This window comes from Taudactylus pleione, unplaced genomic scaffold, assembly GCF_031769625.1.
Source record: "Taudactylus pleione unplaced genomic scaffold, aTauple2 ptg000627l, whole genome shotgun sequence".
Classification (NCBI taxonomy): Eukaryota; Metazoa; Chordata; class Amphibia; order Anura; family Myobatrachidae; genus Taudactylus; species Taudactylus pleione.
In genome coordinates, this window is record NW_028285029.1 from 6879523 (window position 1) to 6941951 (window position 62429).

Sequence of the window (62429 nt, forward strand, 5' to 3'; positions counted from 1 at the left end):
AAATGTGAAAAGATGCAAAGAACTGGTGGTGAAAAAATTGTCAGCTCAAGCGGAACGTGACACGGCATCATCTCCTCCTTCAGATTCTACAGCTGCCAGGAAAAAAAAAAATTCCTAAGAAACCCACTGCTGGTGGTGATACAGATAAGTCAGCAAAATATAATGACATCTGGTTGGGTCTGAAAGAATTGCCTACAAATGAGTAACATGTCTACTGTGACTTTGTCTTATACGGTCACCATTCAGAGAATGGTGTATAACTATTTTAGGGATAGCATCCAAATAAGCATGTCAGACAGTCTGTTACACTACTGACAGGAAAAAGAGGCAATTTGGAGTCCCTTACACAAACTGGCTTTTCTTTACTTAAGTTGCCCACCCTCCAGTGTGTAAGTTTTCAGCACAGCCGGGAACCTTGTCAGTGATCATCGTAGGAGGTTACTTACCCAAAATGTGGAAAAGATGATGTTCATCAAAATGAATTACAAATTCCACATGGAATACCTATACAAGCACTTAAGTCCAAAAAAGACATTAGCGTCTGACTGTAACAGTGGATTCCATATTGTGTGAAGAAGAGGAGAATGCACACACTGATGTGGATGACTATGACGACAGGATGACTATGACGACATCTAATCTAATGTGTTGTAAAGCCAGTTTTTGTATGGGATCATTACCACCAGTGTCCACTCCGCATTGGCAGCTTATTTTGTGAGGGGTCCAAACAAATGAATAATTTCAGCCACAAGTGGCAGACCCTGTTGCTGAAGTGATTGGTTTGTTAAACTGTGAATGTACTGCTTCATATATACAATGTAAGGGTGTATATATGAAGGGTGGCCCAAGGACAATTCCATCTTGCAACTTTTTCCTTTCCATTATGTGCTGGTTGGGGCATTGCTGCCTGACATTTTTAATGTTATGGTTTATGAATGTCCACAAATTGTAATGGCCACAGACAGCATCTCCTGCATGTCCCTTTTATTTTTTTTATAGAAAATTCTGAACCAATTGCTGCTTGTTGTATCAACCCAACAGAACAATAGTGATATGCAACCAAGGGTTCTCAGCCCTTAAGGTTGCTACATAGCCCAAAGGCCGCATCCTGCTTCACGGCCCAAAGGCCACCTGTAATCACTCCTCACCAGCCCTCAAGGCTGTAATAACCGTAACTTGCTAAGAGTTCTATGCCTCAAGGCTGTAGCAGGACTAATCATAGCTCTGTATTCCACTACTACTCAGCCCATAGGTTGCATCAACAATTAACTATCAACTATCAATTCTTCAGCCAGGGGCTGCACCAATTATCAATTCTTCAGCCAGGGACTGCACCACCATTAATGAATTCTTCAGTCAGGGGTTGCACCACCAATTATCAATTCTTCAGCCAGGGGCTGCAAAACCAATTATCAATTCTTCAGCCAGCCAGGGGCTGCACCACCAATTAACAATTCTTCAGCCAGCTAGGGGCTGCACCACCAATTATCAATTCTTCAGCCAGGGACTGCACCACCAATTATCAATTCTTCAGCAAGCTAGGGGCTGCACCACCAATTATCAATTCTTCAGCCAGGGGCTGCACCACCAATTATCAATTCTTCAGCCAGCCAGGGGCTGCACCAATTATCAATTCGGCCCGGGGCTGCACCAATTATCAAATCTTCAGCCAGCCAGGGGCTGCACCAATTATCAATTATCAACTCTTCTTACTTCAGTCAGTGGTTGTGCCAACTATAAACTATCAATTCTTCAATCCTCAAGGGGTTCCCCAAACATCAACTTTGCACAGTTCACAACTATATTGATTAGTTTTGAGCTAGCTAGCTGTATGAAACCTTTTGGCCCTTTATCTATATAAAAAAAATCTATATTGTAAGCTGTGAGTTGGTCAAAATTGACTGTAAACAAGTGGAAATAAATGCTATTGCAGTAAATAATACTGTAGGGCCAATTTTATGTGATTTTAGCTGTTTTTATGATTTTTTTAAGAAACAATCCAGATCCAAAACCAAAACCGAAAGACAAAACACGGAGGTAAGGTTTTGGCAAAACCAATCCAGGTCCAAAACCAAGGGAGATCCAAAACCAGGGGAGATCTGGGTCCAAAACCAAAACTTGGGGGGTCAGTGCACATCTCTAGTTGAAGTTCATCCTTTTTTTTTACTTTTTGCTATTTTTAACAATTTCTTTATCCTGACTTTGTTGTCTTATCCTAGTATAGATGTATTTTAGAGTGAACCTTATTAGGAATTATGGTAATGATGTTCAGACTGGAAAAAATAAAAATAGAAAGAAAGTAGAGTGTGGTGGGAAAGGGTCAGTTCAGAGATGTAAATTTCAGGACTTATGTCTTGGGACTTAAGAATTGAAAAAAGATCCTACTTTTAACAGTGAATCTAAATTGTTTCAGACATGATGGTATAAGATCCTATAGCACGGGTCTCCAAGCTTTAAGACAGTGTGGGCCACATTAAAAACCTTCAACGAAGCCCGAGAACCACAAATTATACTGCAGTATTTATTTAGACTCTAAATTTTCCATATGCCTTTTAAACATACCCTGGTGGTATTTTAGATAATTTTGGAGACATTTCACTTTGGATCTTTTTCAGACCCACTCACAAGTGCTATAGGCTCGCAAGCGGATTGATGGTGAGGGCCTGCGCATGTGCAGCACTCACATTGCACATGCGCAAGCCCCGGAGCAAGTGCCAAATTCACTCACTCTGGTGCTTGCTACAAAAGGGGCGGCTGTTGATGTTGATCGACAGCTCACCCCATTTTGTAGGCGTGGTGGTGGGTGACCGGACAAACGAAGGCATTCCTGATGGAATGCCTGCCGTTTGTAGGCAGCCCTACTGACATCACCAGTGATGTCAGTAGGGAGCTTCCTGCTCTATTAGAGCAGGAAGCTGCCTGGGACTTGCAGTAGATGAGACCCTACCGCAAGGGTCTCATCGCAAGACCTGATGGTTGTGATGGTCTCAACCATCGCAACCTTCACCTGGATCTTTCACTAAAGCTGTGAGTGGCCACCCACAGCTTAGCGAGCGGCCAGGAGGCTGGCTCTTAAAAAAGAAGCGGCTGCCCTCATTCAGAGGTTAGCACTCGTTTTTTGCGAGCAGCTATGAATGAGGTCCTATGTCCACACAAACCTGCCCTTGAAGGTGATCGAACTTGGATACATGTTTTGTCTTAAAGTGTCATTTTATATTGTTCTTTGGATATCGACACTGACTCACTACAAATGAATCTCACTGGCTTATCGTCAATTGCCAAAAAAGGAACAAATTGGTTAATTTTTTATGAAAAACCATGGAAGAATTACTTGATTTATGCTTTTTACTCGTACACGCCATGGCAAAGCAAGATGAACCCAAACAATGATCTCATGGTTCATGACTGAGTGACTGTGACAGAGATCCGGTTCTATTCATAGCCGACTATAGAACAAATAATGAATAAAGACTCACTGTTGTTTACACTCCAGCATGTGTGTGCCCGCTGGAGTTTGCTGACCTTAAGGTTATATCTGGCTTCCGTGATCAGTGCAGCACAGCGGGAGAAGCGCGATGTGTGCCTCCACTGTGCTGTCTGACAATGGAACTTTGGATGCGCTCTGTACTGATGGAGACCCACATGCTGCTGACACAGAGGACACATCAGGGCCTCTCCCTGCCTCCTTCCTGGCAGCGCATCCTCTCACTTCCTGGTAGCAGTAACTTTGGTTAACCCCTTCAGCGCCAACTTCCCTGCCACCAATCTCTCTCCTTCCAGCCCCTTCACCGCCAGTATCCCCACCACTTATCTCTTCCCCCAACCTATGCCCCTGTTGGTGGGTCATTGGGAACAGCTCCACGGGTGCACCAGTTGGCAGGCCACAGGGAACAGATCCAGGGCCATGTGTTGAAGATCCTCTCCTAGAGGTTTGTTCCTTTATAAACAAGAAAGGGGGAGTGGTGCTCATCAAATAGCAGCTGTTAATGGAGGGTGTTAGGGCCTCATTCAGAGGCGGTCACACGGAGCGATTGGTCATAGCGAGTGATATTTTTTTGACCTGTGTATGCATGTACATGGCAGTGCATGTGCGCAAGCCTGTTTTCCCAAATGCATTCCTCTTGCTCGTTAGTGACTACGAGGTCATAGCTGTGATTGACATTTTGTGCCGTTTGTGGGTGGTTACAGGGGAAGTTGCTTGTGATCGGGGGTGGGGTGGTGCGGACGCAGGCATGGTTGACCTTAAAAAGGGCATTTTAAGGGCGTGCATATATTACTGAGTGAGTCATCACACACGTCATCTCATTGCAATAACGATGCTACTGCTCCTAGTGCTAAAGGTAGCCCAGGGTCTACCATAATCATTGCGCTTGCAGGGGATGGTTTCTGCCTCAACCGATGTCTGTAGGCAATTAACACTGTAACAAGTGTTAATCATGCTGACGTAGGTTGCCGCCTGCGACCAACTCTGAATTAGGCCTTAGAGATAAGAGGTGTGCTTTCATTGTTGCTGGTGTTTCCACGCTTATGATGTGCGATGCTATTGAGCACTCATTTTGCATATTCTTGATCACTTTGGGTGTGACTGATCGCTCCCGAGCGACCACCTCTGAATGAGGTCCTTAATCTCCTATATCAAAATATACCCTAAACAATGAATATGAAACAGCATTAGTGGATATTTCACTAATTACCAAAAATTGTATATAAATGTATACGGCTTGGTTAATGTAAAATTATACATTTATTAATATAATAATAAACATTGAATACAATATAAAACACCTACCATGAAATTATTCTAAAACCATGAATTAATGCTCACTGGTATGTATAGATCTCAAATTAGGTAGTTAGAAAAATGTGTAATACTCAGACTGATAGCCCCACAAAAAATATGGTCTGAATGAGCCACTGGTTTCAAGATGGAATGAACATCCTGAATATAGTAAATTTCCCAGTCTATTGTCCAGTTAATGGAGGAAGTTTATTTACCCGATATTAGGTTTCCGATTTAGCAGCCTTAGCAAGAACTCCTTTCATTGTCTTTAGGCATGCAACATTGGTGGGAATCCACAGGTATCTCTCCTTAAATGTACTGGTCCGGATAATAATATATTTATTTCAAATAGTGGCTATGCAAGAAGGCTTCAATAGGTATACAGTCCACTGAATAATGGGCCTGTGAATTCCCACCATTTCGGGTGTGGGGTTGCTTCTCAGCCAAGGGAGTAGGCTCACTCACAATTTTGCCAAAGAACACAGCCATGAATAAAGAATGGTACCAAAACATCCTCCAAGAGCAATTTCTTACAACCTTCCAAGAACAGTTTGGTGATGAACAATGCCTTTTTGACCATGATGGAGCACCGTGCTATAAAGAAAAAGAGATAACTAAGTGGCTCAGGGAACAAAACATCGAAATTTTGGGTCCATGGCCAGGAAACTCTCCAGGCCATAATCCCATTGAGAACTTGTGGTCAATCAACAAGAGGCGGGTGGAAAAACAAAAACCCACAAATTCTGACAAGCTCCAAACATTGATTAGGCCAGAATGGGTGGGCATCAATCAGTATGTGGCCCAGAAGTTGATTGACAGCATGCCAGGACATATTGCAGAGGTCTTGAAAAAGAAGGGTCAACACTACAAATATTGACTCTTAATTAAACTTAATGTAATTGTCAAAGCCTTTTACACTTATAAAATGCTTGTAATTTTACTTCAGTATACAATAGTAACATCTGACAAACAGGTCTAAACACACTGAAGCAGTAGACTATGTGAAAACCAATACTTGTGTCATTCTCAAAACTTTTGGCATGGCTGTACAGGCCCAGCTCGTATAAGAAAGACAAATGAAACCATTTGCAAATAAACAAATGTAATATATTTCTCTCATCCCTTAATGTGAGGATACATTAACAAAAACAATATCATTATTATTCTCCAAATTCTACTATGGCACATTTGCATGAGAATAAACCTTAACTAGTTCTGGTTTCTTATGTTAAAATGTTATCACATAGTGCACATGTTATGTATTACAGACAATAACTCATGTACTTATAAGGCCAGTTATGATGCTTTAAAGCATTAACAATTTGTTTTTTATCTAAGAAAGTAGAATATATAAGGTAGTAATAGGCATGTGGCAGTACAAGAAAAAGTTGCAAGTAATATTTTTTTCACTAATAACATAATAGATGCTATGGAAACATTTCTGTTCTGGGTGAGCTTAGATGTTATATAAACATGGCGCATATGAATCTAATGCAATGATGTATACATGTTATTAGCTCGGCTATTTGACATAAATATGCTATATTTGCCCTTGGCATAAATCTAACACGTCCGCTGCAGAAGCTGAAAAGTGTCTGACTCAAGATGTAAAATAGATCATATGTATTTATGCAAACTATGCTACTTGTTCATTGGATTTTTTAAAGTGTACAGAAAATGACAATAATTTTGCATCGGACTCATTGTCATTAGGTACTAAAATTATATAATGAAACGTAGACATATTACAGGATATCAAATCATATTATGAGAATGGTTTTATTTACCACAGACCAAAACTTATTTCCTGATTATTTCAGGCTTCATCAGTATATAGTAGCATTTAGGGAAAAATATACAGCCTAATACTCCAATGCATGAAGCTAATATAGCAAACACCTCTACAATTACAGTGTTTTTCCCCTTACTGCTCAGATAGGCTGGGATGGCACAGACCCAAACACTGCAGAATAGCAGCATGCTGAATGTGATGTATTTGGCCTCATTATAGATGTCAGGTAATGTCCTCACCATGAAAGCCAGAACAAAGCTCACAGCTGCCAGGAACCCCATGTAACCCAGCATAAAATAAAAGGCCAGCACAGAACCCTCATTACATTGGATGATGATAGTCCCAGGATATGTGTCCATGTTAAACTCTTGAAATGGAGGAGAAACTGACAACCAGATAACACCATTCAGAACCTGGACAGATGAGCAGATCATCACTACAGAATATGGTAGCTTGACTCCAATACATTTTCTCCAGTAGATTCCTGGACTTGTAGCCTTAAAAGCAATGTAAACAGTTATAGTCTTGGCCAGGACGGAGGACACAGTGATAGTAAATATGATTCCAAAGCAGATTTGGCGTAACATGCAGGTTATATGTAATGGAAGTCCCAAGAAAAGAAATACACAGAGTAAACTCAACTTTAGAGAGATAAGAAGAATAAAGCTGAGGTACTGGTTATTAGCTCTGACAATTTGGCTTTTCCGGAAAGAAAAAAATATTCCGATTATGAAGACAATTACAATAGAAAACAACACAGCCACAACAGAAAACACTGAAGTTATAGTGTCCATTTCATATGAAAGAAAGTCTTGAGCCTTGGCAATACATTGGTTTCTAACATTATTGGGCCATTCATTATCACTGCATTTTACACAATGTTCATTGTCTATGATACAAGAATGTGAGAAAAATAAAAACATATTAGCAGGAATGTTGCTCTGTTGCTCTAATTTTTTTTCTCTACCTCTCTTGAGCCTTCAATCCCTCTATCAATTTTGCTATCTTCTGTCTCTCAGTTTCTCTTTTCCTCTCACTCATTTTCTTTCTCACTTTTATTTCTTGTTCTCTAATTTTCTCTCTTGCACATTCTCTCCTTTCTCCAAAAGGAAGGACTGACAATCAGTCAGAGGATTGGCACTTTTAATTGTTCCTTGTAGTTGGAATTATAGGTTTTTTTTCTCTGCAATGGTTGACTTGGAGATCAGGGGAAGTTGGGACTACTGTTGATAATTTATTACGGTTTCCCTGAGCAAGAGCACATGGGCCTCTTTTATTTGTTTTTCAAATTGGACATGGAAGTGCCCATTTTGCTTGTAGTATTATATATTGGTGGCTTGTTGCAGTATTTTTATGTGCCTTCACTTTGCTTATGTCCTCTCTCTATGTTTACCTAGCCTTTGTTTATCTAGTAGCCTTTACTTCTATTTTTCTTCATATTTCATGTCTTTGCTGCACAGTTCTCTCTGCACTACAAATATGCCCAGGATCCTATGGTCTACTTATCTGTCTGCACAGCTTCTTAACAGTTTTGATCTGGGCCCTGCTGCATGGCCTAGTATATTCATTGACCATCTGGCTCTCCCTTCTGTTTTGGCTATACTCACCAACCAGTGGGGAAACTGAAATGGAATGTCACTAGCCAGCTAGTGCTGCTACGGCTTGGCCATGTCATCTGTGGCCAGGGATGAAATTTAGTCTTGCCTCCTGAGCTCCAATCTTAAATCTGGCCAGGGTTATGAAGCAGGAGGAAATGGAAGAGATGGGGGAGAAGGTTCTAATCTTTATTGAGAAAATTTATGAGAGCAAGCTAATTTACAGCTATTGATACCCACACATCATTAAGTGAGTCTGAAGAAGAATAACTTTGAGTTTTGCCAGTAGCAGCGAGAAGGTAAGCTTTTCTTGATCTCAATATGTATATTGAGAATGGTCGAATTGAGAATGATGAAATTGAGACATTAACATATAGTAAACAATCATATGCTAAGAGCAACCACCTCCCTCAATGGCTGCATAATGGCCAATTTATCCTCTTAAACAATACTGCTCCAATAAGAACAGTTATAAGAAATAAGCGGACCTTTTGAAGAACAAATTCATAGATAAAGGATATAATCATGGACGTACACAAAGAGCATTTGAAGAAGTGTATGAAATTGATAGGACAAGCCATGTAGAAATAGCACCGAAACATAACACTAACTCGGCTACATGCTATAGTTTGGCCTTTAACACCCAATACACTGGCCATCATAAACCTATTGAAAAAATCCTAGTGCTACGGTTTTACCTACAAAACAAAATTTATATATAAAAGAGCTGCCAACATTAAGGATGTTGAGTGCCTATTTAGAAAAACCTTTAGAAGGAAGTATTCGGAACAAAGGGTTTCATAGATGTGGCACAAATCTTGCCCATCAAACATTAAAAAAAGTTAACCCACTTTGGAGTTGGGGGCATTTGTATAAAATACAACATTTTATAATGGGTAACACCAAATATGCCATTTATGCTATTCAAATTCCTGTAATAAGCAATATGTAGGCAAAACCACAAGGTCCCTGAAAGTCCGCTGGTCAGAACATGTTAGAAATATGATGCTTTTTTTTCCCCTTAGTTAGCTTATTGATGTATAAACCCAGATCTTTGCTTAGTGGTATGTGCTGTTTGTTTGCATAAGTTAATTTATTGATAGCCATATTAGTGGAAGTGTTTTGGGGGTTGTTAGCAATCAGTGGATTCACATGCTAGGTCTCCTATATAAGGGTCATTTATAGGCTGGAGTACCAAATCTCAGAAGTGCCAAATTTAAAAGTGCATTTTAAATCAAATATTGGTGTTATACTGGCATTAAACTGAAGTGAAAAAGAAGGAATACAACCAATTTACACTCTTTCAAGAACAAAAACTGTACTGGAACAAAGACTAAACTACCACTGTGAGTTCACAATCTCCTTACTACAAGATCCATTAGCCTACATAACAGGACATTCATCACTGGACTTCCTGTTTGGAAACTACAAAAACCTTGTGGCTCAACTGCTACAATTTGTGCTGTATCTGTGCTTTGCATATAATCGTAATGCACACTGTATCTGGGTTAATGTCAATTTAGCTCTCTAATAATGTATTATTATCTTAGCTCCTGTGCCTAGCCTTACATCATCTAGCTACTACCACTGTCTACATTATTTTTTACTCTCTGCTAACATCAAATCTCTACTTTTAGTACACTCATTAATACATTTTTGTTGTACAGACACCTTTTCCCACATTGTACTTTTTCTTGCATTTCTGGAAATCTGCACGTTCTCTTACAGTCCTTCATTCCTACTTTCAACTCTTCCTTCCCCTATTTACCTATTCCTTACCATGACCATGACTACCTAATCATTTGTTCTGCCCCTTGCTTCCACATTTATCCTTTCCCCCTGGTCTCATCCACTTCCTTCTCCCATTCTCTGCTCTGCTCTGTTTGCCATCCTTCCCCTCTTCTCCCATTATTCCACTTTCATTCTCTTATACCCCACTGAGGCATAATTACCACACTGCTAATCTCTACTCACACCCTCCTCTTCCTGTCAGTTCACCCCACTTCCATCCACATCTCATTAATCTCCCTCCCTGCCCATCTCCTACAGGTTCCCCTCCTAGCACTGGAGCGCGCATGATCATGCCTCACCTCCACACTACAGCAACCCTGATAATCTCATTCACATCTCTTCCACAAACTCTGTCCCTCTATCCTGTGCCCTGTGGAATGCTAGATCTGTCTATAATAAACTGCTCCCCACCCATGACCTTTTCTTCTCCAACTCCTTGAATCACTTAGCCATTACTGAAACCTGGTTTTCACACTGTGACACCACTTCTTCTTCAGCTCTCTCCTCTGGGGGCCTCAGCTTCTCACACACCCCTCGGCCTGAAGGTCGATATAGTGTTGGCGTTGGGTGGTGTTGTCCCCCGGTTACTCATACCAATTCATGACTTCTGAATTATCCCTTACATTCTCTACATTTAAAGTTCATGCCATATGCCTCTTCCAAACAGTACATCTACATCTTTGAGTAGCTGTCATTTACTGTTCCCCTGGTCCTTGACAACTTTGCTTCCTGGCTCCCTCACTTTCTCTCCTCAGACTTTATCTTTTGCCTCCAAGCTCCTTAAGCATGTTGTTTACAACCACCTTACAACCTTTCTATCCTCCCACTCTCTCCTTGACTCTATTTTAGTCTGTCTTCCGTTCTCTCCACTCCACTGAAACTGCCCTCACAAAAGTTAGCAATGACCTTCTTGCTGTTAAATCCAAGGGCCACTACTCTCTGCTCATTCTCCTTGACCTCTCTGCTGCTTTTGACACTGTGGACTACCCACTCCTGCTGCAAATCCTTCACTCCCTTGGTCTACATGACACTGCCCTCTCCTGGCTGTCCTTCTACCTCTCTGACCAATTCTTCTCTATCTCATCTCATGACTCAAAACTGAGCTGATCATTTTCCCACCCCTCAAAATACTCGCACTTTCCACCATTTCTTTATAAATTGATGGCACAACTTTCTCCTTTAGCCCCAAAGTGTGCCATCTTGGAGTTATTCTGGACTCCTCCCTCACCTTCAAACCACATATCCAGAATCTCTCACTGTCCTGTCAATTTTATCTCAAAAATATTTCCAAAATTAGACCCTTTCTCACCCAGTACGCAACTAAAACCCTCATACACTCATTGGTCATCTACAGATTATACTACTGTAACCTCCTCCTATCTGGCCTCCCCAACTACCTTCTCTCCCCTCTCCAGTTTGTCCTCGATGCTGCTGCTAGGCTCATCTCCCTCTCCAAATGCTCTACATCTGCCTCCTCTCTCCTACAAGCCCTCCACTGGCTCCCCTTCCCTTTCAGAACCCAATTCAAGGTTGTCACACTCACTTACAATGTCCTCACCCATATACATCTAAGACCTCGTCTCCCTTCACTCTCCTGTTTGCCCTCTTTGTTCAACAAATGCACACCATCTCTCATGCCAATTGATTACTTCCCCTCACTCCCACTTCCAAGATCTTGCCCTTGCTGCTCCCCACTTTTGGAACTATCTCCCTCTTCCTATCAGACTCTCCATCTCTCTACAATCCTTCAAATGGGCTCTCAAGACCCTTTACTTTATCAAAGCCTTCCAGCTCTCCTCTTAACTTGCTGCTACATACTCCTTCCTCCCTGCCTACCCCATCTGTGTCACACCTGTTTGTCTGCCCTTCCCCTTTAGAATGTAAGCTCTTATGAGCAGGGACCTCTACCCACTTGTGCTTCTCCTTCTTTACTTTCATCTACTTCTTAGCCCCCACCAGGGCACCTAACACTTGGCTGCTTTGCTCTGTTGCTTATCTTGGTGTTATGATCACTAATGTAGCAATGTATATTATCCATGTCCTTGTCCTGTTTTGTATTGTACTGTAAGTCACTGGTCAACTTATTTGTTTATGTACTTTGTAAGGGGCTGCGGATCACTTGCGGTGCCATATAAATTAATAATAATAATAATAAAAATAATAATAATAAAATATACTGTAAAAAATTGTAATGAAAATCATCCTTTTTTATTACATTTTATAGTGAACATAATTGCTCAGTTAACCACCTAATTAACTTTTGGTGCTTAGATATAGTTAAGGACTATAGGCAGAATAACAATAGAGATACCAAGTTAGCAAAAAGGGAAAATTAAGTGTGTTTATGATCTGAACACTTTGTCATCCTATGGTCTTAACCATGCATTCAAGCTCAAGTGTTTTTTTTATTATATCCTTTTATAATCAGTTGTTCACCCACTCTTTTTTTGATCATTCAATTTCATATGGTTAAATGTATATTAGAAGATTAAGGTGTCTATTATGGTTCCTACATATATGTATTTTAATTAGAGCCATTTGTTTTATTCAATTTGTTTTGTGTATATTGTTTTTCCATTCATGTTTTGTTATGTTACCATGGTAACAAAAACTGATATTTGTTTTATACAATATCCACATTATTTGATTGCATTTACATATAAGGTTTGGTGCATGCTATATTACCACCCATAGCCCTGTTATATTACCCTCATTTACCATGGTAATAAAAACTGATGGTTTGTCTTTGTTTTGTTTTTATGCAATATCATTGAACTTTATTTGATTGTACTGTATACTGTGCACAGCATATCACCACCGACAAGCCCCGTTATGTCAACTCTGTTTTTATGGTACTATAATATTTTTTAACCACTTAACTGACGTAGTCGTATGGCATGTACATGCAGTCAGCTGTGCTTCAGCTGACAAGGTGCGACTGCACTGCCCCACTGTGTTTTTGAAGAGGAAATTTGTTCTACACATGTACAGAACCAATCTTTTCTGACTCCCCAAACTCTACTGCAGAACAGGCAATTTCTGACCAGTTTTACTGGAAAAATCATCAGTTAAGTGGTTAATATATTTCCTATCTTTTAATTAAATTAATTAATCCAGAAAAAACAAAAAGCACAAAAGAGTCAAAAGTATGAGGCCAAACCATTTATTGAGAAGACACAATGCTGATCCGAATAGCAGTATCATTTATATTCGTGGATGAATATTCGCACTGTTAAACAGTGTGTTAGGTATATAATGGCTGGGTGCTGATGACAAAAGGGGGTGTATGACTTGCTCATACTAATAGTGGGTAGGGTCATCCATGACTCTATATTATACTGCCACCCAAAGTAGCATTGTGTTAATCAATAAATGGTTTGACCCCCTACTTTTGTTTTATGCCTACTTTGTTCCTCAAAACACCACACCACATCCACCCACCCCCTTCCCCCATGTCTTCCTTCTGTGGAAACTTTCTTGGATAGAGAAACATGTTAAGGACTAGTTGGGTAATTGTCTTTTCACCCTTTATGCATTTATAATTGGAACCAGCACACCCCTCGTTATCAGCCAAGCACCTGACCACCATTCTATGGAAAACTATCCTTGCCATTCAACCCCAAGAAAAGAGCAGTGATCTCTGATCTGTGCAGAGCCCACAGTGCAGCATGGAACAGAGCTCCGGGGGAACAACACGGTGAGTGGTGCTGTACATTGTTCTGCTAAAGTGGAGGAATAGTGCGTACTTTCACTGGGTGAGAAACATTAACAGCCCCGAATGTGAAATAATTTGTATACATAGACTGGACATAGTGTTTCATAGCTGCATTATATACATCGCTATCTACTCCTACACTTGTATTCATCTCAAGGCAGTGTGGAGACAATTACATATTGTATAGATGATAACATCAGATATATATCCTTAATACTGATTGTGTGATCTACAGGGATTGTTTAACGCAAAACTATTGCAAAAGCTTTTTGATTAATTGAAAGGAGAAAAGTGACTATCAGATTTTATGTGCACAAGAGATACATTTGGTTAAATGTGCTATTCTGTATGAAATCATTACATGTGTACTTCCTGAATATTTATACATATATGCTATATTGTTGTTTTATGGTTTCCATGTTGGACTGACCATATTTTATTATATGGTAGATTATATCTATTGCTAATAATTTATTATTCAAACAGAGAGTTGCAAATTGTATATTGTCTCTAATTTAGTTTGGGCGCTGTATCAGATGTGTCCATGTTTGAGCATTCTTGCTTTTTAGGGGATTGGTAATTACCCCTTAGTGCAGCCACTCCAATATAGGTGAATGAGGTGGCTCGCTATATAAACACTGTCTAACGTAACCCCTAACCCTACCTCTTTCCCTAATGCTCCCTCCCCATTGCCTAAATCTAACTTTTCCCCTTCTGCCTAAACCTAACCTTCCCTCCCCACAGCCTAAACCTAGCTTCCCCCCACTGCCTATATCTAACCCTCCCTCCCTGCAGCAAAAACCTAACCCTCCTCCAGTGCCTGACCCTAACCCTCTCCCTAACCCCAGTACTTACCTTCAGAATTCCGGTGGTTGGGATGCCGGCACATATTCTGATAAGTATCGAGATTCCGGCATTGGCATTCTGAATGCCAGAATCTCAGTGGTTGGGATAATGACCGCATCCCTCTTTAGCCACCTGGCTGTACAATAGGAACTCTGCAGCACTATGTTATAGAGGAGTAGGTTGTGGGGTAAGCTGTGTGTATTGTCAGCACATACTGTACTGTGCTTAATTCCTTTTGCACATCTTGAGAGCCTGAACTCCATTTGATTGTCCATTGTGTACTCCTTCCCTGCTGTACTGCATGCTATTCTCTCAGTGTGTCTGACAACTAACTAATCTTTGAGACATTTGACTCTGTATTCTATCATATTATTAGTGTTATACAGTATATGTATGAAATAACATACACAGCTCTATGTAGTGTGTCAGTCTAACATCTGGCTGGCAGAGTCCATGAGATGTGCTGTACATTTCATTATCTATGTTTGTCTCCTGCTCCTTGTTATTTTTCTTATATATTAATATTAGTATTATTATATTTCTTGTAATGCATATTTTAGCCCACTGTAGAGAGGAGAGTCTGGAGTGTGAGGTATAGAGTAGGATCATTAAAGATTTAATGAGATTGGGATTTGAGAGAAGAAGGAGGAGGGCAATGAAGGAGAAGAGGATCTACAGTGTGAGGGTAGGAGCAGGGTGATGGAGGAGAGTAGGTGCCATAGTGTGAGGGAAGGAGCAGGGTGACAGAGGAGAGGAAGGGCTGGAGTGTGAGGGAAGAGCAGGGTGATGGAGGATTGGATGTAACTGAGGTATGAGGGAAGGAGCAGGGTGATGGAGGAGAGAATGTGGCTGGGGTGTGAGGGAAGAAGCAGGATGATGGAGGAGAGGATGTGGCTGGGGAGTGAGGGAAGGAGCATTGTGATGGAGGAGATGAGGGTGTGAGGGAAGAAGTAGGGTGATGGAGGAGAAGATGTGGCTGGTGTATGAGGGAAGGAGCAGGGTGATGGAGGAGAAGATGTGGCTGGTGTATGAGGGAAGAATAAGGGTGATGGAGGAGAGTATGTGGCTGGGGTGTGAGGGAAGGAGCATGGTGATGGAGGATATTATATTTCTGGGGTGTGAGGGAAGGAGAAAAATGATGGAGATGATCTTTATGGGTGTGAGGGAAGGAGCAGAGTGATGGAGAAGAGGATATGGCTGGGGTGTGAGGGAAGAAGCAGGGCGATGGAAGTTAGGATGTGACTAGTGTGTGAGGGAAGGAGCAGGGTGATGGAGGAGATGATATTTTTGGGATGAAAGGGAAGGAGTGGAATGATGGAGGAGAGGATGTAGTTGGGGTGTGAGGGAAGGAGCAGGGTGATGGAGGAGAGGATGTTGCTGGGGTGTATGGGAAGGAGCAGTGTGATGGAGGAGAGGATGTGCCTGGGCTGTTAGGGAAGGATCAGAGTGATGGAGGAAAGGATCTGGTTAAGGTGTGAGGGAAGGAGTAGGGTGACTGAGGAGATATTTTTGGGATGTGAGGGAAGGAGTGGAATTATGGAGGAGAGGATGTAGCTGGAATGTGAGGGAAGGAGCAGGGTGATGGAGGAGAGGATGCTGCTGGGGTGTATGGGAAGGAGCAGTGTGATGGAGAAGATGATGTGGCTTGGGATTGAGGGAAGGAGCAGGGTGATGGAGGAGAGGATTTGGCTGAGCTGTAATGGAAGGAGCAGAGTGATGGAGGAGAGGATCTGGCTCAGGTGTGAGGGATGGAGCAGTGTGATGGAGGAGAGGATGGAACTGGAGGGTAATGGATGGAGCAGGGTGATGGAGGTAACGGGGGGAGATCCATGGAGTATATGACTCTGTGCAGTAACAGAGGCTGTTACCACACAAAGAAGCAAACTGGGCATTAGGACACAGCGGCTCTCCACAGAGTTGTGACATCAGACATGCATCTTTTGTGTATGCTTTGCACCCCACTGCATCCTCCTCTCTGTCCACCATATATGGATGTACCCCTGGGTAGATCCATGGAAGCCTGATGAAACCTCAATATCCACTGTGCCACCACTGAATGAGATATGTGCTGACAAGAGTGGGAGAGCCAGAAGAGTGGGCCCCCTTATTTTTTATTTTAGGTTGGTGTAGGCCCCCAAATGCATAATCCAGGGCTGAGGCAAAACTACTTTATCTCAAATATTGAACAAACCCCTCTATTGCTTTAAATGTGCTTTGTGAAGGTTGTTGTGTAAACTGGAAAGGAACTGGTGTCATTCTGAAATGTTTCCCTTAAAAGCAATAAGCCAATTGCTTTTTGATAACATTTGGGTAATTTTAAAAAAAATCAGTTTAATGTGATACACTCATCACTCATCTAATAGTGACTACAACATCTAACTCTTTCAAAAATCATATGGAGATGAATTCTGATGAGTGAATAAAGATTGCTGTGAATTTATTTTCTCCACCTTTTCAGTTGTATTTCCAAAGCTAAAGATAAATATAGTGTACACATACAGTGCCAGACTTACTAGATATTTCTCCTTCTGAGCATGGCACACAGTTATAGCAACATGCATGGTACCCTTCCCTCTGTACTTTCCTGTTTCCATCAGGACACTTTTCAGAACATTGTCCTTGTGGCATCTATTAGAAGAACAGTTATGGTTATGGAGCCATCACAAACCCATGTTAAAAATGCTAACAACTGTAAAATAAAATAGTAAAACCAATCTTCATATAAGGACAAGCAGGAAAATGTGGGATAGGTGAATATTTATTGGATAGTTTTTGTCCCATGTTGAAACAGAACAGTTATATAAAATAGATATTTTAAAACTTTTCCTCTGAAAATGTACATATGTACTAAACGGATTCAGTATGATTGACCGCTGGCCGCATGGCTGGCGGTTCAAATCGCGACAGTGGCATCCCGGCAGCAGTGAAAATCCTGGTCCCAAGGTAAGTATTTCCGACCCTATTCTACCCCCTAACCCTCCCTTAGGGGTGCTTAAACCTAACCTCCCCCCATGTTCCTAACCCTAATCCCGCCTCTAAGTGCCTAAACCTAACCCCCCCTTCCCCGCTGCCTAGATCTAAGTCCCCCGGGGGGGGTGCCTAACCCTAACCTATGTGGTAAGTCCTTAACTCTGCCACATATCTCATCCCCCTAGTGTCAACCAATATGGTGGTGCAACTCCATGATAGCTCATTTGCATTTTTATGTAACAGACCTGATTTATGCTCGCTTCAGTCTTTAGTCAAAAATTGTATATCAGTTAATGGCATAACAAGTCTACTAAATTTAATCAGGTACCTCATGATGCAGTTTTCCAATATTAGTTGAGATAATATATGATCTAAGAAAAACTATAAATTGCATTGGGAACACATTTGGCCTGATTCAGTGGTGCATGCAATCACATTGCGTGGCAGCATATTTTGCCATGTCCACATCATTATGCTGATGCTGCGACCGATGATCATCCTACTGAGATGCCCACTGATTGTGGCACTAATCCGGTTTGGTGCATATTTATATGCATTATTGGTTGTATCATTGAAGCTGGCATCAGCCCTATAATGGCATTTTGTGTATGTGCTACTGTGTCTTCAGATGCTTTCACTGTCAGGCATCAAACCCACATCTGACTAACCACCCCACATGTTGCCTTCCAGGAACACCCACTGAAATCAGTGGGCATTGCTGGCCATGCCCTCTAATTGCATAGTGTTGTGATGTCACGCAAAGAGGGCGTTACCAGCAGCTCAAATTATGTGCAGCTCTGAGCGGGCATCCTCAGGACACTGGATCAGCTGCATATAGTGTGCAGGGTTCCCACCTGGAGTGTTCACAGGCCACTCACATCAGTCCATTTCCCAATGGAGCTTACAATCTACATTCCTTACCACACATACACACTAGGGTTAATGTTTGTAAGAAGCCAATTAATCTATCAGTATTTTTTTGGAGTGTGGGAGGAAACCAGAGTACTTGGAAGAATTGCAGGGATAATATACAGACTCCTCAGTTATGGTGGTGGTGGTAATCAAACCAAATACCTCTGTGATGAGATGTAATAAAGCTAACCATTAAATCATCTGTGCTGCCCAAATTAGTCATAAAAAAAATAATGTGTATAAGATACCTAGCTGTGCTGTACTGTGCTATGCTGTACTGTGCTGTGCTGTACTGGTTATTTTCAATATTAGTGTGTCATGGTTAATACCAATTTTTGGTACTATGCAAAAGGTATTAGTGTATAATGAAATGTTCTGTTAAACATTAATTATGCCAATGACAGCATCAAGGCTACTACAGTATACCATACTGCACATGAGGAATATTATTTGCTTGTTTGAGTTTATGGCTATACAGTGGGAGATACTAGATATAAATAGTCCTATTGTCAGGTATAACACATTCCGAGGATTACAATATTTATAGTAACTTTCTAGTATCAATTGGATGAAAATGCTCATTTTCATTTGAAACAATTTTTCTCAATGTTAATTGATTACTTACCCTTCCATTTCTCCAACGTATTTTCCATGGTTCAATGTACAGCTGCTCATTATCAGGGACAGATCCATCAAATGTTCCCACATATTTACTGTTCTGCTCAGTTTCTTCTCCCAAATAAGAATATATCCAATTAACAATGTCTAAAGTAGGAGGAAATTCTCCTTTTTCATTATAAAATATTTCTTTACCATATTCATCTTTATAATGAACCTTTCTTATATATCTATGAAGCTTTCCAAAGGTGCGTAAGAGACAGAGATATGTAAATGGATTGAAAAGGGTAGTGATAATGACAATGCGTGAGCACAATTATACAGTTAAAATGAATGATATAATGCAGAAGCTAGTTACAACAATGATAGAGGCTATACCTTTACAGAAAAACAATAAACAGGGGCGTAGGAACTGGGGGATGAGCAGAGGGGGAAGTTGCACCCAAATGATTTTTATTGGGTGGGCAAAGCCTGTATTTTGCCCCTGAGAGCAAATGATTGCGGTCTGAAGACGGTTTAAAACTTTAGCAGCAGTCTCATTGTTGCCAGATTGCAGGGTAGACAATAGTTGCCTTCCAAATGGTTGCCACATTTTATGACAGTTGTAACTTACAAATGTCATAAAACGAGTTGGCAAATGGGAGAAAAAGGGGCTCCAGGCCCTAAAGTAGTCCTTGTCATTTTGCCTCCACCCCCAGAAAATTTTCGTTCCTACACCCTTGACAATAAATACATACTTTACAGTACTAAAATTTAAATAAGACTATAATTTTGATTCATCAGATCCTTACTCTTCTGGATTATATTTGTGATTCACTAAAATCAGGTAAAATCCATCCAAATAGAATAACTCAGATTACAGTAAAACATCAAAGACATTTGCAGATCTCAAAACCCTTGTCTGTCACTCTGGACCATTGGCCAATTTAGTACATACTAATGACAGTGAGACATTGTGCTAGACCAGGGGTCCTCAACTATAGTCCTCAACTGCAATCAATAGGTCTAGTTTTGTGTATGTCTTTAATCATGTAAAGACAAGATAATCTATTTTAGTGGGTCAGTAATTATCCCACCTGCTTCTACCAACAGAAATCCTGAAAACACAACTTGTTGGGAAAACTACAAGAGTTGAGAGCCATTGTGTTAGAACAAACCTGCTAATACCACAAGCTGCCTTTATGTTCTTATCTGTATATTCATCTATTCAAGCACATTTTTTTCTCTTTTTGTTCTGACTAATATACAGTTTAATTTGTCACACATTCAGCCTATGTATTAATTCTAGGGAATGTGTTCAGCATTCCGTCAGTTGGAATGTAATTATCGCACAAAATGTTACATAGCTGCGCTAGAGAAATATGTCAACTTCAATGCGTATAACAATAGACTCACGCAGAGTGATGCGAATAAGTAGCATAAGCTTATTAAAATGATATGCAGCATGCCGACGTTTTGTGTGCGACTGTGAATGTATCTGCATGCGAAATGCTACGTTACACAGCTGACACTGTAATGTAGCAATTTGCATGCAGATACACCCACAGTCACTCACAGAATATAGGCATGCTGCATATCATTTTAATAAGCAAAAGCTGCTTGTGCTACCTATTTTCATTGCTGTGCAAATAAGATGCAATTGAATGTAACAATTCACTATTTATGTTGTTGTTTTTTGACTTGTTTGCAGTGGAATTTGTAAGTGTGAATATTTTGTACCAAGTTATTTGTGTTGTATAATGTTAAAAATAAAATGTTTCAAGAACTTTCCATACTTTAAATTTTTTCAAACAAACAATATAAAGAAGATGCTTCGTTATAATTCTGCATCTGCCCTGTGTCTATAAATATGTGCACATACTTTTTACTACAATAAAATATGTTTATGATTTATAAACTCCTGATTTTGTTCTTTGAGAAAACATTGTGTTTCTAAGTGATTTTGGAACAACAATTACGGATGCACAACAGCAACAAATAAAGTTTAAACATATTGTTGTTTATTAAAGTTATGCAACATTGTACATAAGATAATTCAAACACAACAGTGATTACAACAAGTTACACATTTCTGTATATATTTATCTGAATAATGACTCAAACAATGACTCCTTGGTATGCAGTTCACAAATACTGAAACTAAGCAATCATTACATTTTGTATCAACACTAAAATAGTCTAGGAACTTTCATGTTTGTGTTTATTACACAAAAAATATAAAGTAAATATTGGCCACATACATTGCTTGAAAAGTTTTGTAACTAATGATTTTGTCGCTAAATATATTTTTTATTAAAATGTAAAAAAAAGTATTATGTTCTTTGGGAAAATGGTGCTGTCCGGTAAGAGGCTGTAAGAAAAAAAAAATAACGATCACCTAACTTTTTTAAATAACGGCCAACTAGTGTTCACCCGGTTGTCCGTTATTATGCATATTGATTACAAATGTACAAGGGAACTGCATCAGTTTACTAGTAGGAACCGTTTCACATGGGTAGGTTTCTTTAAAAGCATGCTGAGTACTTGATTCTGCATATTGAATACAATTTATCTGTAATATGTAAATTTTTGCTACATAATAATAATCATTCAAATATACAGTACATTAATATTAAAATAGTTTAATTTATAGGTAATCATACAACACAGCACGCCTTTGAAGAAACCCAATGATAATATCAAATAGAGCTTATATTATCAAATTGGCTGGATGATACCACACTTTGGCAAAGTGGAATTCAGCACATAGATTGCCAGTTCTTATTAGCGAGGGGTGTTCTCCCCATTCCTATTTGGGTGACAGATCAAAAGCCAATAGAATGTAGCAGTTGAGATGAAGAGTCACAGTTAATCAGTATACTGACATCTGATTTCTGTTTATTTGTGATCTGTATGAGTGAGATGTACTCAAACATGGAATTACCATGTTCAAAGTCCACTTGAGATGGTTTAGCAGGGTTTGGTGTACCATCCAAGTACAGGGATGCAAAATTCCCTATGTTATGTTCAAAATGTATCAGGTTGTGATATCCGTATGCAGGTGGCCAAGTAGCCACTGCGACGGCATACGCAGCTTGAGTACTTACTGCGTGCGACAAGGTTTGCAAGGTCAGACCTGCTGTAATTGTGCATGAGGGGCCGATGTTACTGAATGTTTCCGATTTATATGCAGCACTGCATGATGTTATGTAAGTGAGATAGGGGAAGCTGACATCTCTATGCTAGCCGTGTGATGTCTTTACGATTGCAAACATTAGCATATTTTTGCTGCAGACCTGAATCAGGCTTCTGAAAATGCTTTGTTGTCTACAAATGCTGCTATGTCTGTTTTTGGCACTTGACCTAAAAACAGATTCTCCTGTAGGTACGCTGTAGATTTTGATCCCAACATGGTCAATCGCATATTTTACATTGTCATTTATCAAAGCCTGTACATGTCCAACCCAGGGATGTTGTGACGATCTGTATTTTAAAGGCATCTGCCTCCAGAGACATTAAACAAAATGTGTCTTTGAGTTTAATCTTCAAAACAATAGGACTTAAAATTATTTTATGTTGGTGAGAAAGCCTGCAGTGCAAATGAGCCAGTAATTCATCTGTACGACTGCCATGTTGCTCTTGATTGTTTTATAATTCCCATATTTGCATCCAGAGCTTGGTTGTTATGTTCACCAACTATATCTTTGTAAAATAATCCTGTAGTGTGCTTTGTTGGTAGTGTTCAAGCTATAATTCCATATAGTTTCAATGTATTGTGAATTGAGTATGTCCCTAAAGTAACATCCACCTGGCTGAATTACTTCACTATGGGAAAATTAATTAGAGCAGCCCACACCCACTTTGGGTATTGGATTTTTATCATGGTGCACTGTCTTAGATGTCACATACAGCAACGTGTTGTTCATATAATACTATTGCTCACCATTGGCAGCTATATAATTTCAAGCAGTATTAAGGGTTGAACTTCAATGTATAAACTTTTTCCTATGCTGGTTTGCATTCGGGGTATATTGTAAAGATCCAGCTCTGATTTTGTGAATTCAAATTTTGCCCATGGCAACCAATTAAATTTTACTTAACATTTATGTAGCACCTTCTAGAAGATAATAGCTAGAATCTGATTGGCTGCTATGGGCAACATCACTTCTGCAACTCACTTCTGAAAACTCTAACTTTAGTAAATTTACTCCTTGGTGTGTATAAAAGACATGGGGCCAAATGTAATAAAGTGAAAGATTAAAAAATGTTAGATATTAGCAGTAAACTCGAGTTTTATCTTCAAAATGGGAAAACATCTAGATGAGAGTTTAAATTGTGACATTTTGTGACTAAAAACATGTGAGTTTGCCTGTTCTCAGACTCTATTACATTGGCCGTGTTTAAAAAGTGTGAGAGGTAACTGCTAAAGTCTCACATTTTCTAAACTCTCACCCTATTACATTTGGCCCGTGTTGTTTAAAAAATATTACCAACTTCAATTGTCTTTTTTTATTTAAGTTGTGACATCTCTGGATTTTATTTAAAAATAGTATGTCCCAAGGCGTAAATCCTATTGTGTGCTTCCTTTCACTTTTAACCACAGCTCTCCTTGTATATATTAAACCCTAACCATCTTGGTTCAATTTATGCGTCTATGTGCAATTTATTCATAGCAGTGGTGGGGACGTGTTTCCGGTATTGTCTTTTGGAATATTATGCTCTGCGCTCTTCACATGTGGTTTAGCTAACTGTAGACCACTTCAGAAAAGAGGCACAGCTTATCTGGATAAGTTTTGAAATATACCACATAAACCACAACTGTACATGTACTATATGCATTGCCGTGAAAACCCAGTAAACCGCTGAATCATTGTAATTTGTAAAAGTGACCACTCTGACTATTTAATAAAATTGGCTTTGCGACTTCTGAATTTTACAGGTCTGCAAAATTTAATGTATTGAATGCTTTTTTAATAATACTTTATATTCTTAATTATACTCCTGTGTACATCAAGAAATAGTATATTAAAAAAAATTACCACATCACATTTACCTATAAAGGGGTTACAGACATTTGTAAGAAAAAACAAGGTTTAATTGTTTTTGATATATTGATTGTGAAATACGAAGAAGTGTAGATGATATCACTGTGTTTTTGTCTTAATTACATAATGAAATAACAGTAAAATTAAACAACAATAGAAATAAAACCATAATTATTGAAAAAATCATTAATATCTTGTTTTTTTGGTCTTCAAACTTCATTTTGTCACTTTTCGCATATAAGCTTTTTCTGTGTCATCTCTGTGTATTATCCAGCAGTAGTCAGCCATCATGCTGACATCCCAATGACCCTGGTATCATCTTTCTGCATCTTTAACGTCTTGGAGGAACCATTCACCCTGTTCTTCACTGTTGTCTCCGAGGGAAATGCTCAATATGGGAATTCAAAAAATGTACCTTTAAATTCATATTGCAGACAAGGTTTATGTAACTATTAAGCATTTCCCTGACAATTTCTTTGTAGTATGGAACCTTGACATTGCCTAAAAATTTTGAAATCACTTGTTTGAATGAAGTCCAAGCCGTAAGTTCCACAATATTCATTGCCTGAAATGTTCAACTTTTATTAACTTTTAATGTTGGAGCCTGTGAATTTGCCTTCCTTCAGTTTAGCATCAGATAGGCTAGGATATTTGGTGCAAAGATATTTGAAAGTTTCTCTATCTTTAGGCAGTTCTTTTACATATTGTTTCATCAGTCCTAATTTTATAAGTAGAGGTGGAATTAATACTTTATTTGGATCTACTAAACTGGATTTGATGACATTAGTTTTTCCAACTTCTAAACTTTTTCGAGCTGGCCAATTGTTGTTTTGCCAATGTAAATTTTTAGCTCTGCTATCCCATTCACAGAGAAAACAGCTCACCTTGTAGTTGTAATTGTTGTGTGTGTGCAGTGTTCCTTTAGACAGTATGGGGTTTAGGCCCTTTGTAAATTTCAGCTCCAGGCCCATGTGGACCTTAATCTGGCACTGGGTGGGGGGAAGTTTTATGATGAAAACTGAATTGCAATGTTCTATACTACCAACTGAATTCATTTAATATAATGTTTTATACTAAATGTAGGCAGAAAACATTTATTACTTTATAGAATAAGAAAAAAATAACTTATTCATAAACACACATTTTGCAGAAAAACGTGATGTGATATTCAAAATCAGGAGTCATTTTCGTGTTCAGAAGCCAAAAATCTATAAGTATCACATAAATTCATTAAAAAAGCTTTATCATCACAGACCTGTGTTATAGTTTCACAATCGCTTTCCCAAACTTGAATGCGATGTTCTCATTGTGGATGTTCTTTATCTGTATGGCCATTGTGTAAAAATGCTGATTGCACACTGGTACATAATCTGGTTTCTCATATAAAATTGTGATCATCTCATTGTGTTGACCCTTAATTTCAACTGTACGTAACAGCAGTACAGCTAAGAGGGTATTTTGTCTCCTTTATTATATTAATCTGTTTGCACTTAATTTACCTTTCTTTCTGGGTTTCAATCTCATATTCCTGAAGCAAATATTCTATTTTTTATCATTTACTCGAAAGGTTATAAACCATTAGGATAATTTAATTTAATAAAACATTGCACACCAGATGTACTAAAGTAAAAGTGTACTTATATAAACAATTGATGCTCAAAGTTCACATACAGTACCTTATATCATAAAACAGCATTAGTCAAATACATGTAAGTATGTAAGATACTGTATACAGAGATAATACAGAGAGAGAGAAATATAGAGATATACAGCTTTAGTGTGTGGAGTGTTGTGGTGTGGGGGGAAGGGATGCCACTTGTTTCTTTGTTTCCAAACCTAATGGTCTAAAAAGAAACTCCATTTTGAATGTGAGGAAACTCCCATGATGCTATAGACTCTGTAAATCATCCTACAGCACTGATATCAGCCAATGATAACATATATGATTCTATACTACATTATACCAACATAATGCATCCAGTAATTCACATTTCTATCCATCTAAGGTTGTTCCTCCTCCATTACACCAACTTCATCAGGTTCCTTGTAATACTATTAGAAATATACAAATTGGATATTTTAAGCCAATTGCTGACAAAACATGGTAATAGGGAAAATGATCTTTAATGCTCTATTGACAGATACAACATCTATTAGTTAGATATGGAGCTCATCTCACCTTAAAGATTTTTTTGGTAAAAGGGGCACCATTCTCAAACACCACAACTGTGTGATATTTTCAGGCAAACACTGCATTTTATAGTATTCCTGAATGCCTAAATTATAAGATTGTATAAGCCGATTTCAATATCCAACAATTCCATCTTAGTACAAACCACACAATCCTATCAGAATACAGCCAGTATTCACTCAAACCTATGCTTCCCAGGCCTTGCTATTGTTCAGCACATGATTAAATGAGGGGGGGATAGCATGGATTCTTTTGTTTAAGCCACATGGTGATGGCCATCTTAACAAACTACATACTCCATTCAAATGAATTCATCTCTCATCATAACAAACCTGCTTTAACAAGCACATGATTCAAGGCCTAAGGTATAACTTCCATGGTGCTATTTCACAGAATAATCATTACTCTTAAAACTAACCAAATCATTACAGCCTTATGGTATATGAACAGTTAAAGGCTCCACAACAAATTACTTTCCTTCAAGCTACCTGTCACAGTTGAAAGTATTTGAGGCTGTGTTCCCAGGCTGGGTCTTAAACCCGTCTTTTTAGACTCGGATGCTCTCTGGAGGAGACTAGGTTTAATGAAGTTTCTGCGCATGTAGGATATATTAGTAGTAGGAGCCTAGGAGTGGTTACTGAGGCTCAGCTAATTACCTGTATGACATTAAGGTAACTGGACTCTGGGTGAATGGAGGACAACTGGTTTGTCACTGGTTAGGACTGGTAGGTAACTGGACACTAGATAATTGAAGGATGGCTGGTTCACTGGTTAGGACCTGGAGGTGACTGGACTCCAGATAATTGTTGGATGGCTGGTTCACTTGTTAGGTCTGGGAGGTGTCTGGACTCCAGATAATTGGAGGATGGCTGGTTCACTGGTTAGGACCGGGAGGTTTCTGGACTCCAGATAATTGGAGGGTGGCTGGTTCACTGGTTAGGACCAGGAGGTGTCTGGACTCCAGATAATTGGAGGATGGCTGGATACACACAGACATATCAATACTGAAGAGTCAGCAGATACACTGGTGAAACACAGTGAGGAGGCTCACTAGATTAGCTAAGAGACTTTTTGCACTGGAAATTTGCTAGTGGGAAAGGAGGTCCCTTTACAGAGGCTGCTGGATGCTGACTGGCCGGATTTCAGAGGGAGAGCTGCTTCATTGGTGGAGGCAGCATCACATGGCTTGGACTAAGATGGCTGCACCCATCTACTCCATGGGACACTGGAGCAGCCGCCACAGGAGGACAGCTGATACCAGCAGAGATCAGTGGAAGAGAAGAGGATGCCGACAGAGCCAGATGGAGGGGATGGTGCCACTGCAGCACCAAGCAGGCACCAAGGGAGAGCACCTACAGAGGTAAGTAGCAGGGGCTGATTCTGGGGTCTCTGTGATGGTGTGTGACAGTATCCCATTTTCCATGACTGGCCTCTGGACACTTTTTTTGTTTTTGAGGAAACTGTGAATGAAATGTTCTGATTAGGTGAGGGGCATGAACATCAGAAGATTTGATCCTCTCCTCCAGACCGTATCCTTTCCAATTGATGAGGTATTGAAGATGATTGAAATTATACCGGCTTTAGCAGTGAAATGTGAAAGGAATTTGGAACAGGAAGAAATGGTGGAAATTTCAATTTGAAGGCAACTGGATTCAGAGATCTGATGATTGGAAATGGACCAATGAAGCAGGGAACAAGTTTCATGGAGGGAACTCAGACTCTGAGATTATGAGTGGAGAGCCAAACCATATCTCCAGCTTGAAAACTTGGAACAGCCCATCTCTTGCAATTGGCAAATCTCTTATACCAAACCAAGGTTTGGGTCATGGCGGAATGCACCTTCCTCCATATGTCAGAGAATTGTTGGAGAGATACCTTGGCAGCGGGCACATCCAGGCTTGGGAGTAGGGAGAATTCTGGAAATCGGGGATGATGACCGTACACCATGAGAATAGGAGTAGATTTAGTAGGTGTGATAATGATTCTTATGAGTGAACTCAGCCCACAGGAGTAGCTCAATCCAGTCATCTTGAGAGAAGGAAATGAAGGTGCAAAGAAATTGTTCCAGATCCTGGTTGACCCTCTCAGTTTGCCCATTGGTTTGAGGATGATATGCAGTGGAGTATTTTAATTTCACCTGTAGAGCCGAGCAGAGAGATCTCCAAAACTTTGCCATGAATTGCACCCCTCTGCTGGAAATAATTTCTCGGGAAAACCATGTAATCGGAAAATCTCCTTTATAAAAGACAGAGCAAGTAATGGTGCAGATGGAAGTCCAGTAAGGGGTACAAAATGGGCCATTCTAGAGAACCTGTCCACAATAACCCAAATTGTATTATGACCCCGGGAAGGAGGGAGGTCAGTGATGAAATCCACTGACAGGTGTGTCCATGGTTGCAAGGGAATGGTTAAGGGTTGGAGCTGCCCAGATAGAGCCTATTAGGACACTTTGTGTTGAGCACATTTTACACATGAGGAGACATAGGACCTTACATCCACTTTCATTGAGGGCCACCAAAACGAACACTGGATGAACTCAAGAGTTTTGTCCATTCCTAAATTTCCAGAGAAATATGAGGCATGAGCCCACTGTAGTAATTTCTTGCAGAGATTAGGAACAACAAAAGTTTTCCTCACAGGAAGCATCAAAGATAACTTGGTAGAAGTGAAGGTATTTGAATCCAGAATTGTATGAGACTGTTCCATGGGTAGATCAGAATCACTCACCATGGAAAGAGAGAGTGCATTAGCTTTGCAGTTTTGTGATCCGGGACGATAGGAGAGTTTAAAGTTGAACCTGGAGAAGAACATCACCACTTCTGGCTTGCCGAGGGTTTAAGCAATTTGCAGACTTAAGATATAGCAGATTCTTGTAGTCTGTATAAATGGTAATGGGGTATTGGGGCCCCTCTAGAAGATATCGCCATTCCTTGAGTGCCAGTTTAATGGTGAGCAGCTCTTGGTCGCCGATAGAGTAGTTTCTCTCTACTGGCAAGAAGTTCCGGGAAACAAACACGCAGGGATGAAGTTTCTCATCTTCAAATCATTGGGAGAGAACTGCACCAACACCTTCAGAGGAGGCATCCACTTCCAGGATAAATGGTTGAGTAGAATCCAGTTGCTTTAAGATGGGAGCAGAGATAAATGCTTGTTTAAGGAGTTGAAATGTGGAAGTAGCTTCAACGGAGAATTTATTTGGATTTGCACCCTTGCAGATGAGGGCTGTGATAGGTGCTACCAACAGTGAAAAACCCTTCACAAACTTGCGGTAATAGTTGGCGAAGCCTAAGAACTGCTGTATGGATTTCAAAGATGAAGGAATAGACCAATCAAGAATGGCTTGTAGTTTTGAGGGATCCATTTGAAGACCTGTTCAGGAGATGATGTACTCCAAGAATGGTACACTTGAGACTTCAAATAGACATTTCTCCAGTTTGCAGAAAAGTTGGTTAGAGTGTAATCTCAGAAGGACTTCCTTTACCTGATCCCCATGGCTCTTCATGTCTTGTGAGAAAATTAAGATATTTTCCAAGTAGACAACCACACACTTGTACAGGAGGTCCCAAAAAATGTAGTTGACAAAGAATTGGAAGACAACCTGGACATTGCAGATGCCGAAGGGCATAACAAGATACTCATAATGCCCATCCCTGGTGTTGAAATCTATTTTCCATTCATCTCCACTGCGAATATGGTTCAAATTATAGGCTCCTCTTACATCAAGCTTGGTAAAAACTGTGGCTCCCTTGACCCTGTTGAACAATTCGGTTATGAGCAGAAGAAGGTAGCGATTGCTAATGGTTATGTTGTTAAGACCTCGATAATCGATACATGGGTGAAGACCTCCATCCTTCTTTTTCATGAATAAACCCAGCCCCAGCTGGCAAAGTAGATGATCGAATGAAGCCTTTACTTAGGTTTTCCTTAATATACTCAGACATGGCTTGAGTCTTGGGTAGAGATAGTGAATATATTCATACTCGAGGAGGATTTTTCCCAGGAATCAAATTAATGGGACAATCCCAATCATGATGGGGTGGTAGTTAATCCCCGTTTTGTTTACTGAGGACGTCTTGGAAATCCGAAAAGGGCTTGGGCAGGCCCGCAAGACCCAGTAGAGTAGAATATTGAGCAAATACTACCCGATGGAGGCAGTTCTTGAAACAAGCAGAACTCCAGGAGGTTATCTGCATAGAGGACCAGTCAATTTGCTGAGAATGTTTCTGTAGCCAGGGGAGGCAAAGAACTAGGGAATGAGAGGCTTTGGGAATCACTAAGAAGGACAATTTTTCAGAATGGAGCACCCCATTGGTGAGTTTCAGTGGCATAGTATGATGAGTGATGGTACCACTTGTAATACAAAACAGAAAATAAGAAGCAGTTCCCCAGTATCACTGGAAACTGATATCCTGGTGCAAATAGGGTGGGAACTATGTTGAAATTAATTGCTATTAGATTTTGACATTGCTGTTAGTTCATATAGCCAGTTACCCCTCTGGCATAAAAATGTGCATATAAAATGACCCTCTAGTGAACTGCGCAAATGTCAAAGTACATATACAAATATATACTTTTAATAATATGTTGGATTGATAAAGAAAGGCTTCCTTAATAAAAATTATATAAATGTATTCACAATTTTCTGATAAATACATATAGCAGTTAAAATGCTTATTCAAAATGCTGTATTAATACAATTTGTGATTAGCTTGGCATCTAACCACTGTAATAGATGTAATAGTTACAAGATTGATACTTGTTTGCTCACCAGCTGATTGTAGCAATTTGATTAGTATACAATGTCTCGTTCCATGATAGTCTTTCAATACTACTTTGGTGGTTAGAATAGTATGCTCACCGGCTTGGTTTTCCAAATATCACAGAGTTCCCAAAGGCAATCTGTTTTCTCGGAGTAACAGCAAGTGTGCTTGATTTCCTTGTATGCCGCTATGTGAGAGGCCTGCAGTGTCTCTCACCTGTCTGTATATGTTCGGCAATGCGGGGATGTAGGATCGGGAGGATGGCTGGTTTGCTGGTTAGCACCAGGAAGTGTCTGGACTCCAGATAAGTGGAGGATGGCTGGATACACACAGACGTATTAATACTGAAGAGTCAGCAGATACACTGGTGAAGCACAGTGCGGAGGCTCACTAGATTAACTAAGAGACTTGTTTCACTGGCAACTTGCTATTGGGACAGGAGGTCCCTTTATACAGGCTGCTGGATGCTGACTGGCCAGATTTCAGAGGAAGAGCTGCTCCATTGGTGGAGGCAGCATCACATGGCTTGGACCAAGATGGCTGCGCCCATCTACTCTGTGGGATGCTGGAGCAGCTGTCACAGGAGGACAGCTGATACAAGCAGAGATCAGTGGAGGAGAAGAGGATGCCATCTGAGCCAGCCAGAGGGGACAGAGCTGCTGCAGCACCATGCTGGTGCCGAGGGAGAGCACCTGCAGAGATAAGTAGCGGGGTCTGATTCTGGGGTCTCTGTGATGGCATGTGACACTACCCACTGCCCACAAAGATTACGATTTTAAAGCTAACCAGATCTACAAAATGTATCTAAAGTACTAAACAGAATTCCACAAAAAACAGCCTAGATCACAATACAGAACTATTTTTGTATTTACTGTAAGCTAATACAAATCACTATAGAGTTAGACATATAAACTAATGCAGTCATTTCTCAAACCATTAACCATGCCATTATCGAAGTCCATGTAATCTAAAGCCATTAAACTATGCAATACTTAGCCATTAAGATAGTCCAGGCATGCTCGGACCCATGGTACTGGTCTGGGTGTAGCAGAGTGTGTCCTGTGTTCCTCTTGGCTAGTTTATGAGCTCTGAGTAAATGAGCAAGATGCTATTTTCACCCAGCCTCCCATCACATGTGGGTGTGTGGTTATTCCTTGGTCAGCTGAAACTTATGGGGGTGGTTCTAACCTTTGTGTGTGTAACAACAAAGGCCAGAGAACTCATGGCCACATGTGTTGAGATGTTAATCTTTTGCCTTAGGCAGAATGTGGTCTTTGTGTGTGCGTTGGCTACACAGTATGTCTTCATATGTTAATCGACCAACCAAGCTAAATCCTGGGCCATGATAAAATAAAGGAGCTAATATATATATATATATATATATATATATATATATATGCAGTATAAAATGATTTATTAATGATTAAATACTCTCTATACTCTCTAACAGGTACATAGCTCTAGCCTACCCTCCGGTGAGTGAGAATGCCTGTGTACACATACAACATATATTGTTATGTGGCATAGTTTATCCATTTTTTGTCTTTTTTTAGAGAGAAAGTCATGTTTTATATATCTATTATCTCTGAAGTTGCGACCCAACTATTATATTTTGTGCGGTATTCGTTCAACTTGACTACCGCGTATTGTCTTATATTTAAAAATCTTCTCCACTTTGTGAGCCCTATTATAGTTTTTTAGTATGCTTTTGATTTCATCAGGATAAAATCTGCCTGTTATAGCTTCACAGTACAAATCCATAAGCATAAAAGCAGCTGAAGGACTTTAGTTTTCACACCGTGTATTAGAAATATCTCCTCAGAAAAATTCTGTTCATAACCTTTCTGAAATACAGTAGATGCTTGTATTTAAAAATATGCACACGATTACCATTTGCTATATGTTGGGATATTTTCTTTTGGTTAAAGTTTTAAAGTAATTACCATGTGTTGTGTTGAATACTCTCAAAGTGTTAGAATGGCTCTCGTCACAAGGCATACAATTAAGTTTTATTATAGCTGTCTATAAAGTTCTGTAAAAAATCTATATGTATTTTGTGATATGTCCATATCCACATTTTTAAAGTTCCATTGGAGCGTTCTATAACCATGTCTTTCACATTGTTATTGGCTGTGAAATGCTTTGTACCATATTTCCTAATACTTTTTTTAGGTTAATGTTTAAAAACTCTTTACTTTAAACAGTTTGCAGCTTCTTTGGCATGTGACCATGCTGGAATATCTTTTTAAAAGTTTTAGCGACAGTTGTAGCGTTCTTAGTTGATAGGCTTACAGCAATTGCCATCTTACTGACCTCTTTACTGTAGTATACATTTTTTTAATTTCAGTCATTTTAAATGTCCCTTTATTTGCCTTATAATATTTGTCAATCCCACAATAATTATTGGGATAATAGGCGCTTAGGAAATATCAAGAAAATGTAGAATAATACTTTCCTTCTATGTATAACTCCTGAATCCAAATTCCATGCAATGGGTCAATAACTCATGGTCACATAAAAGGAGGGAGAAAAGCATCCAATAGTGTAACACAGTTTTGAAATCAACATGTACAAACAATGTAAATATAAATATGTACAAAGTATATATAATATTATAAGTGGTCTATAGTTATAGGGAAGATCCCCTATACATTCCAATCACAAGTGTAGAATAATATCAGGCATATCAGTGATATCAAATCCGTGGTATAAAGAACGGGGTTTCCCCCCACACAAGAAACTCACAGATCCACGTTGATTATATAGACATATATAATAATGGTAGGTCCCCAAATAAACGATTCCTCCTCAGACATGCATCAAACAGTGGTGTTTATTGATGAAAAAGACGGGTCCAAAATTAAAAACATTTATTAAACATCCAAAATAAAAAGGCATAAAGTTCATACCCACAGGAAAAAGATGGAAACAGGTTCTCAATATCAAAGGCTGAAAAAAAGTGGGATCCCTCTATGCCTTGAAAAGGTCATGTGTATACCTTGTGGGTATTGAAAAAAAAGCCAGAGGTCCTCACCAAAGCATTTCAATCCTATCAAGGATCTTTTTCAAGGTGTAGAGGACCACTGGGACAAAACGACACTATATACCCTAACCAATAAAGCAATTATCCAATCCTCATCAAAGCTTCCTCCCAACACTGAATAAGACATAGGGGGTCATGCAGTCCCACTCGAGAGTGGCAGTACACTCACAAATGGGTCGATGTTCCCCACTGCGCATGCTCACGACGGAGGGAGCTCTGTCGTGCGCATGCGCGAGACCCGTCGAGCGAAGGACTTTCCTTCGCTCGGAGTGTCTCATCAAAGAGGGTGTGCTGTCGATGGTGACCAAGGGAACGCCTACCGTCTGAAGCCGGCCCCACTGACATCACTAGTGATGTCAGTGGGAGTGATTTTGGCTCTGATAGAGCCAAAATCACTCCTGGCCTTGCGGTTGAGAAACTCAACCGCAGGCTTTTACTCGCAGTTCCGATGGTCGCATTGGTCAAGACCATTGCGACCATCATTTTGCACGCTCGTATATGCTGTGGGTGATGACTCACAGCTATACGAGCGTCCAGGAGGACGCTCCATTTTAATGGAGGTGGGCCATGATTCAGAGCGAGCACTCTGGTCAGAGCGTCTGGCTCTGAATCAGGGCCATAATGCATAATACGAGTCTCTCAATTTCCAAAGATGTATCCAGGATGAAATTATTCCACTCACTGTTGTTACTTCTGGTTTCGTCAGACCGGAAGTGATGCAGCCACCCGTGACTTCTTCCTCCCGGTTCCATGTTGATTGCGTCGCACTGAAAGTGGATCCTCCTCTGCTTTTGACAGGGCTGAGATCTGTATGTACATATTACAACATTATTATTTTTTGTTTAAGGATATGTCCTTTATACAAAAGACTGGTACAGCGATGGGCACCAGGTTTGCTCCTAGCTATGCCAACATATTTATGGGGCAGTGGGAAGAGAATAATATCTGGAATAACAACCCATTTGGAGCAAACCTGGTGTCCTGGTCACGCTATATTGATGTCATCTTTTTTGTTTGGAGGGGAGATCAGTCAGCTTTAGAGGAATTTTGCAATTATTTAAATAATAATGATTGTAATATTAAGTTGTCTTTTGAAAAGAATCAGATAAGTATTAATTTTCTGGATGTTACTGTCTATGTAGAGAATGGCCAATTGTACACTAAGAATTATAGGAAAGAAACAGACTCCAGATCATATATTACTTCCTCAAGTTGTCATCATTCCAACTTGCTCAATTCGATACCGGGGGGCCAATTTAAGCACCTTAGGCGAAATTGTACCGAGACTGATGTCTTTAAGCAACAGGCGAATGACATGAGGAATGTTTTTATGTCATGTGGATATGAGGGTCGGAAGTTGATAAACAACTGGAAAGTAGGCTGAATATAGACACAAATACCTTATTGTTAGAACGAGAAAATGTGAGGAAAAAAGACGACAAGTATACATGGGCCTTCATTACTAATTTTAACTCCCAACATAGAGAACTAGAGCATGTTTTAAAGAAACATTGGTCACTGTTGTTGAGAGATCCGGTTTTGGGACATTTGATTCCAAATAAACCCTCATGCATTTATAGAAAAGCACCTAACCTTAATTACCATTTGGTACATAGTGCCCATTTGGGAACCACTAAGAAATGTGGACAAATATTATCAACCGGTTTATTTAGATGTGGGATCTGCAAAGGGTGTAAGAACATTAAGGGTACTACAACTAAGAAGTATGAAACAATAAAAATCAATGGGAAGACACATGAGATTAAGGAATTCATAACTTGCAATATGAACAATGTCATATATGCAATAGAGTGTTCGTGTAACAAATTTTATATTGGGAGAACCACTCATTATCATCCCATTTTAAGAAAGAACATGCCTGTGATATTAAATATATTAAACATTTCTTTGGTATTAAATTGATAAAGGGGAATCAACGATGTAGCGATGTTTCAGAATTGATTGCCAAAACTGAGATGAAATTTATATATCAATTCAGGATTCTTGCACCGGGTGGGATCATTAGCGATTTTGAACTCAAATGGTTCATATGAATTTTTATGTCTTTTTATGTCTTTTTTTGTTATTTTTTGTATCATTATATTTATCACTTTGTGTGGATTTTAATTTATGGATTTTCATTATTAAGATTACCGGGATTGAAATCGGATTTTATATACAGACAAATGGCCGCCGTTTTCTCTATTAGAATGAACTGGACTCTAATAAAATGGCAACCACCCTACATTAAAGCGGACATTTAGAAGATCTCAGCCCTGTGAAAAGCAGAGGAGGAACCACTTTCAGGGTGATGCAATCAACATGAGACCGGGAGGAAGAAGTCACGGATGGCCGCGTCACTTCCGGTCTGACGAAACTGGAAGTAACAACAGTGAGCGGAATAAATTCATCCTGGATACATCTTTGAAAATTGAGAGACTTGTATTATGCATTATGTCTTATTCAGTGTTGCGGGGAGGCTTTGATGAGGATTGGATAATTGCTTTATTGGTTAGGGTATATAGTGTCGTTTTCTCCCAGTGGTCCTCTACACCTTGAAAAAGATCCTTGATAGGATTGAAACGCGTTGGTGAGGACCTCTGGCTTGTTTTTCACATACCCACAAGGTATTCACAGGACTTTTCAAGGCTTAGAGGGATCCCGCTTTTTTTAAGCCTTTGATATTGAGAACCTGTTTCCATCTTTTTCCTGTGGGTATGAACTTTATGCCTGTTTTATTTTGGCTGTTTTAATAAATGTTTTTAATTTTGGACCCGTCTTTTTCATCAATAAACACCACTGTTTGATGCATGTCTGAGGAGGAATCATTTATTTGGGGACCTACCATTATTATATATGTCTTTATAATCAACGTGGATCTGTGAGTTTCCTGTGTGGGGGGCAACCCCGTTCTTTATAGCACAGATTTGATATCACTGATATGCCTGATATTATTCTACACTTGTGAGTGGAATGTATAGGGGATCTTCCCCATAACTATAGACCACTTATAATATTATATATATATATTGTACATATTTATATTTACATTGTTTGTACATGTTGATTTCAAAACTGTGTTACACTATTGGATGCTTTTCTCCCTCCTTTTATGTGACCATGAGATATTGACCCATTGCATGAAATTTGGATTCAGGAGTTATACATTGAAGGAAAGTATTATTCTACATTTTCTTGATATTTCCTAAGCGCCTTTTATCCCAATAAGCCTTTTTTTCTTATTATTCTATTAGGAGTTTTTGGTGTAACTTCATTTATTGTGGATATAGGCTGCATCTGGACAGCGCACCGGACTGTACACACATTATTTTGTATAATCCCACAATAATTGCCCAGAATTAATAACATTTTCATTCACATTTTTCAGTTAGCCATTTAATACTAACAATTAACACGTTAATATATTCTTACCTTGAATTAAGTGTTATGCACAGTTTAATGATTGGAAGTATAAAATGTGCAATATAGTCTGTTAACCCATTTTTATCTAACAAGACAACAATATATATTATTTAAGGATTAACTGCTTAATAATAATAAAACACTTTATAAGATAATATCAAACATTTATCAAATTTATATCAAAATGACATAATCAAATGGGGAGTGTAATCAAGGCCTGTGCCTAGTGGCATAGCCATCTTTCAAAAAAAAGTTTGATGGTATGCATTGCTAATTTGCAATATACTACTATCATCATATAAATTGTAGTTCTGAATGGATACTCTCTTCTCTTACTGTAAAACAGCACAATACACATGTTTGCTGATCGAAATAATCTAAACTTAATTTACACTCACTTTGTGTTCATTTATTTTAAAGTTGATCCTCGTTCCATTATTGTTTAAGTATGAATACATATCATGCAAAGCTTGTGCCATAGTAAAGACAGCAAGGAGCACTCGATAGGGAAGGGGGTCACTAGTAAAATTTGAATAACCTTGAGTACTCTTCTCCAAACTACCGTTTAGATGGGGTATTTTAGCTATTAATGGAATAAGAACATTTTTTAATTTGTTTTTGGACCTGCACTGAAATTCAGTTATCCAGATATCCTCCATTAATGGGTCAGATGTGTGGTCTGGAGGATTAACATCATCTAGAAATTCCAGTGCTCCCGGGATGTTAAATATAGGAAGTGAAAACACAAGAGTGCAGTTGACTGGTATTCTTGATACATAGGGCACAGCAATATCTGGTATAGATGACCATAATGCTGGAAAAATAAATGTCCTATTACCAGTAAATTGTGCTAGTCTGCGGATAAAATACATAAAGTGTATGGTGTTTGTGCCACAAATGATTATAATTTCAGCAGTAGTATTCTTAATAATATTCTCATTAAATGAAAATGTATTTTTATAAAAAAATGTAATCTTAAATTCAATACATATCCCATGAGCAGTTAGCTGGCTGCTCAGTTGTTGGAGCTCCTGCTCAGCACTGTCATCAGGTGAGAAAATGATTCCGACCCAGTTCCACCCAAACAGTTTTAATAACTTTGCAGTTGCCAAAAATTGTACCTGGTCATTGTGAATTGTACGGAAGAAATGTGGATAAATCCTTCTGTCACCCAGCACAGGGATTCTAGCACCGTAACTGATCTAAATGGAACAAAAAGATAGTAGGACTGTGTCTGTACACTAGGGCACTAAAGTAAATTTACACAATTAAAACTTAACTTTTATTTTAATATGTGTGTCATGGCATGGCATTAATGACTCATGGTCTCATGCTCACATCCTGCACCCATTATAGATGCAACACTTTTGGTGCATCTTTAGATGCAATGGATAAATGCACCATCGATACTTGCACTAGCCCCACGCTAGGTGCAAAACCTCCATTAGAGTATGGTCTCCAATGTAAGCAATAAGCATCTGAGTTCACAATCAGATACTATATGTGATGCTCCTGCTACTCCCATCATATCTCCATGTATCTGAATAGTCACCACCCTGTCACTGCCCATATATGCCCAAAACGGGATGCAGTCATAATCCTGACCACTCGGGTTCCAGCACTCAGAATGCTGGTGCAGAAATCCCAACACCTGCCAGAATCCAGACCACAGGCATCCTGAAGATAAGTATTGAGTGTTAGGGGGAGGGTTAGACACCGAGCAGGGGGAGGTTATGGTTAGGAACTAAAATGTACAGGGGGAGATTAGGGTAAGGCACTAAAATCAGCAAGGGAGGGTTAGGCTTAGGTACCGGTGAGGGGGAGGTTAGGTTTAGGCACTAAGATGGAAGGTGACAGTTAGGCATCGGGGAGGGAGGGGGAGGGTTTAGGGTAGTTTTATCTTACCTAAGAGTGTTGGTATTCTGACTGTTGGGATGTCACTGTTGGTATTCTTACCAGCAGCATCCCGACCACCGGGATTCCTTACCCATCTTGGAGGAAGGGTTAGAGTTAGGGTGCAGGGAGAGGGAGACTAGGTTTAAGACTTAAGGAAAATGGTTTTGCTTAGGGTGCAGGGATGGGGAGACTATGTTTAGGCACAAGGGAGGGAGGGAGAGTTAGGGGTAGGGAGAGGGTTAGGAGACCATCCGACAGGTGTCGGTATCCTAACCATGTCAGGATGCCAGCATCAGGATTCTGACCACTGAGTTCCTGAGTGATGGCATCTCATATCCAACCAAACAAAATACATTTCTGAGACCATTCATTCCAGTCACTACTTTGTCTCTATGTGTACAGTACACACCATGGGGCACATGCACTGTGCATTTTTTTAGCAACTTAGATGCATTGCGCAGATAAAGACATCAACCATTGCATGAATATTGGCATTGCGTGCAACTCAGAATCAGGACCCAATGTGTCCACAACCTCAATGCTGGTTTGATAAATTGTGAAAACAAACACTTAATTTCTATGTGGTAGGTAATATAATGTGAATTGTGCAATCTCTGGAATCCCAAATTCTTTCATATTCTTCTGGAAACAGAGTTATAAGTATTAGGTCTTTGGGATATTTTAGTTTTCAGTGATCGCAAAATATGCGCTATTTATGTGCTACAGCAAAGGAGGGACTCACTTTCAAAAATGAGCGGGTTCTGCAGGATACACTCTATGCACTCTGCAGCAGCCAGCCCAGTAACTTACCTGGTATCTCCCCATCCAATCAGCATGGAAGGCAGTGTCTCCTCATCCAATGAGGATGAAGATGTGTCCTCATTAGAAGCCTGCCCCATCCCCAGCTCACTGCCCGCTATCTATTGCATGATGCAGTGAGCACCGAGCACCAGCTGGTGCAGTAAGAACAGTGTATTAGAGTGGGAAATGGCCTGGGTACCACAGTGACACGCAGAGGAGGGCATGGCCATGGTGTATTGCCTTTGCAGTGAAGTTCCTTCTGGGTCAGCATCTGTTGCTGGGAGAAGTGTATAGCAGAGGTTCCTGCTGCGGTGAGATGATCGATCCGCTACCGCGAGATGACAGCAGAACCAGGTGGCTCTCTTCTGGGGGAGGATATAGATAGGGAAACAACCTCGGCACTTGTGGTGACACCGCGTTCCATGCCTTCACTTCTCTGAAAGTGCACACAGTTGCTGGAAACCAGCTCCATTGTAACTTGGAGAGACAATTGGCTGGGGCTCCACCCAGAAGTTGCATCTCCAGCACCAGCAGACAGCTGAGTGAGTGACAGGGGACACACGCTGTCTTTGCAGCAGCCTTCTTTCTGTGTGACTGCACTGTCAGGTGTGTATGTTAGTATCTCAGGCTAGTCCACTGACATAGTGGGTAACAGTGTATTTTTGGTAGTATCTGTTCTTTCCATTCACTTTTTTTTCAGGAATTGTAGTCACAGCCCTGTACTCCCCACACACACCATCATGTCATCAGAGCCCTGCATCCCTCACCCCATCATGTCATCACTGCCCCATCACCATAATATCATCACTACCCTGTGCCCTCCACCATAATGTCATCACTGCTCCGTGCCCCCAACATCATGTCACCACTGCCCCATGGGACAGTGTTTGCTAGAACACATTTGAGCAGTGCTGCCAGTGTGTGATGGGACCATTTGGTACAATGCCAGTGAAAGCCCCTAACCCCCTCCTTGCCCCTCAGTGCTGTCAACTATCTACCCTTGCCCCCTTCCTATCCCCAGCACTGCTGCCCCTATGCCCCTTCTTGACCCCCAACACTGTTGTAACTAGTGATGTGCACCGACCCTCATCTGTTGGTTTTGATTCTGGATCTCCCCAGGTTTTGGATCTGGATTGGTTTTGCCAAAACCTCACCTCCGTGTTTTGTTTTTCGGTTTTGGTTTTGGATCTGGATTTTTTCTTAAAAAATCATAAAAAAACTAAAAATCACATAAAATGGGCCTGTTTTACTCCTACAGTATTATTAACCTCAATAACATTTATTTCCACTCATTTCCAGCCAATTTTGATTACCTCACAGCTCACAATATTTATTTTTTTTCATCTAGTTAAGGGCCAGCTGGCTGGCTCAAAACTGAGTAATAAATAGAGTTGAGGACTGTGCAAAGATGATGGTTGTGGTACCCCTTGAGGACTGAAGAATTGAAAGTTGATAGTTGGCGCAGCCACTGGCTGAAGTAAGAAGAGTTGGCGCAGACACTGGCTGAAGTAAGAAGAGTTGATACTTGATAATTGGTGTAGCCACTGGCTGAAGAATTGATAGTTGGCACAGACACTGGCTGAAGTAAGAATTGATAGTTGATAGTTGGCACAGCCACTAGCTAAAGTTTGAAGAGTTGATACTCAATAATTGGTGCAGCCACTGGCTGAAGTAAGAAGAGTTGATACTTGATTATTGGTGCATCCACTGGCTGAAGAATTGATAGTTGATAGTTATCTGTTGATGCAGCCTCTGGGCTGAATACTAGTGGAATACAGAGCTATGATTAGGAAGGAACCAGTCCTGCAACAGCCTTGTGGGCTGGATCTCTTGGCAAGTTGTGGCTGTTACAGCCTTGAGGGCTGGTGAGGAGTGACGACAGGTGGCCTTTGGGCCATGAAACAGGATGCAGTCTTTTGGGCTGTGTAGCAGACTTGAGGGCTGAGAATCCTTGGCTGAATGTCACTATTGCATGACTTGTGCCGCCAGGTTAACACAACAAGCAGCAATTGGTTCAGATTTTTTTTTTTTTTATGAAAGGGGCATGCAAGAGATGCTGTCTGTGGCCATTACAATTCCGGAACATTCATAAACCATAACATTAAAAATGTCATGCAGCCAGCAATGCCCCAAACAGCACATAATGGAAAGGAAAAAGGTGCAAGATGGAATTGTCCTTGAGCCCTCCAACCCACCCTTATGTTGTATATATGAAGCAGGACATTCATATTTTATTAAACCAATTACTTCAGCAACAGGGACTGCCACTTGTGGCTGAAATTATTATTTTGTTTGGACCCCCACAAAACAAGCTGCCAATGTGCAGTGTACACTGGTGGCAGTGATCCCATTCACAAACTGGCTTTACAATACATTAGATTAGATGTCATCATCATCATCATCATCATCATCATCATCATAATCCGCATCAGTGTGTGCATCCTCCTCTTCTTCACACAATATGAATTTGTCCCCACTGGAATCCACCATTACAGACGCTTCTGTATTTTTTGGAATTAAGTGCTGGTAAAGATCTTCCTAGTGGAATTTGTAATTCATTTTGATGAACATCATCTTTTCCACATTTTGGTGAAGTAACCTCATACAACGATCACTGACAAGGTTCCCGGCTGCTCTGAAAACTCTTTCAGAGTACACACTGGAAGGTGGGCAACTTAAGTACAGCAAAGCCAGTTTGTGTAAGGGATTCCAAATTGCCTTTTTTCCTGCCAGTAGTGAAAGGGACTGAGTGACATGCCTATTTGGATGCTAGCCCTAAAATAATCATCAACCATTCTCTGAATGGTAACCGTATAAGACAAAGTCACGGTAGACATGTCACTCACTGTAGCCAGTTCTTTCAGACCCAACCAGATGTCATGAGGTTTTGCTAACTGATCTGCACCACCACCAGCAGTGGGTCTCTTAGGAAGTGGTCTCTTAGGAAAATTTTGTTTTTTTCCATGCAGCTGTAGATAATGAAGGAGGAGATGCTGCCATTTCAAGTTCCGCTTGAGCTGACAATTTTTTCACCTTCAGCACTTTGCATCTTTTCGATTTATGTCCATCAGAAAGAAAGACACAAGGTATGACTTAAACCTAGGATCAAGTAGTATGGTAGCCAATATATAGTGATCTTATTTCAAGAGATTGATGACCCTTGGATCTTGTTGAAGAAAATGAAGGGCTTGATCTATAAATCCAACATTCTTAGCCAAATCACTCCACTTGAGCTCCTCATTCACTTTCTCCAGCTGCTTTTGCAAAAGTCTGATTAGGGGAATGACCTGACTCATGCTGGCTTTGTCTGAACTAACTGCACCAGTAGCAAGTTCAAAGGGTTTGAGAACCTTGCACAACAAGGAAATTATTCTCCGCTGCACTTGACTAAGGTGCATTCATGCTCCTCTCCCTATGTCATAGGCCGCAGCATAGCCTTGGATGGCCTTTTTCAGCTCCTCCATCCGCTGAATTCCACCTACTGTAGTTACTACCTCTTGATTCAGCTGATGGCAGGGCAAATTCGACAGTTCTTGCTGGTGCTGCAATCTTTGACACGCAGTTGCTGAATGCCGAAAATGTCCATAAATCTTTTAGGCCACCAAGAGCAATTCACGCTCCTGTCAATTTTTTTTTAAATGTTGCACCACCAAATTAGTTGTGTGAGCATCACCACTTAATTCACATAGAATATTTTCAGCACTTTTCTAATTTTTTGTTTATTATTTATGTCATTTTAATTCTTTCACATTTCATTAACACTTATTGATTTATCCTTAGACATCTATCCTTACCTATTGTACTCAATAATTTGTCTTTATATTGGTTATTAGAAGGCAAGTATAATAGATAGCCACCTTTTTGTTGGTGTGTGATATGTAAAGTACAGGGATTAAATTAGATATTAACTCAAGCACTTCAATGTCAAAGCAGTCATATATTATTGCTATTCATTTAAGCATATGATTGATAATGGTTGAATTAAAAAAAATGAAGAACATAATACCCTTATCCATCTAAACAGTATCAAAAACCGAGATTTCACTTTTGAAGTGGTTGCTTTTCAATAACCTTTTGTACATAGGCCCTGATTCAAACCGACCCGCGAGCGGCTGTCCACTCGCAAGTGGGTCGACGGTCTGCACTGCGCATGCGCACGATGGAGGGAGCTCCGTCGTGCGCATGCATGAGATGCGACGAGCGAAGGACTTTCCTTCGCTCGTAGTGTCTGATCAAAGGGGGCGTGCTGTCGATGTTGATTGACAGCACGCCCCCTTTGGTGGGCATGCCGGGGGCATGCCTGCCAGACGGAGGCATTCCCAAGGGAACGCCTACCGTCAGAAGCCGGCCCCACTGACTAGTGATGTCAGTGGGAGTGATTTTGGCTCTGATAGAGTCAAAATCACTCCTGGCCTTGCGGTTGAGATACTCAACCACAGGCTTCTGCTCGCAGTGGCGATGGTCACGATGGTCAAGACCATCGCGACCATCATCCTGCATGCTCATATATGCTGTGGGTGGTTACCCACAGCTATACGAGCATCCAGGAGGACGCTCCATATTTATGGAGGTGGGCCCTGATTCAGAGCGAGCGCTCTGGTCAGAGCATCCGGCTCTGAATCAGGGCCATAATGCATAATGGGAAATATGAAACAGGTAAATCAATAAGTGACTGTACTGGTCATATCAAAACAGAGGGTATACCAGTTTGAATATACATCAGGCTAAATGGCATCTCATTAGCAGATATAAGATAACCTGAGTGACTGTTGTACCCTTTAGATAAAATACAAATGACCTATATGAGCTTTACACAGAATGTATAAAAGATACCACAATTCATGTTACAAAGAAAATCCATATATTTTCCTGTATGTTTCTACAGGGCTTAGCATGTATCCTGAGACCAATTTACAATGTGTAATTGAAATTAATTGGTCTTACTTGATATACAAATAAGACTTTTAAATTAAATCAGTGGGTCACAGAAGTAAGGAAAGCCCAGGGAAAAGGGTATATTACACAACTTCTGCTTTCCCTAGTCTAAATGTATCAAACAAGGGATGCGAGAGAAGTAAATATGATCCCCAGGGAAACAATAGATAAACTGCTTCTGCTGTCCCCGCTCTTGACAGTATATTCTCCCTGTTGCTATTTAAGCATTGCAGAGAGGCTGGAATATGAGAGCGCTATGCAGCAAAAGTGAGAAAAGATACCTGTTACTATTATTGAAATCCGGAATGCGGATGGTGGTGTATCTGCTGATCTGCTGTGAAAAAGCAGACCTGTTGGGTGGACGCGCATTTTGTTTTTACAGGCTTGGTCACCTGATCACCATTAGGTAAGCCCATTTCTAGTTCCCTATTTAGAGACTGATCCAATCAGCTCTTACCTTCTATGACAGACATATCTATAAGCCAATCAGGTAACAAGTAAAAAGATCAATCAAAAGTTGTGCAGTTAATGAGTGGGTGTGAATTTCCTCTGATGGTTACCATATGTAAACAATCTAAACAGGACAAATTAAGCAAGAATTTTCCCCCACTTTTTTTTTTCTTTTCCCATTGTATATAAGGTGTTTCTCAACCAGAAGGGTACAAATTGAAATACAAGAGAACTCTCCAGAGCTGGTCCGATAGGACCACCTGATATTTAGCAAACTCCATATTTTACACAACCTGCAATGGTCTCTTTCTAGCAGAGGTGAAATTCCACAGCAGGGGGACAGGCTTCACTGGGTCCCCCTGCTAAAGCATTCAGCACTACCTACTAGTCAGCTGAGACTGGGGATTCCTTGGGAAGTGGGGACTCCCCAATAAAGAGGTCCACCACCTTGGGGACACCCCAGGCCCAGGTTGATAGCTTGGGGCTATGTTCCAAACCCCTGGTGCCGGGACGTGCAGAGTTCATGGTGTAATATTAAGAAATAATAATATTGTCTTTTACCTAGAGGGCTACAGGTCCCAGCATGGTGGCCCAGGCATGCTGGTACTTGGAGAACCACAAGTACCAGCATGTCTGAGCATTAAGGGTACCTGTAGTCCTTTAGGTAAATTACAATATTATTATTTCTTAATATTAAGTAAAAAGGAAGGAAGAGGGGAATAATTGGAAAAACAATTGCACAGGTGTAAAAGTAGGTCAGAAAATGAAGTCTACTGAGGTAGGGTCTTTACTTCAAGGAAAAGATGGGGGTGCTCCCTAGAGTATACGTTTATATACAGCAAGAGAGGGTAAAGAAAAAGACTCCTTTGCAAGGCACACCCCACAATTTCATAATCACAAGTAATAGAATAGTAGTTAAAATATACCTTTTATTAAATAATCAATAAAAAGATAACATCACTAGAATAACTATCTACAACCATATTACGGAGATAAATTAAAGATCAAAGCACTAATATCACATACAGACAAAAAAATATATTATAAAAATTGACGAAAAACAACAATATTGACACAGGATAGTTATGTGTATAATCTCAGACACTGTTATTATGTATCCCTATGCACTACATAGAACACAGATGTATGTAGTCTGTATCCACTGTGATGATTATGGTTAGATCTAAGCATTAACAGATATAATGTATGTGTTATAGGTATGGTACCTTGCTGTAATTGCCGCACATATATATATATATATATATATATATATATATATATATAGGGTCTAAACATTTTGCAAGCTGCGCTATCAATGCCACCCACATGTATTCAGAAACCAAAATATTATTCTGCATCTAGTAGAAGAATCTGAAATGTATACAAATGACAGTGGTCATAACACGCCTGCTCCTTGCTACTTATCCCCTTTTTACCACCCAGAAACACCTCTTGCTAAGTCCAAATTCACTCTGCATCTCCCAGTAGAAACCATCAGGTGCAGTGTAACTTGGACACTTGCAGAATACTTCCAACATTGACCAACTGCGTGAAAATTAGCATTGTGTGTAGTTAGTTTGCACCTCTCAATCAGGCTCTTAGCCTACAAGTGAATGCCCAGCTGCTGGCCAGTTACACCTACTTATCCACAAGTGAAGATAGTTGTCTGTATAAAATCAATAACCTTAGATGTATTATTATTTACTTAAAATCTCAGTTGATTCTTTGAAATTGTCATAATAGGACTGAACTACAAAGATATCCACATCATCCATCTCATCACACACCTAAACACTTTCCAGCCTTTATTCATTCCTGATTTTCTGCTGTATGTACAAGTGTGATGGCATTTGGTGTGTGATCTGAAGCTGCAGGTACTGTAGCGCAGCCGAGAGTCTTTACATACTCATTTAAATACACAATTAGTTTGAATTCTACCGTCTTGTCCAAAAAAGTTGTTCCTACAACCATTCATAAAAATATTAAACTTTACTGAATCTTAAGGCTCATTTCTAAAGCAGATGTGATGACAGTTACCTGTGCATACCCATAAACATTCAGCATCTGTGCCATTATAAGGGTGGTATGAGAAACATGATCTCCAATAAAACCAGTTACTTTGCCATGTTCCATACACATGTAATTAGGAACAATCTCTTTGTGCCCAGACAATATCTGCAAAACATTTTCCATAGCCTTATTCTCACTTCCACAAGAATCATACAGATGATAACCCAGAGTAATATTGGGCAGAATGTCTGGGTTCTTGTTAAGCTGATTAATTGCAAAGATAAAGGCTCTGAGATGTCTGTATTCTCTACGGTTTACACTGTTCAAAAAAACATTTTCAGTTATTATCTATCAACATATCCTTTTTGTAAATTATTTCTTTTTACAACATTATTTCAAATGTTCATATTCAAATGATTTCTAATAGAAATAATAAGTGCCTAGACTATAAGTCTGAGCAACATCACCCTTTCTTTCCTCCCTGTCTATTAGTAAATGAAGTCAGAAAATCAAATGCTAAAATATTGCCCAATTACCACATATAAAGGAAGACTTGTACCCTGCGCTCATTTATTTCATTTATATATAGCCAGTCTGGATTTGTTGGCTTAATTTTATGAAGCTATAACTCATGGAGTCCACTCTCTTCTTTTTAGCAACCATATTATATATTAAGAGAACACTTCTCCAAACAGCAAATCACTGGCCTCAGACCAATAGAAATTGATACTTTTTAAAGTAGAAATTGATAAATAATTATTACGTTAATAACAAGCTTCTCCAACCAGCAAATCACTGGCCATAGGCCAATAGAAATTAATAATTTGAAATTAGAAATGCTAAATAATTATTAAGTTGATAACAAGCTGCTCCAACCAGTAAATCACAGGCTGCAGTCCAATAGAGGCGATTCTAGGCAGAGTAAAAAATTGCTAATCAGTAACCAGCCCTGGACCTCTGAGCCTGGGCTAGCATTGGAAAATATGGAAAAGACCACTATGGAATTCCACCTATTTCCCAATAACAGTGTGTACAGAGCCTGTATTAAGATTTTTTGGTTTTGCCAAGTGTCAGGATGCTACATGGAACAAAGAGGGTGTGATTCCTGCATTCTGTACATTTTGTAAGTAGTAAATTGGTGAAAGAGGGATGTGTAGGAGAGTGATATTTGAAATACATGTATACTTTTTTTGTGTATTTTATGACTTTTGTTTATTTTATTTTTTACAGTTGCCAGGGGGCCTTAATGTCTGATCATGCTGACACTTGTTCTACACATGCCAGGTCAGGCTTGCTGGGATTGTAGTCTGCCTGTAAAACACAATATTATTTACTCACTATTACCCTTGTACACATATCCAGGGGGTGCAGGGAAGAACCCTGGGGTGGTTGTCCCTAGGGAGTGGGACCCTATTTTGGTGGGTCCCAACTTTTTGGGGGATTCAAGTCCTCAGCTGACCAGTATGTGACTGGATAACATTAAGTCTGGGGGACCCCACACTCTGTATCTCCCTGCTATAGTGTTACCACCTCCCTCCTCCAAGTGTTTGTTATTTGGTAATAGGGGAAACACTACGATATGCCATTTTCCTCTCTATTTTCCAATACCAGACTAGGCTCAGAGGACCTGGCTAGTTACTGATTGGGAAGATGCATTTTTTAAAAAAAAATTAAATTTCTTCTATTTTTAACACATACTGTAATGAAGCCTGAACAGAGCATACTGATGTTTGCAGTGTGTTGTCTGCCCACAAAGGCGGAGCGGCTTCAGGGAGAAATCGGAAGTAGAAGTAATATGACAAGGAGGAACTTACATGCAATCTAAAGCACGCGAGATCTGACATTTTTAAAAAAATTAAGTTTTGCCTCATTTGGAGAACTAAATTTCTGGAAGGAACTAAACAATGCATCGGTGCAAATCGGTCCCCAAAATTTTGATTCCGTCGGATTTCTCCGAATCTAATCTGCTATTCTCTAGTTCACATTCAGTATGTTACTTACCTTAGACAGAACAATTGTTGGATCCCAAATTTATATGGTAGCACTGTCACAAAACTATTAACTGTGAATATTCCACCTATAATGATATCTCCTTCCTGGGAATATTTATACTCAAATCCATATTTATTGATTGGGGAAAGATAACATCCGGGAGCCGGGTACTGTTGCTCAGATCTGCAGAGTGTGATGCTTAGGATCCACAACCAAATAATTTCATGTGGAATATTAAATGCAATGTCAAATGCTTGCAGACATTTATTGGCTTTGTTCTTTCCTTTTAATCTCCTCACTGACATCTGCATAATTCTAATTAAATATTTAAGACTCAGATAAAACACAGTGAGACATTGAGAGGTAAATATACAGTACATTACAGCCTCTTAAACTGTTAGCTAGAAGACAATGGCCCTCATTCAGAGGTGGTCGCAAGAAGTGAGCGCTCACTCTGAATGATGGCGGCCCCTTGACTTTTCAAGTGCAGCCTCCTGGTCTCTAGCCAAGATGTGGGTTACCACCCACTGCTTTAGTGACTGACCAGGTGGATGGTCACGATGGTCAAGACCATCTCGACCATCGGGGCTTGTGATGAGACCCTAATGTTGGGCCTCAGCAACCGCAAGCCCCAGGGAGCTTCCTACTCTGATCGAGCAGGAATCTCCCCACTGACATCACTGCTGATGTCAGTGAGGCCGCCCACAAAATGACAGGTGTTCCTTAAGGAACACCTCTGTTTGTGAAACCACCCCCCGCCACCCCTACAAAACGGGTTGAGCTGTCGATCCACATCGACAGCCGCCCCTTTTGTAGTGAGCTCCGGAGTGAGACAAGTTTGCTCGCTTTGAGACAAGTTTGCACACAGTGCGGCCACTGCATGTGCACAGGGCTTAAACATCGACCCGCTTGCGAGCTCTCAGCGCTTGTGACCGAGTCTAAATGAGGTCCAATATGTGTGACATATTGTTAATAATGCATGCAGTAATTTAGCATTCATATTTAGAGTTAAAGTCATTTGGTAGTTGCAGCCCTTGCACCTAGAAAGTCAGCCTGGCAAAATTAACATATAAGTATATTAAAATAATAATATGTACACACAAGTTGAGTACATTCCTCTTTTTATATACATTACATTCATTATCAAAATTAAAGTTTGCACATAATCAAAGCAGGAGCAAGTTTAACGTATTATAATGGTAACTGGGTTTTTTTAAGTGCATTCCCTAAGATATTCAATCAGCACCTGCAGCAATGAAATCAGACCCAGGCTACACAAATCAGTCTGAATTGTAACTAGTAACTAGTCTATGGCCATTTAAATATTCAAAATTATCCAGCATAAGGTTTTTTGTCACCAGTTCCATGAGTTTGGCCCCGTTAGTTTACACCATCTTCAGATGGTGTAAGATGCTTTAAACCTATGGAGGCTTATGAGCAGGAGAGAGTTCTTCTGATCTCTCTCCCGCAGCCTCCGGCAGGAACAGGAGACTGGCACTGCGCACATGCAAAGCCTACATATGGCAACTTGAATGTCACTGGAAAAATGCCACTACTGTACATTTCCTCTTATGTACCCCCTGATAACAAATGGTCTAATTCAAAAATAGCAAAATAAAACTAATAATAATAATAATAATAATAATACTACTACTACTACTACTACTACTACTACTACTACTACTACTACTAATAATAATAATAATAATAATAATAATAATAGTACACTTATAGAAAACATTAAATGGAAATACTTTTGAATAAAAATAGTTAAAAATTACTTCTTATCATACATAAAAATTCATTGGTCTGTTTATTTGTTTGTTCCAGTTATGCATTCAGACACCCTTGAACCAATTGGGATGAAACCAATGTGAGGTGATCCAGTTGGGTTATAGCCATGTTTTAGGGGGCTTAGGGTCCTGGTTGGTGTATGCTGGGTAGAACTTTGACCCATGGAGCCTGTTCTGAGTCTTCCACTAGATGGATTTGGACAAAAACTTCAGAGTGGTAACATTGGATCCCATAAGACATACTAGGGAGTTGAGGTCCCGGTCAGACCTCTTGTTTGTGTACACTGGGCAGAACCTTGAACCAGGGTCACTGGACAGAACTTTAGCCCAGGGAGTCTGCCTGTTCTGGGCCCCCCACTGGATGGATTTGGATGAAAACTTCACAGAGGAGTGACATTTGGTCTGATATACTTAATGAAGTGGCTGGGGTCCGGGTTGGATCTCATGACGGAGTGCACCAAGTAGCACTTTGACCCAGGGAGCCTGTTCTTGGCCTTCCATTGGATGGATTTGGACAACATAACAAAAAAACATAATAACCGGTAGATTTAAACCCAGGCAATGCCAGGTATTTCAGCTAGAATTTATATAAAAATAATCACCAAAAACAAATATGCATGTTTGGCTTAAGGTAATAACTGTATGGAGGATAAAACAAAATCATAGTAAAAAGGCTAAAGTAAAAATACATTATTTTGCATATTGCTTTTTAACTTTTTTGTATTATTATTATTATTATTATTATTATTATTATTATTATTATTATTATTATTATTATTATTATTATTATTTGTAGTAATGCTGTTTTAACCACATAGTGTAGCCTACCAATATCCTGCTTTATTCAATATCATTTATAATCCATAAGTCATATTACTGTACTTGCATTTTGCAAGATAAAAATAAAATAAACATGTGGAAACCCGATAAATTATCGGGGGTGAAAAAGAAAGGTAGCCTCAGACTATTCAATTAGGCTCCCTTTTTCACCTGATAGCTGTGTTATGACCTGTTAAATTAACGTGTTAACAGTAATTATTATTATATTGGTAGTATAGCTCTTTTAATGGGTTGGGTTTGAAATACCGGCTGTCAGAATACCGACAGCGGCATCCCGACATCCAGAATCCCGAGACCCATAGGAACACAAGTAAGTATTTTCCCTAGCCTAACCCCCCTCCCTGGTGCCTAAACCTAAACTCCATCTTTCCACACCCTAAACCTGAGACCCCCTCCCCGGTGCCTAACCCTAACCTCCCCCTAGTGCCTAAACCTAACCTCCCCCACTCTGCACCCTAATCCTAACCCTCCCTCCCTGCAGCCTAACCCTCACCCTCCCCTAATCCCTAACCCCACTACCTAAGGCTAACCTCCCCCTACACCCCAATACTTACCTTCTGGATGCCGACGGTCGGCATACTGGTGCCAGGATCCCGACTTGTCGGGATTTCAGTGCAGGTATTTAGAACGTGGGCATCCTGCATGCTGGGATGCCGACTACATCCCTTTTTAACCACATACTGCAGCCTACCAATATCCTGCTTTATTTACTATCAGTTATCAAATTATAAAAGTTATATTACTGTTTTTGCAAGAATAAAAAAAAATAAAAACTGGAAACTGGAGGTAGCATCGGGCTTTATCACCTGAGGCTATTCAAATAGGCTCCCTTTTTCACTCGATAGATGTGTTAACGCCCGTTAAATTAACGTGTTAATGGGCGTTAACAATGGTCATCGGGTATTAACACAAAGAATCTGTGTAAAGTACACATATTTGTGTGTTAACTAGCTGTGAGACATTTGTTTCTATTAGTCTGACATATTCAACATTGTTTAAAACATAAATAGCTAAGGATAAAACAAATTTGTGTTAAACTAAACATTATTCATATATCTCGAACATAATGCATTGCAATGTACAATTATAGATAAACCAGTGATTTACAATCAAATTTCCTTACCAGAAGTACATTAACATACTAGAGCAAATTGTATCAATAGTCATTTAACCTAATACTATAATTCTGTATCAATGGAAGAAAATGCATACGAACAGAGAGAAAAATGTGAACTACACACCTAATCAGATTCAACCAAGGAATAAATGCAGCAACACAATACACCAATCTAATAAATCAATTCTTTTTTTACACATTAAAATCCATACATAATGTACCCTCCCTTAAAAATAAAGCATTGCTATAATTCTTCAGAACTTTGAGAATGTTTATAGTGCTTCAGAGATCTTGTAAACGCAGATATTCAGAAATATTTTTTAGCACTCAACTTGCTTTATTCTAAGTATGAGAAACACCGTACATTAGGAATATGCCAGTGACATCTGTTAAATAACAATAACCTGCAGATATTTCTGAAAAAAAATGTAAAGTGACCCCTGATCCCAAATTAGAGAAAATTACAATATATTTGTTAAAAGATTAAAAGTTACATAGACAGATGTTTTATTCAGCAATGCCCAAAATGTGTGATTAATTATCTATATTTGCTTGTAAGTTTATCTAGCATAATATTCGGTACTTGTGTACTTTACAGACTCATTGCAGAGAGAACCAAATGAATGTTTTAAATGGTACTTGTGTACTTTACATACACAAGTACCGAAAGTTGTCCCCACCTAAAGAGGAAACTTGTCCCCTCGCGGGATCACTGCACTCACTGCACTTTAGGCTTGGTGGCTCGCTAGGTTCGCCACAAGGTTATGTTCCCCCTCTATGCCCACTTGGATGGTAGGGAATGACGCTGGACACTGGGAAGGATGCTGGACACTGGCTGATGACGTCAGGGTCCTCTCTGTGAAGGGGATTTAGCATGATTGATAATAATAATGAGTGTAGGACACTTGGGTTCTCTCTGCAATGAGTCTGTAAAGTACACAAGTACCTTATATTCTGCTGTACCTACATTATGCAGATTCAAATATTGCCTATATAAGTTCGTGGAAATATCCTTGAATGTCAGTTGAATTTTCCTTTAATAATTATATTTTCTGCCTGAGGATATTTATGTTAAATTGTAAAGTCCTCCATTACCAGGTGATAGCAGGTCCATTACTCCAGATCTGCAGAGTGTCACACACAGGACCAGCAACCAACACAAAATAAATAAAAGATCAGACCCCTTTTTACCATAATTACAGAAACTCAGATGCATTTGACGAGGATTTTGCTCTTTTTCTAGGCTCTGCACTGACTTCTGCACAAATTGAATATTCAGGATGTAGAGAAAAGAGAATATTCTGAGAGCTTTATATTCTTTGCATTATTCCATTTTTATTAGTTCGTGACTAAAGAGTAATTCACAAATAGAACTGTAAAAAGGAAATTAATAAATAACAGATTCAACACAAGGGGGCATTAAATTTAGAAGGGATTTTATGTTTTGTTTCATAGCATAATATAATCAATATCTTTAAACAACTGTACTCAATAATGGTTTAAAATGGATATAAAAAAAACTATTATAAAAACATAACAAAATATAACATGATGCTACTACTTTATGCAACCTGATACCAATGGTATTAACCACTTCCAACCTGGTAAAAAAAATGGCATATTTTATTAGCGACAATGGGCCTGATCATGAGTCAGTTGCAAGTTGGTTTCCGACGCATCTTGTGGAATTAAGCATACTGTGCAGGCAGGGCCGGTGATAGGTTTGCAAGCGCCCTAGGCAAAGTTTCACCCTGCCATCCCTGCTCCCCCTAGTTTTCTATCCACTTGTTCACTTATCTCAGGCCATTCTCTCATCTCGTGCTGCGCTCCTCCATTCCTCATCTGTGTCTGCTCCCGCTCCACCTCCAGTGTTCTCCTCTGATCTAACGATCTGCAGTTCTGTGTTTCAGCAGACAGCTTCTCCAGTCCAGACTTGTAGTGGCAGCGTTGCACCGTCACAGCATAACGTCCGCGATGATGCCGGGAACAGGTACCGCTAGCAAAAGGGGTGATGATCCACCTTGTCAAAGAAGGATGTTTCTGAGGGAAATCCTTCTTTTTTTGTTAGGTGGACTCTTCGACAGCCTCCAGAGGCTGTCGCCCTTAGGCAGCTGCATCCCTTGCTTACCTTCTCCTGTGGCTCTAGATGGTAGTTGCCCCTAGAGGATTACTCTCCGTCTATCCTGAGGGGTGGTTGCAGCCGGCGATCTTAAAGTGCCATTGTGATGATTCGCAAATCTTCATCCAGGTTTTTTATCCTCCCCCCCATCCCATTTTTTTGGAATATTATAACCAAACCTTCTGTCTTTCCCCACTACCCTGCCTCAGTTTTTATATGTTTGTAAGTCAGTATGTCTGTTCCAGTTATATGATCTCGCTTATATATGAGCAATAAATATTATTTATATGAAAATCCATTTACACTGGTAATTATCACACACTCCCTTCACATAACTCTCCTTAGGTGAGCGCGAGCTACTCGAGTTAGGGTTAGGCTGCAGACCCAACAGACAGAGATCGCAAATGCAGATGGAGGGACTAGTCCATATTTTCCTTGAAATGGGCATTTCAAAAAACATATGGTGGTGACAATGCAGATGCACAGAGCTGTTCCTTCTAGTGGGAGTGTCATGGAAGTGTTCTGGGCATGTTGGGCAACTTCAGTAGCATACAGACAGAGATGGTGCACCTATTTCAGAAGGTTCTTTTACACCCAGTGTGAAGTGGGCACATGTCCAGATACTAATGATGATAGTTACAGCTGCAGATGCAAAAACAGTGGGTGTGATGGTATTCTACATGCACGACTATTACTTGTGGTGTTGTCTCAACAAAGATAGTGGAGATGCTCTGGAAGAGACTATGAGGCTGCTGGAGGTATAATTTTGACTGTGTAAGCAGGTATCAGCAAGCACGGCTATACTACCTGGAAATGGAGAGCATATAATGCTGGACTGTGGGTGCCACCTACTGCATCTGGTGTGGCATTCAGGCTACCTGTGTAATATAGCTTGGTGTACTCCTCTGCAGCCATTTTCTTCCTGATAGTGATGACATTTTATGTTGGTTAAAGTTCCAGGATGTCTCTGGTAATCCCGCTTTTGATTCTTCTACACAACCAGGGTAACCTGTAATCTTCAAATACATTCTCCCATGAAAGAGTCTAATTAATCAGAGTGCAATTAAGTTTAAGCTACATACTGAAAACTTTCCCACCAATAGGACCAAGATGCAATATGTGCTTTATGTATCTAACCTGCTGCTTACATGCTTCTTCCTGGCTGTCTGCCCTCTCTGTGTCTCCCTTGTCTGTCCCCCCCCTATAGAAAGTAAGCTCTCATGAGCAGGGCCCTTTTCCCTTATGTGCTCTTCCTTAACTCAATCATACGATCATCTACTCAAAACTCTCCACAAGGGCACTTAACACTTGGTAGTTGATGCCCTGCTGCTTTTTTGAGTGTTATGATCACTGCAGAAATGTTTATAAACCATGTTCTTATCCTGTATTATCTTGTACTGTAAGTCGCTGTTTTATGAGTTTGCTCATTTGTTAATGTACTTTGTGAGGTGCTGTGGAACCCTTGTGGTGCCATATAAATAAAGGATAATAATAATAAAGGATAATAATAATAATGTATTTCCTCTCTGACCAAGTGCTAGCTTGGGGTTACCCTTTGTAGGAGAGATATAAACCCATGCTGCAAGATTAGTCCAGCTTCTTTCGAACATGGAAACAGCAAAAAAACTGTTGCACAGGAAAATAATAGCAAATAGAGCCCAAAGGAAAATACCCCTAACACTAATAATTGTCAATCCGAATTAGAGTCGAGGGTGCTACCACAGATCCAAGTTTGCATGTATAAAAGGAAGAGGAAAAGGGGATCTGTAAATGGTGCACATATATAAAATCTGATCTTTATTCAACTGTATAAGATTACTCACATTACATATAAGCAATGCGAAGAATTAAAATAAAGACAGAAAAAAGATAGTGTGTAGATTGAAAAGAATGTGCGTGATTAAGAATAAAAGAATACAATAAGTATTCTATTATGCAGCTGAGTGTCTGACTTTCATGTCTTGTAATAAAGAAATGTAATATGTATCCTGATATCAGTGTCTGGTTTCTTGTACATGTGTCTAATCAAATACGTTGGAACGATTTCAAATGCACTACACTACTAATCCCACAAATTGTGTTGATTTAGATCACAACTGATTATAGATGGAGCTTGAGATTTAGATGACATTATGGGGCTGATTCAGACCCGCTCGCAAGCAATAATGCGCTCGCAAGCGGGTCGATGTTTGCCCCTTGCACATGCGCTGCCTCCGGGCGCTGCGTCGCTATGGGTCTCACACCAAAATGGGGTGGCTGTCAATTGTGATTGACAGCTCACTCCATTTTGGAGGCGGGCAGGAGGGGTGGCTACACACATGGAGGCCTTCCCGAAGGAATGCCTGCCATTTGTGGGAGGCACCACTGACATCACCAGTGATGTCAGGGGTGAGCTTCCAGCTCTATTAGAGCCGGAAGCTCACTGGGGCTTGCGGGAATGAGACCCTACCTCAAGGGTCTCATTGCAAGCCCTGATGATCATGATGGTCGCGACCATCCTGACCATCACCTGGCCACTTGCAAAAGCTGTGGGTGGTTACCCACAGCTTAGCGATCGGCCAGGAGGCCGGCTCCATTAAAAAAAATAAAAATGCCCGGATTCAGAGCAGGTGCTCTGAAAGAGCATCCGGCTCTGAATCAGGGCCTAAAGTATGTCTCAGATATTGTTGAAATTGAAGTGGTTAAAGTGGATACAATAACAGTTCAATTGCAAAGGATACAAATATCCATAGCAAGATAATTTCAGCTGTTATATTTGTCACTTGTATCAGTGCTTGGTTTCCTTTCACTCCATCATTTAATATATTTATAGTAATCATCAAGATGTGGGACTAGTCTTTCCTAAATAGGTATTTTTAGCCAGATAGTTGGTCTAATACAAATTGAATATCTTATGCTTCACTATAACAGAGAGTAATACATTTTCTCCTGATAAATAGGGATGAATTAAATAGATCCCAATAATTTTGGTAATCTCATGGCAATAATTCTGTGTCAATGCAGATCTCCTGTGTCATAAGTCACTCTTTTCCTAATAACATGTGTATGTAGATCATTTGCATGGTATACATGTAGTACCGCTGTACCCCCTAATGCTGTCACTGTACCCTTATAATTAAGTAATGAAATTCAATTGTAAATCATTTGAATTTAGATTAGGCGCAATGTCCATTAGATCGATGTGTTGGATGATCCATTGGGGCAGATGTATGAAGCTATGGAAAGTGATAAAGTGCAGAGTGATAACTGACCAACCAATCCGCTCCCACCTCTCATTTTTCAAACACAGCCTGTAACATGACAGTTGTGAGCTGATTGGTTGGTCATTTATCACTCTGCACTTTATCACTTTCCAGACCTTCATACATCTGCCCCATTATATCTTACCTGCCTGTAACTCCGGGCTTTGATGGAATCATCTCAACTGATACACTGCTATTCCTCTCATCTATTCTTTCAGTCCTCAATTATCTAGGACTAAATAAAGAATGTGAAGATTCTCTATTTGTTTCTTATAATAGGGAAAGTATTTAGAATGTAATAGAATAAATATATTCCTACATGGCTCATAAAGCCCGTATTAGATAAATTAAATTCATAAATCTGGCACGGAAAGTTTATTATAAGGCAGATCGGTTTTGTACTGAATTGACATCCTTAAATAAATAAATAAATATGCCGATCTTGAACATATGTATACAAATAAATAAATAGATATGAAGTACATATCACATAGTTATCCTAACCATTGTGGTGCATAATAAATAATAAATTAAACATGTGTATATCAAATTAAATATAGTGTGAATATCTATATTCATTATCTATTCCCTAAAAAAATTATTATCAATAAATGACAAAGATGAATGTAATTAGAATAAAGTTAATATAAAACTTATCCCCCATTTAAAAAAAATAAATATGTGAATCAACTAAATATATCCTACACAAATAGGGTGATCATATAGGTGAATAAAATATGCGAAAAATAATAAGGAAAATACATGACAAAAAAAGTTAAATATGTTTACAGAAGATTAATAACAATAAACAAAGGGATATTAATAATACTAATAAACCTCTTCAGTGAGAATGATGTGAATCAATTCAAGTTAATCTAAATTGTAAGAATTTTTAATTATTACGAATAGCTAAATTTCATATAGTGCAATTCTAGTGTAAATAAATTGGTTGTATTGTAGTGTGAAAGTGAGGATTGTTAGCCATTCTAATAAATCTTTGTAAATTTTTCAAAGATTAGTGAAATAATAAAATGGTATAAAATAGGTAAAATGTGAGTGAAAATACTTGACAATTCTATAACCAATAATAAAACCTAAAAATCATAGAAAAAAGAAAGGGGGAGGGAAAAAAGAGGGCCATATACTAATGTAATTTAGAGTATGTAGAAATGTTGTTATAAATATATGTACATATAATATATTGAATCCCATATAAGAATAGAGCTAGAAAATATGATAAAGGTGAATAAATCCCATTATAAAATTTGTATGTACTATTAACCTAAAGTGTCTTTCAAAAATGTCATATGTCCAAAATATATACTTATTATTTTATTCTTAATCATGCATATTCTTTTCAATCTACATACTATATTTATTCTATGTCTTTATTTTAATACTTTCCTTTGCTTATATGTTATGTGAGTAATCTTCTACAGTTGAATAAAGATCAGATTTTATGCATGTGCACCATTTACAGATCCCCTTTTCCAATTCCTTTTATTCTTGGCTACATGGGCCAGGCATCATGGGCCAGGCATCCTCTTTAGCTTTTGATATCCTTCACCTTAATCAGGGTCTCCAAACTGTCAGGCAATATATTATACAGTTTAATTCCTTATTTTTTCAGTTCCAGTGGAACTAGAAGGCACTAGTTGCTGTTTTGTAGCAAGGATTGTCCTTTGAGGAGAAATTTAAAGCTCTAGAGCTCCCAAATTCTCTCTAAGAACTGATATTTCTGTGCCAAAAAATGAATAGAAGCATGATGGACTTCTCCACAATCAGACTTGCTCTCTGTTTCTAGGCTATACTTTTAGTCCCCAAGCAATCTATGCTGTTGGGCTGTTACTGAGTGAAAAACAAATATCAGGTGGTGGTGTGAGAAAGCTGCAGGTTCAAGGAAGGTGTCACTCTCCTGACTAATATGGATAAAGTTATATAATGAAAGAACATGTGCTGAAATCTTGTAGGAATCAAGATATTGTATCTACTTCTAATGGTCAATGACCCAAATGACTTCACAAATCACAATTAATGGTATAGCATTGATGCTAATATTGCTGAAAATGGACAAAACTGTATAATGGTCAATGACCCAAGTAACTCTACACATCACAATGAACAACAATACATGGATGCTATTAATTGCTGAAAATAGACAAAAACTGTATAGGCTTGATTGATAGTAAAAATAGACTCATTTAATAATGCATGTCATAACATGCCATAAATAATACACAATGATGCACATTTGAGTTAAAAATGCATTGGATATCAGACAATAACATATAAAAAATGGAGGGTGAAATTCACAAATGTACTGATGAAAAAAATCTTAGTCCAAATGGCCTGGTGCTGATAACCATTAATAGTCCTCAGAATGGTGGAATCCTGTATAATGTCCAGCTAAATGTGATATTATAATTACCAACTGTGTTGAGACATGTGTCCTGATGAGTAGGTAGTAAGCCCACAGATGGTGAGGAACGGCAATATGCTATTGAGGAAACTGTGGGATTACCGCAGCGAAACGCATCTAGATCTCTATTGGATGTGGCCTTAACTGACTGAGAACCTCTTTTCACAGATTGTGGATTCCAGACCGGCTCCTATTGTCATCCAGCCATGTTGTTTCAGTTCCTCACCTTCTGTGGGCTTACTACCTACTCGTCAGGACACATGTCTCAACACAGTTGGTAATTATAATATAACATTTAGCTGGACATTATTCTGGATTCCACCATTCTATAAATGGTTATCAGCACCAGGCTATTTGGTCTGAGATTTTTTTCATCAGTACGTTTTTGAATTTCACCCTCCATTTTTTATATGTTATTGTCTGATATCCAATGGATTTTTAACTCAAATGTGCATCATTGTGCATTATTTATGGCATGTTATGACATGCATTATTAAATGAGTCTATTTTTACTATCAATCAAGCCTATACAGTTTTTGTCTATTTTCAGCATTTAATAGCATCCATGTATTGTCGTTCATTGTGATGTGTAGAGTTAATTGGGTCATTGACCATTATACAGTTTTGTCCAGTTTCAGCATTTATAAGCATCAATGCTATACCATTCATTGTAATTTGTGGAGTCATTTGGGTCATTGACCATTAGAAGTAGATACAATATCTTGATTCCTACTAGAATTCAGCGCAGGTTCTTTAATTATATAACTTTATCCATGTTGGGCTGTTACTGTTTAACCCCAGAGAATGCGAGCAGAGGTTCCAAGAGATGGTATATTTACATTGCACTGGATCGCATCATCTGCTCTACAAAGCATTTTGGAAATGCCCAGTTCTAATTGATATTTGAGAGGCAAATTAGGAACTACTGCTCACTCCCTAAATAATCTCAAATTATAAAACCGTTCTATATCCATCACTTTGGATTATTCTGCAGGCTCAGTTTTTCTAACATGGAAAATCTGTATTAGAGGAAACTGGAGCACAGGGCCAAGAACATAGATTGGTTAGAGACATAGCTGTATCTTACAATCAACTTACATTAACCATCAGCAGTTTTTGGAGGTTACTACATGTATATTTATTTATATTTTGTATGTCCAAGAACAAGCCCCGCAATGTGTACTGTATGTACATTTATGGTATGCATTGTACCAAACGTTGGTGGATCCAGACAGCTCACTCAAGGACATGTGCTGTTTAACATTAGTATTTCTGCTGGAGTCACAACATGGTGGAATTATGATTCATTATATATTGTACGTAAAGATAGCCTTGCCAGTTGGGACAGGAATCCT

At 39.5% G+C, this 62429-nt stretch overlaps 2 protein-coding genes across 2 annotated transcripts; both read right to left on the reverse strand.

Moving 5' to 3' along the window:
- Window positions 1-6580: 6580 nt before the first annotated feature.
- On the reverse strand, window positions 6581-7495 carry LOC148479286 (vomeronasal type-2 receptor 26-like). Its single transcript, XM_088454700.1, has one exon. The coding sequence runs from the start codon at window positions 7493-7495 to the stop codon at window positions 6581-6583; it is 915 nt and encodes a 304-aa protein (XP_088310826.1).
- Window positions 7496-31476: 23981 nt separating this feature from the next.
- Window positions 31477-58832, reverse strand: LOC148479287 (extracellular calcium-sensing receptor-like). Its single transcript, XM_088454701.1, has 4 exons — window positions 58801-58832; window positions 47580-47871; window positions 37859-38662; window positions 31477-31686 (listed from the first exon to the last, which is right to left on the reverse strand). Exons 1-4 carry the CDS (start codon window positions 58830-58832, stop codon window positions 31477-31479), a joined length of 1338 nt encoding a protein of 445 aa, XP_088310827.1.
- Window positions 58833-62429: the final 3597 nt, after the last annotated feature.

Excerpts from the sequence above, each read along its gene's own strand:
- LOC148479286 (XM_088454700.1), bottom strand. The coding sequence starts at position 7,495 with ATGTTTTTATTTTTCTCACATTCTTGTATCATAGACAATGAACATTGT.
- LOC148479287 (XM_088454701.1), bottom strand. The coding sequence starts at position 58,832 with ATGATTCCATCAAAGCCCGGAGTTACAGGCAG. Across the intron at positions 38,663-47,579 it reads ATGTTTATGGGTATGCACAG|ATCAGTTACGGTGCTAGAAT; the intron begins GTAACTGTCATC and ends TGTTCCATTTAG. Across the intron at positions 31,687-37,858 it reads TTAAAATAAATGAACACAAA|GTGCTCTCCCTCGGCACCAG; the intron begins GTGAGTGTAAAT and ends TTATCTCTGCAG.